At 50.0% G+C, this 63,153-nt stretch overlaps 2 protein-coding genes across 2 annotated transcripts; one reads left to right on the top strand and one right to left on the bottom strand.

Moving 5' to 3' along the window:
- The first annotated feature begins 3,336 nt into the window (after positions 1-3,336).
- On the top strand, positions 3,337-35,917 carry EPHB6 (EPH receptor B6). The gene is made up of 19 exons (XM_081244871.1): positions 3,337-3,423; positions 26,595-26,667; positions 26,946-27,144; positions 27,428-27,492; positions 27,754-28,507; positions 29,160-29,315; positions 29,638-29,976; positions 30,071-30,195; positions 30,380-30,542; positions 30,765-30,879; positions 31,119-31,171; positions 31,349-31,468; positions 31,582-31,829; positions 32,076-32,249; positions 32,729-32,878; positions 33,088-33,293; positions 33,417-33,572; positions 33,678-33,856; positions 35,249-35,917. Exons 3-18 carry the CDS (start codon positions 27,045-27,047, stop codon positions 33,784-33,786), a joined length of 3,033 nt encoding a protein of 1,010 aa, XP_081100997.1. The 5' UTR covers positions 3,337-3,423; positions 26,595-26,667; positions 26,946-27,044; the 3' UTR covers positions 33,787-33,856; positions 35,249-35,917.
- On the bottom strand, positions 34,667-48,429 carry TRPV6 (transient receptor potential cation channel subfamily V member 6). Its single transcript, XM_081244872.1, has 15 exons — positions 48,287-48,429; positions 40,840-40,937; positions 40,576-40,698; positions 40,061-40,198; positions 39,675-39,773; positions 39,352-39,527; positions 38,707-38,853; positions 38,393-38,605; positions 38,002-38,088; positions 37,824-37,900; positions 37,412-37,577; positions 36,987-37,053; positions 36,382-36,650; positions 35,244-35,350; positions 34,667-34,950 (listed from the first exon to the last, which is right to left on the bottom strand). The coding sequence occupies exons 1-15, from the start codon at positions 48,412-48,414 to the stop codon at positions 34,680-34,682; spliced, it is 2,166 nt and encodes a 721-aa protein (XP_081100998.1). The 5' UTR covers positions 48,415-48,429; the 3' UTR covers positions 34,667-34,679.
- Between the last annotated feature and the right edge of the window lie 14,724 nt (positions 48,430-63,153).

The following is a 63,153-nucleotide window of genomic DNA, read 5'->3' on the forward strand; positions in this document are numbered from 1 at the left end:
GTGCCCCAGCTCACGCCACACCGGCGACACCTGGGCTCCACCTAGCGCTGGCCGACTGCAAAGCTCCTGTGTTTCATTGCACTACATCACTCCTCAGCATAGAGTGAGGGCGGCAGATTCACGTCGCTGCTGTGCAGAGGTATGCATTTCTCCTTCCCTAATATCTATCAGGGCTTACTCTTCCTTGGGTGCTGTTCATAGTGTTGAAATGTTTAACAGCTTGATCCTGACAAAGACCCCATGCTGCAGCTTTCAGCCCCCTCTCTGCAGATAAGCCCAGGCACAGATGAGTTCGTTGATTCTGCCCACGGTCACAAGATTAGCAAGTAGGTGAGACAAGAGACCCAGCCAGGCAGTCTGTCTCCTGAAGCCCGTCGTGGTGTGAAGAGCCGTGGCAATGCGTGTGGTTGATTTTGCTTCCCCCATGGAGAGAGAAACAAGAAAACGCTAGGATCGGAGGCAAGAGATGAATTTTTTTTTTAATTTTCCTCTTCACAAGAGTGTTGGGGAGACAGAAGAACCACAAAATTGGGTTTTCTGTTAACATATACATTTCAGATATTTGAAAGACAATGGGGATTTCACAGAAACTGAGAATTTCAGGATTCCCAGGTGATTCTGCGAAACAAGGGCCTCTAAGCAAAGCCAAATATGCTCACAGGAAAAGTTGTGATGGGATCAGGGAATGTGAGAAAGAAAAGATTTCCAAGGTAAGTTTAATCAAAGTACAAAAATAATAATGATAATTGTAACAAACATTATTGAGTGCATACATTAACTTAATCATAACTATGCCTCGTTATAAGCAAATCTGGAAAAAAATTTTTATTCCAAATTTTTATGTACTCAACTCAACTTAATTGTGGTTTATGAGAGTAGGAGAAGTAGAGAACAGATATTGGGGGACAATTAGCAGTTTTTTCCATAATAGAATATTTTACTTGGTAGAGAACATGGAAAAATAAAGGAGATGATAAAGTCAACTACTTTAAGGAAAACAGAATTTTAACTCCAGGGAAATCAATAAAAATTATATGAGAGAGTAATTGTAATTATACCTGTATGCCTTTGCAGTAAACAATTCTTTATGAAGTCATAATAATATAAACACCACTTTAATTTTCAACTTTCAGAGTCAACTTATAGACACTGCACAACATACTTGATTATGCTCCAAAATGAAATATAAGTGATATCAACCTTGACAATGTAGAAGTAAAATTATAGATGATAAATTTAGTGCATGGAAGGAGGTCAAAGAAACAAAGGAAAGACTTAGGACACCAATATCGTCATGTGATAAAGTTAGCAATGCATTTTTAAAGGATAAAAGAATAAAGGTGAAAGGATGTGTGAGTATTGTTTAGAGGTACAAAAGTAATTAATAGAGACTTTATATAAATAGTGATATAATTATGTAGGAGTATTGGGCTTAATTAGGAGAGGGAGTAAGTGACCTAAGTACTCATCTATTAAGACTCTACCTCATAACCAAGGGGGAGGGGGTTGGGGAGGGATGGAGTGGGAGATTGGGATTAGCAGATGTAAACTTTTATGTATAGAATGGATGAACAACAAGATCCTACTGTGTACCACAGAGAACTATATTCAATATCCTATGATAAACCATAATGGAAAAGAATATTAAAAAAAGAATATATATATATGTGTGTATAACGGAATTTGCTGTACAGAAGAAATTAACACAATGTTGTAAATCAACTATACTTCAATAAAAAAAATTGATAAAAAAGACTCTACCACCACACACTGATTAGCTTCCTCTTCCCAGTGGAGGGTATCCCCGTGTTTAATATGACTGCAGGGTTTTAGGGGAGTTTCTGTGGACTTGGGAGATAGCTGTGACATGAGTAGATAATATCAAGGTATACACTGGAGGAATAGATGAATGCACACAGGAATGAATTTGTGGTCCTTAATGCAGGAGGATTCCTATTGCTCAAGTAGATGCATCAGGTTAACCCACTGTGATATAATAAACCGTTTGAGCCACCTGTACTCACCAAGTGACCTTCCAATGATCATTTACCTTTTATTTTATTTTTATTTTTAATATCATTATTGGAGTATACTTGCTTTACAATGGTGTGTTAGTTTCTGCTGTGTAACAAAGTGAATCAGCTATACGTATACATATATCCCCATATCTCCTCCCTCTTGTGTCTCCCTCCCACCCTCCCTATCCCATCCCTCTAGGTGGTCACAAAGCACCGAGCTGATCTCCCTGTGCTATGCAGCTGCTTCCCACTAGCTCTCTGTTTTACATTTGGTAGTGTATATATGTCCATGCCACTCTCTCACTTCGTCCCAGCTTACCCTTCCCCCTCCCCGTGTCCTCAAGTCCATTCTCTACGTCTGCATTCCTGTCCTGCCCCTAGGTTCTTCAGAACCATTTTTTCTTTTCTTTTTTTAGATTCCATATATATGTGTTAGCATACGGTATTTGTTTTTCTCTTTCTGACTTACTTCACTCTGTATGAAGGACTCTAGGTCCATCCACCTCACTACAGATAACTCAATTTCATTCCTTTTCATGGCTGAGTAATATTCCATTGTATATATGTGCTACATCTTCTTTATCCATTCATCTGTCGATGGACACTTAGGTTGCTTCCATGTCCTGGCTATTGTAAATAGAGCTGCAATGAACATTGTGGTACATGACTCTCTTTGAATTATGGTTTTCACAGGGTATATGCCCAGTAGTGGGATTGCTGGGTCATAAGGTAGTTCTATTTTTAGTTTTTTAAGGAACCTCCATACTGTTCTCCATACTGGCTGTATCAATTTACATTCCCACCAACAGTGCAGGAGGGTTGCCGTTTCTCCACACCCTCTCCAGCATTTATTATTTGTAGATTTTTTGATGATGGCCATTCTGACTGGTGTGAGGTGATACGTCATTGTAGTTTTGATTTGCATTTCTCTAATGATTAGTGATGTTGAGCATCCTTTCATGTGTTTGTTGGCAGTCTGTATATCTTTTTTGGAGAAATGTCTATTTAGGTCTTCTGCCCATTTTTGGATTGGGTTGTTTGTTTGTTTTTTTGCTATTGAGCTGCATGAGCTGCTTGTAAATTGTGGAGATTAATCCTCTGTCAGTTGCTTCATTTGCAAATGTTTTCTCCCATTCTGAGGGTTGTCTTTTCGTCATTTGCCTTCTTACATGCCTTCTCCCAAAGAAAAGGATGTGCGGGCTTAAGAGTATCTCCTCAGAACCTGTGACAATTACATTTTTCATTACTGAATTTTAAATATATAAATTGGCATTCCAATTTATAGAGCAACCTTTTCTTTGAACCGAATAGACTGAGAGCATGATCCACCTTTTCTACGATGGTACAAGTGTATGAGCCTGGGAAGCTGAGGACTGCAGCTTGGACCATGATGGGCTTGACTAAGGTGTGTGGCACCACAGAGAAAACTTTCAGTGGTCAGCACAGCAAATTACCTGGAGATGTCCCTACCTCATTACTTGCCTTCCTCTCATCTACATAATGTTTTTTTTAACGGGGTTAGACCTTAGTCTCATAAAACTGGGGAAATCTGGGCTTCGTTGAAGTTGTCTTCTGCCATTGAGCAACTGGTCCCTCTGCCTGTGCTTCTTGGACATTTTGTGATTCCCCTCATGCTTCCTTGTATCCAATGCTTCTTTCAAAAGAGGAGTGTTGTTTTTTCCTCACTCTCACCCACTCCAGTTCCAAGTGTCCCTCATATTAGGTTCTCAAGTCCTATTTTCTCATTCTGTGAGCACGTACGTTCAAATCCTGGCTCTACCACTACCAAGCTATGAGTGTCAAGTGAGGAAAATTATTTAGCAACTTTAGAACTCATTATTTTCATTCGTAAGTGTAATGGGTTGACTTTAAGGAATTATGAGGGCCTCTCATTGTGGGAATTAATGAATTTATGGACTCATGGGTGGACTGAAAATATTCACCTAGACCGACAGTTGCCAATGTAGTCAACAAAAGAGATGATTTCATTTTTACATAAATATAATTCGAGTTCAAAAATGATAGTAATTATTTATTTAGTCTAGAGACAATAGTTAATGCTGTGTAATAATTTCCTGTGTTAAGAGTCAAGTGCCCTCCCTCTTCTAAGCCCTGTTGACCAGGGCCACTCCTTTAATGAGAGTCTCATAATCACTCATCATTCCCAGACCTCTTCACCTATTTGCCTGTGTTTGCTGCCCTGCCTTTAGTTGGAAACTGCTCCCAAGGCCTTGGTCTCCGCCCTCTGCTGATGTGGTCAATACCATTTTGCCAGCTCCCTCATTCTTTCTTCCCTCCCTCTCTCCCTCCCTTCCTCCTCCCCCACCCTTTCCCTTATTCCCCATCCCTTTCTATCTTTGTTTGGCACACTCAGGCTGTATTTTATCTAGTCATATGCGTCTCAGAGGTTACTGACTTATTTATCTATATTTAGCATATCTTACAAATGCTGCCAATGTCTCACAAGATACTTGCCTCTACACTTAGTTTCTTTACCCTCTTTATTTGTTTTCTTGTCTCTATAACAGATTCTAACATTCTCATAATGTTCGATATGTAACATACATAAATGTTAGATATATGCCCTATGCAAGTAATATGCCATATGCACATTATAAATATTTTTAATTCCTTCTTCTTTGGTTTTTCATTACATTGAAAAATTTGCAGTCTAGACCAGTTGTACAGTACCAGCTTATTTCTTTAATCTTTATCTTTTTATCCTTTACTTTCCTTGGAATCAGGACATTGTTAGGAAGAAATACAGGAGTTCACCTGACCTCGACAAATCTCTGCTATGAAAATACCACAGTTGGGGCTTCTTCTTCTTAATGTTGTTTTTTTTTCTTTCATAATTATAGCTTCATTAAACCTAGAGATAGCGGCCACACCTAGGGCTTTTACGAAACATGCAGAAGCCAACTCTCTTTCTCTCTTGGGTGTGCGTGTGTGTGTGTGTATATACACACACAAAAATCGAGATAGAAGATATCCACTATGTGCTTATGTGGAATTTAGGAAAAAACATACAGTGAAGGTTACACCAAGGAGAAAAAACAAAATTTCTAGGAACATTGTCTGAGGACTACCAGCTGATTTAATGAAGCATAAGATGCAGCCAGAAGTCAGTAGTAGATCTACTCAGGGCTCAGAAAGGGCCTAGGGATATGCACTTTGATAAAGAACCTTCCTCCACTTTTTTTTTTTCCTTAAGCTAGAAGTCTCCTAAAAATGTCATTACTTCATTTGATCACAGTGGTAAAAAACAATGGGCATAGTATCTGAGCATGTCTGTGAAGACTTACTCATTAAAATATCTGTCTGTATTGGAAGTATATTTAATTGTAATACCTCTCTACCCATAAAGACATAAATATGACATTTAATATCACCCAATGCTTGATGGAAGCAAAGTGAACATTTAGAGTAACCTAGGCATTCCTGCATTGCTAGGGTGTGGTCTTTGGAGAAGTAAAGCTCCATCCTTCCCTAAGGATTTTGAAAAGTAAGAAGTTAAGGTGAGGTTGTAAAAATCACCATATAGCTTTGTCTGGCGGGCCACTTGAAGATTTTCATGTGCACTCTGAGATAGAAGGAGGAGGATCTGGGGAAATAAAAAAGACACGGTAACGCTGAAGGGAGAGAATTCAGCGGGGAGGGGTCGGGTGATGAGTTCCGCCTCAACATTTGCAACTAGATGTAACCTGTGTCACCTCCCGGTCAAGAAGCTTAATAGGCAGAGGTACTTCATCTATGATCTCTTTTCTTTTTACTGACTTGATATAAATGAGTAGAAGGATCTTGGAAATCACATTTTTTAAAAGGCAAATGAGAAAAATAACAACTCCATGGTCTCGGAAATATTCCTCCGAGAGGTAATTGCCATCAACCAGGAATACCCATTTAGGACTTTAATGGGTATTTTAGAGTTTGCTTGTTACAGCCATGAATGTTACCCTGGTATCCTCTGGTGGTTTATGAAATCAGAGATTGTTCATGTGGATGCAACAGTCCAAGGATCAGAGGAGGCAGCTATCTGATGTTTAGCAGATAGAACAGTGGTTTGGGTGGGACATACTTGAAAACTAACATGTGAGCCACTGTTCCAGAGTTCTTCCCATTATGTGTATGTCGCAGGGAAGGCAGGAAAAGAAAGCAATGAATAACCCAAAACATGGCTGCCTCGGTCCTTGCTTCCATCGCTGGTCATGAAGTCTAAGTGAACAGTCATTGCACCCTTCTTATATGCACTCCACCCTGCACCAAATTCCATTTTCCCTTTACCCTCCACCAGCATCTTAACAAGACAGAGTTCTTTTTTGGTTGGATGAATCACACCTTCATTCCCAGAGGATATGAGCTTGTGGGGTCCTGGCTTCACTGGGGTGCTGCAGTTTTCATTATCTAGGAATACTGGACAGAGGAACACTACAAGGCATCCCAGGGGATGCTCTGGGTTCTAGGCACGGTCCTGCTCGACACCATTATGCAACAGCTCCCAGAATTCCCTTTGGTCATAGGGATCATTCGCTCAAGTTAACATAGGGACGACTTTATGAATATATGTCAAAAACACGTACCCATTATTGCTAAACTTTCCCCACATGCTTTTCATCTTTTTTATGTGTTTGGTTTTTTTTTGGGGGGGGGGCTACTTTTTTGCAGCTTTTCTCCTGAAATTTTCATCTAAGTAATAGTTTTTTACTTCCAGTGACTCTCTCGTTGATTTTTTCATTTTATCCTTTTGTTAATCAGTGAATACAATATATCCTCAAACTTTTCTGAAAAGAAAAAGGAGACTTAGAATTCAGTTAAGGTCCCTGTCTTTGCCCTTGATGGAAGAAAATTTCACATATTAAGGTATGGGGAAGTCATTCTGGCTTATACATAATTTGGCTTGAACATCATGCTAACTAAAACAGCCTGTCTTATGGCCTGTCAAACATACATTGTACATCTGCTTTAACCATTATAGGAAAGAGTGTCGCTCATCCAGTTATACAAAGCATTAAGTTGCAGTTCACTGCAGTCACCCACAACAGTGTGCCTTGAGGGGCATTCAGGCTGGGAAAAACAGAATGAAGCATTCTATTCTTTGGATTTACAGGCTCTGGCTCCTACAAAGTTAAGATGCATATCTAAGGAAGAATCTCAGTGACCTCAGATCCTTGCATCTTCCCATACAAAGAAAAACACTAAAATCATTAACTTGAAGAAGAAAGCATGATTTCCCTTTACAGCTCTTTTTTTTTTCCTTTGTATCCTGAAATTTCCATCTAATTGCTATTTAAAAAATAATTAAATACAAACCTTTAAACACTCACCCCTTTATTATGTAAAGCAATTCAGCCCTGCCCATGTCTCTATACTCAAATTTACATGTGCAGATAATAGCCAAAAAAAAAAAAAGTGACAGCCCACCTGATTTAAGCCCTGGATATAGGGGGCAGCTTGGGAGCAACCTGCTATATTTGAGCATGCGTGTTGCAATTGCTCTTACCCCAGATAGCTTACCAATACGTTTCCTCCAAACACAGCACAACAAAACAGCTTTCCCTAAGGAGAATTTTCAAACCAGCTGCTAAGAGGAAAAAAACCCCAAACATTCTCTGTCATGTTATACTAACTTCTACTGCTTGAATGTTGTTCTCTGCCAACCAATTTCTTAGCAGCCTTTTTTGGAAACTATTCAATGGCATTTAACAGATGGAAAAACCCTAGATCACAGAGAAAGACACACATCAGAAGCATACACAAACTTATCAGAATCCCAACAAAAACAGTCTCAATCATTTATTTACAAAGACATGAACTTGTTTCTATTTGGAAAAATAGACTAAGCTACACAACTGGAGAATACACTTATTAATAACAAAGCAGATTAGGAAGGAATAGGCACATATAAAATAACTTCAATATAGTTAACGTGAACTAGAGAAATTTCCCATTGTAAGTAACACTGAATCTACCAGCCTCACCACCACTATCATTACTACTAAAAGAAGAAAACGCATTTGACTAGAAGGAGAATTGGTTTTTAAATATGCTTACAGAACAAATTTTGTCAATATTCTGCCAGGTATTCAGAATCTAAATCATTCACCAAAGAAGCTATTCTAAAATCTTAAACTTTCTAGTCAAATGAGAAAAGAAAAGTAAAAACAGGAGCAAACCTCAATTTTTTGTTGTTCACCCCTTGAACTATTAATAATTGCAAAAAAATTTATTGCGAATTATTAAGCATATAAGTCCATCATATTTCTCACTCTGTTAATTTATTTGAAGCCTGTTACAAGACATGTAGATTCTCAGAGGAAACTTTGTTTACTTACCACGATTATCAGTCTTCAGGTGAATCCCCTAAAATCAGAATGTGTTGCCGTGTCCCTTCCGAATCCCTTAATCCCTACCAAATTCCGATGAAAGAAAATGATGGCTCTTGGAGACCATTAGGAATAAGAATCCCTTCTACAATAATTTGATCATGGATAATTATGTGATGTAACAACAGAATAATTAGACTTTTTTCTCTCTCTGCATTTGCGTGTGGCATAGTCATGCCACATTTGCTAAATTATATTTTTTAATGACCTATTAAAATTAGTCAGCTCTACAAATGTCATGGCTAGGAAAGGTTTAGATAATTACGATGCATGTGGTACTCAAGATTGTATTTTAGTTTCCTTCCTTAATACTGGAAAAATTAATTCAATAAAAACTTTTATACCAAATTAGTTCAATGGGCTAGACACTGCTGGGAGATAAGTTAGCAAACGTGACATGGAAATCATTATGGATCACACAGTCCTGGAGAAGAGAAAGACATTCCTCAAAAACTACACAAATAAATACATATTTACAAAGTAGGATAAAAGTGATGAAAGAAAAAGCATGGTCTTCTGTGAGTGAGTATAATAGGATTTCAGAAGTTTTCCCTGAAACAGCCATCTGTGAGCTGAGATTCTTTTATTGTTATAAAATATACATAACTTCACATTTATCATTTTAACCACAATTCAGTGGCATTAAATACATTCACCATGCTGTGTAAACATCAGCACTATCTATATCCAAAACTTTTCATCTTCCCCAACAAAAATCTGTACATATTAAGCAATAATTCTTCCTCCCTCCCTCCCAGCCCCTGCCAGCCTTTATTCTATTTTCTGTCTCTGTGGATTTGCCGCTTCTAGATACCTCATAAAACTGGAATTGTACAATATTTGTCCTTCTATATCTGGCTTATTTCCCTAACCATAATATTTTCAAGGTCCATCCTGGTAGCATATGTCATAGTGTCATTCCCTTTTCTGGTTGAATAACATTTCATCATATGTATATACTACCTTTTGTTTATCTGTTCATCTGTTCACTTGGATTGTTCCTACCTTTTGGCTATTGTGAATAATGCTGCTATGAACATCTGTTCTAGTTCCTGCTTTCAATTCTTTTGTGTATATACATAGGAGTGAAATTGCTGTGTTGTGTGGTAGTTCTACGTGTAACTTTTTAGAAAACTGCCAAACTGTTTTCCATAGCTGCTGCATCATTTTTACATTCCCACCAGCAGTACACAAGAGGTCCAATTTCTCCACATCCTCACCAGCACTTATTTTCCATTTTTAAAATTATAGCCATTTTAGTAAATATTAAGTGGTATCTTGTGATTTTGATTAGCATTTCCCTAATGATGAATGATGTTGAGTATCTTTTCATGTGCTTATTGGACATTTGTATATATTCTTTGGATAAATGTCTATTCAAATCCTTTGCCCATTTTTGAATTGGGCTGTTGGGTTTTTTTTTGTTTTTGAGTTTTAGGAGTCCTTTACATATTCTGGATGTTAAATGGATACCAGATATTTAATTTGCAAATATTTTCTTCCATTCTTTACATTATCATTTTGGTTTCTTGATATTATCCCTTTATATACAAAAGTTCTTAATTTTGATGAAGTCCGATTTATCTTTGTGTGTGTGTACCTGGCTTTTGGTGTCATGTCCATGAAATCGTTGCCAAATCCAAAGTCACAAAGATTTTCCCCAATGTTTTCTTCTAAGAGTTTTATAGTTTTAGCTCTTAAGTTTGGTTCTTTGATTCACTTTAATTTTCATATATAATGTAAGGTAAGGGTCCAACTTCAGGCTTTGGCCAGCTTTCTCAGTGCCATTTGTTGAACAGATTGTCCTTTCCTCTTTCAAGGATCTTAGCACACTCCTCAAAAATCAATTGACCATATATGTGAGGGTTTATTTCTGGGCTTTCAGCTGAGATTTTTAAGAATAAATAGGAGTTACCTAGATGACAAAAGAGAGAAAAGTCCCTCTAAGTAGAACAATTAGTTTGAGCAACAGTAAGTATTGCCTTTCTTTTCAAGGAATGTAACATTGATATCTCATTTTTCTATTCCTCTTACACATACTGCATTAAAGTAATCTGGTTTTCTAACATCTCTTCGGGGGGATACTTTGAGTTATTTACTTTACTCTGAGAGAGTCTCCAGCAGGATAATACAGGGTAGCACTAAATCTACTCTCCTTCTTCACCTTGTAACCAAAGTGATACATAAATATGCCATTTGTTTTTCTTCTAGTATCCAACAGGTAGTGGTGATTCAGAAAAGCACAACTCAGAAGACAAAACATTAATTCTCATAAAAAGTACAGAACAAAATTATAAGGAGAAAGAACCTAATTATCTAACAATTAGTAAAGCCCACCTTGCCCATAATAAAATTAGTAATTACATTAATATGAACAGCAGTGTTAGAAAAGCTCCTTCTAGGCAATTAAAAAATTTGTTGGAGGGAAGAAAGGGGAAGTTGGTGTTGTTGTAGGGATTTAATGAGCATTAACATGGGAAATTTCTGTAATTTCCACTAGTTTTATTTAACATTCTACATTATCTGTCAAATGTCTCTACTTCATTCATCTATTTTGAATGAAATGAATAAATATAATCCAGTTAAGAAATGTACTCTTTTCCAACATGGAAATAAACAATTTCATGTTTTCATTTAAAGTGATTAAAGTCTTTAAGCCTATATTTTTGTTGAATTTGAGTGTGACTATCCCATGATTTTTTTTAATCATCTCCCTCTTTCACACTGCATCCTGTTGGGTTTATAATAAATAAAAAGTGAGCTCAGTTCTAAACTTTATCCTTTTTCATGATTGCTGCTTTAGCTACACAAAGACTCCGATGAAGCTTTTGAAATTATTGCTTGTAAGCGCCTAATCAATTTTGCAAACAAATTAGCATCTTTTTGCATCTCTCCTTGGGCTGTGAAGGTGCAGGGAAAGAGACGGGTAGAAGAAGAGAGGTGGGCAATGGGAAGGATAGCAATGTTCTCCTTCCCTGTGTGTGTGTGTGTGTGTGTGTGAGTGTGTGTGTGTGTGAGAGAGAGAGAGTGTGTGTATTTAAGCTCCATGGTTTAAATATTTCAAAATTATATGTTTAATTTTAACAGTATTATTTTGTACTGTTACTGATGGTTCCATTTTTATTTGAGAAATTAAAGGGTCAAGTGCCCCCCTAATACCATCTCATTTATATAAATATTTCCAGAAATGCAAAAGACAACAATTCATTATTTAAGTATATTACAAAATGTGAAAGAGACTTTTTGTTACTTGCTACCTGAAGAAATCTCACAACATACTTATTCCACTGACTTACCATGGAATTTGTTCTAGAATATTATGCTTATTAGGACAGTGTACTTGGTTTGATATCTGTCACTTTAATTATGTTTTCCACATTTTAATCCTTCCTTGTTATCTTTTGTATATTTTGCCTTTGCATGAATGAACTATATCCATTTACTTTTATCTCTTATCTATGGTTTGTAAGGTTAACACCTTATTTTAAAGATAATCTTACATGATTATCTTAAAACATTAGAAGTCTTTTTACCTAATTATGCCAACAGTAAAGATTGACTTCCTTTGGTGATGTCAAGGAAGTTAACACTGATGACATCCCCATCTTTGCTATTTCCCTTTCATACTTTGGATTATACTAATCTGGAGTTTAAAATCTCCTTTCCAAAAAACTTTCTTTTATATTTACATTGAATATTTTACTTTTGTTCCCATAATTACTCTCAATTACTTAATGTTCCTCTTTTTATTGCTTAGTGATTTGCAGGTTTGTATTTTGTTTTGTATTTTATTTAGCCTACAACTTTAGTTTCAGTGATTATAACCACTTTTTCTCAATCACAGCTTTCATAATGAAGAATGAAGTTGCTTATTCATCTCTTAATTGTTCAGAGTACATTTGCAGTGTGTCTTGCTGGAAAACAGACTTGAGTAGTATATGTTCCAAGAATTTGCAGATCTGAGAATGACCTTATCTTGCCTCTTGAAAAGAATAGGTCCTGAGCTGGGAATATAGTATTTAAGTCTATATTCAATAGAGAAGTATGAAGCTGCAGGTAACAAAAATCACAATTACAGGTTTTTGGGGTTTTTTTTCATGTAACAAGCAGTATATGTGGTTGCTGGCTTTGGCTCAGCTGCCAATATGGCTGCTGCAGCTCCAGCCACCATGTCTGTGGTACCAGAATAATGGTCCCCAAAGATATCCACATCCTAATCCTTGAAATCTATTATGTGAGTGCACATGGCAGTGGGGAATTAAGATTGAATATAGAATTAAGGTTGCTAATTACCTGACCTGGAGATGGAGAGAATTATCCTGGATTATCTGGGTGGATCCAATATAATCACACAAGTGATTATAAGTAGAAAAGGGAGAGAGAAGAGAGTCAGTGCGAAGAACTCAGCCCAACATTGCTGGCTTTAAAGATAGAGAAATTCATGAGTGAAGGAATGCAATGGCCTCTGGACGTTGCACTAGAGACGTCAAGGAAACAGTGCCTCCAGAGGGAACACAGACCTGCTTACATCTTGATTTTTTTTTCTTTTTTTTTTAGCCCAGCTAGACCTATTTCAGACTTCTGACCTCCAGAACTGTAAAATAATACCTTTGTGTTGTTTTTAGCTGCTAAGTTTTTTGTGGCATTTGGTAGGAAACCAGTACAATGTCCAAGGGATGATTTCAAAGCAAGACAGATGAGAAAGGGCCATATCAGCCAAATCTGTGCCCTTTTATCAGAAATCCAAAAGCTTTCTCAGAAGTGCCCCAAGCAGAATTCTATTTCCTTTCATGAAGCAGAATGAGGTTTGGGTACCCACTCCTAACTGTAAGAAAGACTAGGAGGGCAATTATTTAAGCTTCTCAGCCTCAACATTTCAGGTAGCTAACGAGAAGATCCGGGAATGGCTTTTTAGAAGCTGATCAATAGTGTTTTATCCTTTTCTTCTGAGCACTCTGAAGGTATTATTCTACAGCTATGGACCTTCTCATTAATCAATGCCCCAGAAAAGAAATATGAACACATCTTGACTTTGAGTCTTGTTAAAAATGAACTGTGTGTGTGTGTGTATAAATTTATAAGGTACTCACTGGAAAACTTTTACCAGAATATATCTTGGTATTGATTTCTGCCTATCAGTTTTGCTAAATTGTCAGTTTCATGAGTTTTTTTTAAGTTAATTCAACTATGTAATAAATATTCATTAAGTACTTATTAGCATGTGGACTTCCCTGGCACTGCAGTGGTTAAGAATCTGCCTGCCAGTGCAGGGGACACGGGTTTGAGCCCTGGTCCGGGAAGATCCCACATGCTGCGGAGCAGCTAAACCCATGTGCCACATCTACTGAGCCTGAGCTCTAGAGCCTGAGAGCCACAATGAATGAGCCCACGTGCTATAACTACTGAAGCCCGCACACCTAGAGCCCATGCTCCACAACAAGCGAAGACACCGCAATGAGAAGACCGCACACCGCAATGAAGAGTAGCCCCCGCTCGCCACAACCAGAGAAAAGCCCGCGCACAGCAACGAAGACCCAACGCAGCCAAAAATAAAATAAATGAATTAATTTTTTTTAAAAAAGTACTTAGCCTGTGCCAGATACTGAAATAAATTTCGTTAATTATTTTCCTTCTCTTGTGTTTTTAAATCTGTCTTCTCATTCTGGTATTACTGTCACTTTAAGGTTAGAGTTCCCCTTTTGTATTTTTCAGATGTTTTATCTTCTCTGTTATTTAAAAAATAATCTATTTACATCTCACATGGAATGTCTTCCCAGGTTCATGTTATATTTCACTGGTTTGTTTTTCCTGGAGTCTTAAGTCAATTTTTTTCTTTCTGCATGACTGAGATTTTATTTTGGCTATTGTGCTTTTCTCTTTTTTTTTCACACTCCCTTTCCATCCCAACCTTTAAAAATAGTCTCCGTATCTGCTTTTAACTCACTAAGAATATAAAGTGAAAACCTTTTCTTTAAACTCTTACATCATTACTCCTTTTTCACTTTGCCTCAGGTTTTTAAAAGGTCTCAAGTTTTGTTGTTGTTTACTAATTATTAATACCGACTTGCTCCTTTTGTGACTGGTGCTTAAAGGTCTAATGGGATAGACTCCAGAATCCCATATGAACGGAGAGAGACAACTATTGTCTAAGACAAGGGAACATCCAGCAGCCTGAGAACTAGGAAATGCTCCAGCCACATCTAGAGCTAGTGGCAGGTCTTGCAGCAATGCAGGTCACCCTTCCTATTTTTTTTTTTGGGGGGGGATGTGGATGTTTTCAGAGAACACGGTCTGGGACCAGAGCTAGAGGACAAGACTGCATGTGACTGGAAGAGCGGACCATGGGATCATCTGCTCTGTGTTGTAGATCATCGCACCCTGTCTGGATCCAAAGGGAGAAGACACAGCATAGACAAGGCAAGGGGCAGAGTGGCGTGGCACACTTGTCCCGCACGTGGGGATTGCCCAGAATCTTTTTTTTTTTTCGCGGTACGCGGGCCTCTCACTGTTGTGGCCTCTCCCATTGCGGAGTACAGGCTCCAGACGTGCAGGCTCAGCGGCCATGGCTCACGGGCCCAGCCGCTCCGCGGCATGTGGGATCTTCCCGGACCGGGGCACGAACCCGTGTCCCCTGCATCGGTAGGCGGACTCTCAACCACTGTGCCACCAGGGAAGCCCCCAAACTCTTATTAAAATCTGGAATGTTTTCAACTCTTCTGGTTTATATGAGTAACTGCAGAGAATTTTTCTTTTGAGATGGTGTCATAGTTATTCTAGTACAAGGAGGCACCTAGCATTCCATTCACTCCATTAACTTCCTAGGAATCATCTTTGAACTTTAAAAATATGTGTTAAAGATGATGGCCTGGAGGGGTGGGCTGCAAGGATGTCTTATGAAAAGCCTCCGTCTTCATAGATTGCGGGAAAAGTAGGTAATTGTGATCATCTCAGCTCATTTGCAGTGGAGGCTGCTGGTTGCTTGTGTAACATTCTTTCCCTTCTGCTCTCTCACTAACAGATCTTTAATTTTATTGGGTGCACCTGTACTCTCTGGCCAATAATATACAAGGAGAAATCACTGGGTAAAGCCCCCAGGAAGGATCTTTAAAGAGTCTTAACTCAGCTGAAACTATGCCCTTTATTCTGTGCCCATCTTCTATTTCTTGACTGAAACTAATAGACCTTATAATTGGAGCTCTGGCTGATGGGCCGACAACCTGAGAACAAGGCTTCACCCCAAAGGTGGAGGGTCAGAAACCTAAGTCTTGTTGACCTGGGGCTGCCATAGCATCCCTGAATTCCTCGATTTGTCCCTTACATGCAGCTGACATCAATCTCTAACTGAGTAAACATCCTATCAGGAGAGAAGAGCCTTTCTCTTTCTCTGTGAACTAATACCTCTGAATGTCTTTTTATTATCGTTCGGTTAAAGTAATGCAAAAGTGTAAGACTCTGATGGGTAAACTTTGAAGATCACTCACATCCAATGAGCATTCAGGTTATCAGTCAGCACTGGTGTACAAATCAGCTGCAAACTAGGTTTGTCTTTCAAACAAACCAGTCCTGTAGGTTTACTCTAGAAGTTTCTAAACAGGAAAAAAAAAAAAAAAATTGGGCGTTTGACACTTTTATAGGCCAAAATGTTTGGAGACCGGACTCCAGCTTTTGGGAAGACTGCCCCTAGAGGCCACGGAGCCTGGAGACAGTTCAGGGACATGCCAGGGACCCTGTGAGCTTGTGCATCTGGAGCTATAACTCATGTCTTGGAATAAGAGATCTGGGGACTCAGCAAGTTGCTTTATTGCTTTTTACTAGAATTCTTATCACTGAAATTACTTATAAAACTCTTTGTTTATAATAACATTAGCTTGCATTAGCCATTCTAAAGGGAAATAAAAAAAGAAGAAAATTGCACATCCTTGGGGAGTGACAGATGCTGAAGAGAGAAAAACCCAAGAAGGAGGCAAAAACAGAAAAACAAAACAAAACCAGAACAAGTCAAAAAACCATCTCAAATCACCTGGAGTTTTCTACTCAGGATCTTCTTTTGGCTCCAAATTTACATTGTAGATGGTTGTCCCAACATAATGACTTCTGTGAGCTACAGACTTTATTAGGTCCTGCTCTTCAGCACAGAGCAAATTTAAATACTATGATTTTTTAATTCATTTATTCTAAAACACTTCTAAGCACCTAATGTGTGCCAGGCACTGAACAAATTTTAGAAAGGATTTATGTCCAACTTTAAGAAGGAACTTATTACTTTGTTTTCTAATAGCTGCAGATGGCAGCATTGCTTAACAATGCATTCTGTACTATCCACCTGCTTTTAAAATTTAGTTTGATAACACATAGGAGATTATGATACAGGGTAAATTGTCATCACAAATTTAAACCTCTTTGCCTCCAGGGTACAAGGGAGCTTTCTTTGAAGACCGGATCCCTCTCAAATATTAACAAAAGAAAAAAAAACTAATTACATAAGCCTCAGACAACAAAAACTTAATTTCATATTATAGGCACCTAATGGGTGGTATAAAAAATGAGCTATGTCAGACAATAGAAAGGAAGAGATATTTTTTGCTATAATGTCAATATATGATGAATTGCAAATTTCTATTAGAACTTCTGGGTTTTATAAAGTTACTTCTATGTTTTGGTTTGATTGATACTTTTATTTTTAACATAATTTAATCATATGCTTTTTTAAAAAGTTTCCAATATACCCCCAGCTCTCTGACAATCAAATTATTACTATATCTAGGATCATGAGTTATATAATATTGCATATAAAGCCAGGTTTCTCCGCAAAAGTCTTTCAAGGTCTTGGGGAGAACTGATTTGGAAATGAAGGCAATTCTCTACCACTGAGTTTCAGGGCAAAGAGAAGAAACAGATCAACTCACCAATGTGAGTGGATTTATTATTTGGATGTCCAAATGCAGAATCCCTCAACAGCATTAGGCTTATTAATTGACTCAGATATTGAGTAAACAAGCCCCTCGCCCAGTGGGGACTAGTTCAGTTGCCTTTGTCTTTCTTTATATCACTCACTCAGCCAATTCATTAAAGCCTGTTTCTCCCAGGTGCCTCCTAATGAGTTTCATGGTTCTGTTTATTGTACTTGTTGGCTCATAGACCTCTTTCGCAATTTTCCTGGATTTCTGAATGCTCCTTAAGTACCAGTTTTGACCAGCCCATTTGCAGCTAGTGCTTTAATAAAGGTGTCGTGAATAAATGAAGAACGTAGGAGAAGGATGTGGGACAGGGTAATATGGGGAGCTGCGGGTGGGGGAATAAGCCCGAGTCCCCCTGCTACTTGTGTTCTTTGAAAGAGCCAGCAGGTGGTAGCAACACTTCGCAGCAAGGCCTCAGCTCAGTGCTGTTAGGACCGGAACAATAGAAAACCCAATCCTGTCCCTGGTTTGAGAGGAGGCTACGGGTGGGCAGAAACCTTTTTTCCTCGCGGCGCCCCCTCCGTTCCTCAACCCTTCCAGGCACCCGCTGCGAGTACCTTCCACCGCCTCTCATCCGTGTGGGGAATTTCTCTCTGGGGAGCGGGCGAGGCAAGAGGCACCCAGAGGTGCAGCTACTTGCCCGGCAGTGTAAGTTCCTGGCACCGACCTCAGGACTTCCCCTTTGAGACCCAGGCTTCCCTGCCCTTCCGAGAGGATGGAGGGAGGGCGGGTGGAGTCAGAAGCCCCAGCTGAGCAAGATCCTGGGTCACCAACGCGGAGAAGAGCTGAAGGCTAGATCAGAGCCCCTTTCGTACCCTGACTGCCTATCCACCCCCAGCCCACCTCCGCACCCTCTAAATTCTCAGTTTGTCTTTCCCTCCACCCCCTTCTCCTTCCTTCTCTTTTTTCTCAGCTCACGCCCACCTTAGTTCAAATCTGAGTGGGAACTAAAACAGCGGGTTTAGTTCCTGGAGTTGAAGCAGAAAAGCAGGGGAGGCGAGGGGGCGCGGGTGCCCCTGCCCTGCCCTGGGTACCAGTGGCGCAGCTCTCCGAGCGCCGGAGCCCGCACCCGCCCCGGGGGCTTTAAACGGAGCTCCCGGCCGCCCGGCGGGCCGCCTCCCCCAGCCCGGCCCGCGCGCCGTCCTCCGAGCCCACGTCCCCTGGCCCGGCGGACGGGCAGGCCCCGGGCGAGCCCCGCGCGCCGGGGCCGCGGAGCGGGGGCCGCGCACTCGCCGCCGAGGCCGAGAGGGCGGGCTGGGTTCCCCGGAAGAGGGGAGAGGGAGGGCGGCCGAAGGGGCCGGAGAGGGGGCGGGCCGGGCGGGGAGGGACGCGGAGGGGGCGGGCCGGGCTGCGCTCGCTCCAGCCGCCGCTCGGGAGCAGAGCAGCGGGCGGCGGGACCCGCGACCCAGCGTGGCGCCGGCGAGCGCGACGCGGGCCCCTCACGGTCCCCGGCGCCCCCACTCCGGAGCAGCCCCTGCCGCCGCGCGGACCCGCGCCGCGGAGAAGGTTGGTCCCTGCACCCGAGCGGAGAGGCGGGCGGCCCCGGTGAGCGCCCGGAGCCCCGGCTCCAGCGCGGGGCCTCGCGGGCGCAGACCTGCTGAGCCTGCGGCCGGCGCGAAGGTGAGCCCGGGGGTCGCAGGCGGCGTGGGGGGCCGGGGGCCTGCGTGCCTGGGGACAGGAATTCGGGTTTGCAGAAGTAAAGGGGCCCTCCAGACAGGGCCTCTGCAGATCCGGGGGTCCTCGTGGGGGAGTGCTGAGTCTCCGTCCCCAAAGCGAGAGCGGGGTTCGGGAAGGGTGCGGACCCGGCCAGCCTGGCTCCCACCCCACCCCCGCCTGTGACCAGCAGTCAGTGACACCCCGTTAAGCCTGCTGCTGCGATCCCCCACGGTGTTTCCGGAGACACTCGGTTGGCTCTGATATAGGGGTTCCTGATCTAGGGGTCCTGGTAGAGGCCGGGCTCCCAGCCTGCTGAAGAGGATTGCCCACCCCTCCGACTCCAGTGGCATGTCTCCAATCCCGGCGGAGCTGGGAGGGGCAGGGAGGTGGATCGCACACCTGCCCCCAGCTCCCCACAGCCTATCCTGCTCCCGCGGCCTCATCACCACCCAGAAGCCCTGGAGTGGAGGGAAGGCTTGGTTCCTGGTCCGCAGCCCTGACCCCCAAATTACAGCCAAAGTCTACTGCTTGCTGCTGCTCCAGCTCCACCCCCTCGCTTTACATCTGGGTGCGTGGCCCTGCCTGCCCGACACCCCGACCCACCAGTCTTGGCTGTCTGGCACCCTCTCTCCTCCCATCCCTGGGGGAGCTGGCAGGGGCCCAGCATAGCCAATGTTGTAATGTCCCTGGCAGTGCCCAGGGAGAGAAGTGGCTGAGCCTGTTCCCAGTCAGTTAACCCCGGGCCCTGTGCCCGCCCAGGGAACTTGACTCAGGCTCTAGAAGGAGAGATGCCCGTTTAGTGGGAAAGCAGCTGTGGGAAGCTGGCAGTCCAGGGAAACTGCCCAAGTGATGGGCACTGGGGCTCTGAGACTTGCCAGGTGCTGTTCAGAGGGGCCGTTTGGCTCTTTCAGGGCAATGCACATTTTTTATTGCAGGAAGATTAGGGTGCGGGCTCCTATGTACATACCTGCCTAGTGACCTGGGGAAGAGGACTCCTTTAGAGTCTGTCGGTTCCTTCAGGGCGCAAGAAGATGGCAGGCAAGGGCCGCTCTGTCATCAGAATGCCAGGGAGCAACAGGCAATGATGGGCTGAGCGGAGGAAGGGCAGGACCGTCCCTCCTCCGGGCGGGGCCAGATGCTCTCCCAGCGGATCACCATCTCCAGAGCTGGGCCCTTGGCCTTGTGTCCCCACCAGGTGGCATGGGGATGCTGGGGTTTGGGGGGCTTTGAGCCTGAGGTTTCCCTTTCTCTACTTCCCTGCGTACCTTCCTCTTCCAGCCCAGGTGTTTCCACAGGAACAACTCCCGGGGCAGAGAGAGGTTGACAAGGCAACTAGGGGTGGAGTAGGGACAGACCCAGGGTGAGGGGGAAGGGCTCATGGGCATATGCCAGCAGCGTGAGGACCACTCGGGATCTGCAGGGATGTGCCTGCTGCCACACACACACACACCGCATACTCTCCTGCTCCACAGCCATCTCACCTTATATACACTCTCCCTTACACACTCTCACCCTTGCTCTCACGGGCACCGGTCCTGGCACTCATGGGCTTTCTTCCACAATCTTCCACTTACTCATCTCTCCTGTATATGCACCAACGGCCCCAACACCCTCCCTTATGCCCTTTACCAGGGCCATGCATGTCCCCCCATCATGCACAGCCAGAGTGGCTCATTCTAAGTGGCTGTCTGGCTAGACCCAGACGCTGCCTGCATCTTAAAAGCCTCCCCCAGCTCCACAGCCAGCCGGGGAGTGGGAGGCACATTTGTCTGCCTCTGCGTGCTCTGGGGGACATTCTCCGGGGCTGGAGGCCTCCAGGGACACGGCACTGTCCTCTGCTAGGACAGTGTGCTAGCCAGTGTGTCCTAGCCAATCCACGTTGGCTTCTCCAGCCAGGGCTGCAGGGGCTAGAAGCGCCGGAGGAAAGCTACCTCTCACTGTCTGCTCTGGATGCCTCCTTAAAGGCCGCTGGGATCCTTTTCAGGGCGGGTGGTCAGATCTCAAAGAGACCTCCTGAGACCAAGGTAGAGATTAAGAGGTAGAGGCTGCAGCGTTAAGCTGAGCAAGGATTATACTGGAATTTCCTGGGCGTTTAACAGCTGCAGAACAGGACAGATGACAGGGCCTGTGGTGCTGACCCCTCCCACGCTGACCCTGCGGCTAACAGGTGTGAGACACACCAGCCACTTAAAACCATTGGCCTCTTTGCCCTTGGGACCTTCCCTCGCCCTGCTGGCCCCTGCAGGCTGTTCTGCTTCCCTGTCGGGGCTCACTTTGCGGTGATGCCCCGTGTGCGTTCCGAGTGTATAGCCCTCTCTGTCCCCCTCTTTCTCTTTGGAGTTGCAGGCCTTTGCTTACAGGATGCTTGACATCCTGTAAGAAAAGCATGGCATAATCAGTGGGACAATGTGAACTTCCTGGGAGAGAAGCTTACAGACTATCCAGGGATAGAAGTTCTTTTGCTTTTATTGTTGACGTTATTTCACTCCTTCATTCCCAGGCCCTGGTGCCTCTCCCTCTCTGCTTTCTTCTTACGGATGAACATGTCTAGATGGTTTGAAACTTAGAGGGCACAGGGCAGGGAGGATAAATTGTAAACATGCTATACTAGTCTAAAGTGTATAAATAGTTTCCTTTTTCGTTTAGATTCTAATTATGAGATTTTGTTTTAATTATAAAAATAAGATATGCTCATTGTAACAAGAAAAACAATTCAAGTATGTATAAGAGACAGTTTATAATTGCTCCCCCATGCTCCTACAGTAACCAATTTTACTGGCCCAATATATCTTTTGCCATACCTTCCTCCAAGCTCACTGGGCTTAGATTATTTAATTTTTTAATTAATTAATTCATTTTTTTTTTTTTTTTTGCGGTACGCGGGCCTCTCACTGTTGGGGCCTCTCCCGTTGCGGAGCACAGGCTCCGGACGTGCAGGCTCAGCGGCCATGGCTCACAGGCCCAGCCACTCCGTGGCATGTGGGATCTTCCCGGACCGGGGCACGAACCCGCGTCCCCTGCATCGGCAGGCAGACTCTCAACCACTGCGCCACCAGGGAAGCCCAGATTATTTAATTTTTAAAAATTTGCTTTGTGGATCGAGGTGCATAAATTATATTTAAGTCAGCTTGGTTTGTTCATAAATTATCATATTTAGCATTTTAATTTGAGCACAGTAAACTTCTTAAATTCTTACAGATTTACTCATTTATTTTTAAATCTTTCATTTTTATAGATAACAGAACTCATAAGCTATGATTTAGAAGCTAAGATTCTACACGTTTTTTAAAAAATTATTTATTTGGCTGCGTTGTGTCTTCATTGCCGCACGCAGGCTTTCTCTAGTTGCGGCGAGCAGGCTTCATTGCAGTGTGCGGGCTTCTCATTGCGGTGGCTTCTCTTGTTGAGGGCACGGGCTCTAGGTGCACGGGCTTCAGTAGTTGTGGCTTGCGGGCTCTAGAGCGCACGCTCAGTAGTTGTGGCGCACGGGCTTTGTTGCTCCGCGGCATGTGGAATCTTCCCAGACCAGGGCTCGAACCTGTGTCCCCTGCATTGGCAGGCGGATTGTTAACCACTGCACCACCAGGGAAGTCCTCTACACATCTTTAATCTTTGCCATATTGTGAAAACAAAATACAATCCTGATGCCTATGAAACTGTCATGTTTTTGTAAACTAAAGAAATGTAGCAAGCTTGTGGCTCTCGTGTCCCTAGTGTATCAAAAAGATATAAAATGGTATAACCAGAAGAGGAGCTGAGAAAAAAGACAATCTGGTCATAGAATGCAACTTTTATCACAAGAAACTTTGTCTAATCAGTCTCATTTTCTGAGCTATCATTTTACATCCACATTTCTGCTGCTCCTGGTGTTTTATATTTTTAAAACCAATACACATCTGAAATGTGAATGTTTTCCTGATGGAGATCAGTTTTCTGCTTTTTCAGGGGTTAGAGGATTTCTAAACCGTGACCGATTCCTTTCATGATCTGGAGGAGATAGAGAAATCTCAAGCAGGCCACAAGGAAAAGGGTGAGGGGCCTGGCCTTACGGAGGCCTGTCTCCCTCTGTGTAGCAGCAGGGATGTGATTGGCTGCTCCCAGGGCGCACTCCTGGACCAAATGCGGAAAGATGTCCTCATCCTCAGCCACTGAAGGCACCTTTGAAAATTGAGTTCTGAGTCCTGCTTGTTTTGTATTCTAGGCATGTGACGGAGCTGCGTGTTCCTGTCACTTATATTTCCGCCTTTGAATCTTGTTTCAAAAGAATCTGCAGTGGCAGGAATTAGTTGACAGCAATTTCTTCCGTGTCTTAATAAAGTTCCCTCTATCCTTATTTTTATCCTTACCATAGAGGTACACTCAGTTTCTTTTTATACATGAAAAACTAAAAGACTTGGATTTATCTGCTTTGTTTGATACGTAAGAACTGACCTAACTTCCTAGTCTCACTCAGCAACAGTTTTTTTCTGAGGAAACGTATTTATAACCTTCAGTCTTCTGGATCCGAATCTAAAAGAGGCCCTCATCAAACAGCAAAAGTACACTTCTGGGTACTTGAAGGTCCTCCACCATTTCTTTTTAATGAATGTCTTTGTTCTTTGTAAAATTTCAAAAAATTACTTGTGGCCATCTACATGTGATGTCTCCACTTTATTCTTTTCTTCCTGATTCCTCTTGACAACAGAAACTGAATGGATTTAGCGTGTTTTATAATTGCTTCTGCTCTTTTCTGGATCTTCTGGAGAGAGGCCAGCTTCATGTCGTCATCAAGATGCATACATACTAAGGCTATGCGCACACGCCCTATTGTAGCCACAAGCCACCACCTTACTTGTATTGTGGGTCATCAAAGCAAATGCTTGGCCATTCATCTTCTAGACTGTTCCATACTGCACAGCTGATATGATCTGCAGGGCATCCTTTTCTCTCATGTTTTGCTGTCTCTCAAAAAAAATTCACTGGGATATTCCAAAGTGTTCATTATTCCTTCTCCATGATTATTTGTCTAGTTATAAGTTTAAGAAGACATGCAATTTTTATAGTTTGTTCTTTGTACAGATTCCAGAATCCATCCATGTTCTAACTGAAAGAGACTATTTTAAAGACTATCTGCTGGGCAAGTGGTGTAATAGCCTTCGTTGTTTAAAGACGTTTTGCTGGCATTTTCAGTTCTTGATAACAGCCTTCCTAAAGACTCTGTGACCATTTCTCAAAGAAATGGTTGAGGACCTTCAAGTACCCAGAAGTGTACTTCTGCTGTTTGATGAGGACCTCTTTTCGATTCGGATCCAGAAGACCGAAGGTTATAAGTAAGTTTCTTCAGACAGAATCTGGTCTGCTCTGGTGTGTCAAGCATGCCTCCAAATTAAGTCATTGAGAGTCGGGGTGGGGTGTATATCTACAACATGAATGACTTTAGGATAGTTTTATTTATTTATTTATTTTTTTAGGTACGCGGGCCTCTCACCGTTGTGGCCTCTCCCGTTGCGGAGCACAGGCTCCGGACGCACAGGCTCAGCGGCCATGGCTCACGGGCCCAGCTGCTCCGCAGCATGTGGCATCTTCCTGGACCGGGGCACGAACCCGTGTCCCCTGCAGCGGCAGGCGGACTCTCAACCACTATGCCACCAGGGAAGCCCTTTAGGATAGTTTTTAAACGGCCGTTGATGATGGGACAGTGCTTTTTACTTTACCATCTCCCGGTTCTTCTTGAAACATTTATTTTATATGTAAATGATTCTAGTAGCATGTGGGACAGTATTTGCAAAGAACCTCTGTTTCTTAGGAATAATTTGCCCTATGGAAATGCTTCTTTTTCCCCCCAGCTTTACTGAGATACAATTGACATATAATATTGTGTAAGTTTAAGATATACAACGTGAAGATTTGGAAATGCTCCTTCCTTGCCTCCATAGGCTATAAATTGAACTCTCTGTTTCTCATATAGGGTTCTAGAGGCATGAAAGGTAAATTTCAGTGGCTACTTGGCAGACATCCACTACGTGTCAGCCCATGCAGATGCAGAAATGGTGTCTTTTCATGAAAACCATCGGGAGATAACACTGAAGGCTTCAGCTTACAGCATAGCCAGCATTAACTGAAAAAATTAGATGACAAATCAAATCATGATTCTCATATTAAAATTAAATATAGTTTAATTGCTTAGTTTCACCTTCAGTGTGAAATGTGTAATTTTTAGGTTCCAACTTCCGATTGACTTTTTTTTTTTACTCTCAAACTCGTGTCTTTTAAGAAACATGCCTCTTGTTTCCTTCTCAACAGAAATAAATGACCTCTACTGTCCATGCAACTCACAGACTTTGAGACTCAGTCACAAGGAGAGACATAGCTCACCACTAACCTTAGACCAACCAGCAAAGAAAGGTCTGAGCCTGCTTGTCTTCACCGTGACCCTGGAGGCAGCCAGCGCTCCTGGGCATGTGCTTGTGAGCCGCAGCGCTGTGCTTCTTAAGGCTCGGGAATGTTTTACATAAAAGCGTGAAATCATTTTGAGAGCGTGAACACTATTTTGATGCGTTTTATTAAACAGTTATTATTTATGGATTTGAATGAAATTTTAACGATTTCATTGAAAAATAATATGTATGCAAGATTTTTAAAATATAAAAGTTTTAAGGGGATATAGTGAGAGTAAGTGTCTCTTGCACTAGCCCCCATCCTCTCCCTCTCCCCTTAAAGATCCTTACATACATAGGTATATATAGGTCTTTCTTAAGTTACCCATCAATCCGGAGCATATTGTATATGGCTCTGCAATGGACTATGTACTTTCACTGGGAAATTATTTTCATATCAGTATATAAACACTAGCCCTTATTCCTTCTGAAGGTTGTGCCATAATTTTTTAACCAGCTTCCTATTGCTGAACAGTTACTTTACAGTCTTTTCCCTTACAAGCAATGCTGCAATAAATATTCTTGTTTGAATATCTGTGCAAAAGGATCCAAGTATACAATACCTGAAGGACAGATTCTTAGAAGTGAAGCTGCTAGATAGACATCATCAACTGTCCTAAGAGGATCCACCAACTGGAGCCCGTATGCGCAACGAATGCAAAAGAGCCTATTTCTCATACCTTCCCCACCCAGGCATTGTTAATCTCGTAGAACAAAATGGCATTTCACTGTTGTTTCAACATGCCTCCCTTTCACTGTGAGCAAACTAGGGAGCATCTTTTCATATACATGAGGCATACATTTAGTTTTCCGTAAGCCAGAGGAAAAATGTGCCCCTTGTGGAGAGAGGACCTTGGTTCATAAAATGTAGGTGTGCCAGACCTACATAGCTCTATCCCCTCTCTGTCCCGGCTCCTTTATCAGATGGAATCTTTCCGCCTATGTTCTTCTCTGCGTCTGCTCTCACACCCTCCCTCCCATCATACCCCCCCAGCTCTCCTTCTTCGGTCCCTCTCGCTTCACTGCCTCTCTGAAATGTCTAGGGTATCCGAGTCTGATGGGGGTTGGGAGGTGTTGGGCAGGGGGACCTGTGTGTCCCCAGGGAAGGAGTAGCTTCTAACTCGCCTGCTTTTAATGAGAAGAATCTTCTGATTTTCTATGCAGGGTGGCCATAGGAGGAAGGGAGGAGAGCAAATGAAGAGAAAGAACTTGAATAGCTCCTTCCAGAAGCAAAGGGGTAAGACTGACCCAGAACTACCCGGTTCTCTAAAGGGGAGGGCCACGAGAAACAGATGCTCAGAGATGGGTCACCTGTGGAGTGTAGTGGGTGACCGGGCACATGGTCCTCCAAGATGGTGGACTTGACACAGGTCAGGAGAGAGTCAGCCTCCTGCTGGCCCTCACCCATGCTTGGTGCTGGGGCACTTTGCGAGCTACAGGGGGAGGCCCAGGGCCAACTCTGAAGCAATGCGGTTCCCTCCCACCGGCCTCCTCTGGTCCTTTGTGTCTCCCTAGGAAGCCAGCTTGGCTGCAGACCCCAGTCTTACGAAGCAGCAGCCCCACCTGGGAGCAGGGTGGTGGCCAGAGCAATGGTGGGAGCCCTGAAGACGCCTCATGGCTGCTGAGCGGGCTGCCCCGTCAGGGAGCAGGGTGGCGGGCATGGTGTGTGGCCTGTGGGTCCTGGTGCTGGTGTCCTCAGTTCTGGCTCTGGAAGGTAAGGGGGAGGGGAGACGGGGGAAACCACCCACCTGCCAGGGGAGAGCCAGCACTGATGGGAAGTGGGAAAGATTCAGAAAAGGCAGGAAAGGGTGAAGACGTCTGAAGGGGGAAAGGAAGTAGGAGGGTTTCAGAGAAAGGCTCCCGACAGACAGCTGTGCTCCTTAGTGAATTCAAGGAACCAGGCAGGGCAGTTCTCTTTTTCCTAATGGGCATGGGGTGGGGTGAGACCTGCTGGCTGAAGGCCTGCTAACTGCGTGCCCCTTCTTATCACTGGGCAGAGGTATTGCTGGACACCACTGGAGAGACATCTGAGATTGGCTGGCTCACCTACCCACCAGGTGGGGTGAGTGTCACGCTTTCATTCTGAACCCAGCGCCCCCCCCGCCCCCCCCCGCCCCGCAGCTAGCGTGTTGAATTTGGGGAGGAAACCCTGAGCAGAGATGGATGGGATAAGATGCCTGCCCTCCAGAGGAGCAGGACTTCCGGGTATCCTCAGCTGCTTTGCATGTCATTACTGCTAAGTTTCACCTGGAGGGCTATGCCCCCGCCTCCCTGCACCTTTCCAGCCCGGAGCAGCTAATGCCCTCTGTGGTCCTCCCTGCAGTGGGACGAAGTGAGTGTTTTGGATGACCAGCAACGCCTGACTCGGACCTTCGAGGCATGCCACGTGGCCGTGGCCCCTCCCGGCCCCGGGCAGGACAACTGGCTGCAGACACACTTTGTGGAGCGGCGAGGGGCCCAGAGGGCGCACATCCGGCTGCACTTCTCCGTGCGGGCCTGCTCCAGCCTGGGCGTGGCGGGGGGCACCTGCCGCGAGACCTTCACGCTTTACTACCGCCAGGCCGAGGAGCCCGACCGCTCCGACAGCATCTCCTCCTGGCACCTCAAACGCTGGACCAAGGTGGACACGATCGCGGCGGATGAGAGTTTCCCCGCCTCCTCAGCGTGGGCGGTGGGCCCGCGCGGGGCGGGGCAGCGGGCGGGGCTCCAGCTGAACGTCAAGGAGCGGAGCTTCGGGCCCTTGACCCAGCGCGGCTTCTACGTGGCCTTCCAGGACACCGGGGCCTGCCTGGCCCTCGTGGCGGTCAGGCTCTTCTCCTACGCCTGCCCCTCCGTGCTCCGCGCCTTCGCCACCTTTCCTGAGACGCAGGCCAGTGGGGCCGGGGGGGCCTCCCTGGTGGCGGCCGTGGGCACCTGTGTGGCGCACGCAGAGCCCGAGGAGGATGGAGGAGGGGGCCAGGCAGGAGGCAGCCCTCCCAGGCTGCACTGTAACGGGGAGGGCAAGTGGATGGTAGCCGTTGGGGGCTGCCGCTGCCAGCCCGGGTACGAGTCTGCTCGCGGAGACAAGGCCTGCCAAGGTGAGACCCCGCTCCCTTGCACTTGCCCCCCACCTTTGGGATCCTCTCCTGAACGAGCCCACACTTCATTTTGTCCCCAGAAGGTTAGGAATAAGTTATTTTAGGAAAGGACCCCTGTTTTCTCCAGGTTTATTTCCTAAAGCGCACTCATGTGAAACTTGTAGAACCTTGGAGACTTCCACAGCGATTGCTGGGGGTCCTAGGGCTGCAGGCCTGAGAAGGGATGGAGATGAAAGGACTTGAACTCCTAGGCTGTCTTGGGATGGGGTCCTTTGTCCGCATTTGCCATCTAGCTGGGGGTGGCTCACCCCAGGGCCAGGTGACCAGGAGGCAGGTAGAGGAAGGCCGTGGATACAGCTGTAAAGAATGATCCTGCGGCAGAGGGAGGATGTGCAGTCGAGCCAGGCAGCTACATCCGGTGCTTGCTCTGCTGTAGCCCCTACCACACCTCACTTTTTCCGTCAATGGAAATGTAATTCTGTGCCAGCAAAATGGCAGAAGTAATGTCTGGCTGAGGGAGGGAAAGCGGGGAGAGAGGGGTGACGAGGAGATAGATCTCGGAAGCCTGGGAGGATGGCTGTGTGCAGGTGTGGGGGGCTCAGGAGGGGATGGACGGGGGGGCCTGAGGCCTCTACCCTCCTCTGCCCCTCAGCCTGCCCCAGGGGGTCCTACAAGGCCTTGGCTGGGAATGCCCCCTGCTCACCGTGCCCTGCCCGCAGCCTCGCCCCTGACCCTGCGGCCCCTGCGTGCCCCTGCCTGGAGGGCTTCTACCGGGCCAGCTCCGATCCCCCAGAGGCCCCCTGCACTGGTGAGTCCCCCCTCCACCCCGGCCCCAGGGATGGGCGTGGGATGGGAGTGGAACCAGGAGAGGGGGAGCCTGGAGGGCAACACGGGGCAGCTGGTTTGCATTTGCAGTGACTTCCTTCTCCTGTGTCCTTGCTTTCCTTCCCCGCCTCCTTCCCCCACCTGGCCCGCCTCCTTCCTCTCTCGCCCCACCGCTTTCCCCTGCTTTCTGTCTCCTCCCTCCCGGCCGTTCTCCCTCCCCTACCTCCTTCCTTCCCCAATCACCCCCGCCCCACGACTCCGGCCTTCTTCTCGGCCTTTCCCTGCCGGGCACACGCCCTCCCCAGCGCCCCCGTCGGCCCCTCAGGAGCTGTGGTTTGAGGTGCAGGGCTCTGCGCTCATGCTGCACTGGCGCCTGCCTCAGGAGCTGGGGGGACGCGGGGACCTGCTCTTCAACGTCGTGTGCAAGGAGTGTGGAGCGGGCGGCAAGGGCCCTTGTCGCCGCTGCAGGGATGAGGTGCACTTCGACCCCCGCCAGAGGGGCCTGACTGAGAGCCGCGTGCTCGTTGGCGGGCTCCGGGCACACGTGCCCTACATCTTGGAGGTGCAGGCCGTCAATGGAGTGTCGGAGCTCAGCCCCGACCCCCCCCAGGTTGCAGCCATCAATGTCAGCACCAGCCACGCAGGTGAGCCTTGCCCTCCCCTAAGCTGCCGGTCACCTCCTTAGAACCCTCTCCCGCTCTCCCGCCCCTGGAAACCGCCACTGACCCCCCACGCCAGTTCCCTCTGCAGTCCCGGCTGTGCACCAGGTGAGCCGGGCCTCCAGCAGCATCACCGTGTCCTGGCCGCAGCCCGACCAGACCAACGGGAACATCCTGGACTATCAGCTCCGCTACTACGACCAGGTGGGGATCAGAGGGGCGCCTGGCGGGGATGGTGGGAGCCGGAAGCGCTCCGCAGCGGGGCTGGAGGTGGGGAGACAGGGGAGGCGCCTCGGAGCCCTGCCGCAGGGGCTGTGAGGGGCGTGGGCAGGAGCAGGGGGCGAGGGGCCCTCACAGCTGGCAGGGAGCGAGCGGCTGTCACCCCCAGGCAGAAGACGAATCCCACTCCTTCACCCTGACCAGCGAGACCAACACGGCCACCGTGACCCAGCTGAGCCCCGGCCACATCTATGGCTTCCAGGTGCGGGCACGGACGGCCGCAGGCCACGGCCCGTACGGGGGCAAGGTCTACTTCCAGACGCTGCCTCAAGGTGAGAGGAGGCCTGGACGGGGCGGGGGCGGCCCAAGGCATCATGAGGAGGGGTCCAGGAACCATCCAGGCCTTGAACCTTCACCCCAAAGCCCCCAGGCTGGGAGAGTGGCTGCCCACCAACCTTCGGGTCTGTGGGGGGACGGGGTGTGGGGAGGTGGGTGCTTGCGGGGCGGTGTGTGAGATCTTCCACACCTGTGACTCTGGATGGCTGGTTCTCCAGGTGAGCTGTCCGCCCAGCTTCCCGAGAGACTCTCCTTGGTGGTTGGGTCCATCCTGGGGGCGCTGGCCTTCCTTCTGCTGGCGGCCATCACCGTGCTGGCTCTCGTCTTCCAGAGGTGAGTCTCTCCCCGCCATGGCCTAGCACCACACTCTCCAAAGCACGGTCCCAAGCCCTGATGGCCCCCAGGTTCCCTGCAGAAGCGCCCACGAGTGTCCTCCACCACCACCCAGCCCCCGCCGTTGGGCCCAGCTCCTTCGAGCCACTGATCCCTGGCAGGACCTTGGTCCTCGTGGGCAGACTGGGGAGGAAAATGGGCGAGGGAGTGTGATCGCAGGACTCTGGTTTGTCCCCCAGGAAGCGGCATGAAACTGGCTACATGGAGCAGCTGCAGCAGTACAGCAGCCCAGGTGTGGGTGTGGCTGGGATGGGATGGGATGGGGGCCGGGAGGGCACCAGGCAAGACTGGGCCCCCCCAGGGTTGAGGGCAACTCCTGGGCACCGTCTTCAGCAGTGAGAGAGCATGCCTGGGGTGCGTGGGCCGCCCGCCTGCACACCTCCTCATAACGGACCCCGTGTGCCTGCAGGGCTCGGGGTGAAGTACTACATCGACCCCTCCACCTACGAGGACCCCTGCCAGGCCATCCGAGAATTCGCCCGGGAGGTCGACCCCACATACATGAAGATCGAGGAGGTCATTGGAGCAGGTATGGCAGAGGCAGAGGGAGGGCACGGAAGGGGTCCCAGCAGGGTCCCTCCTAAACAGGGCAGGACACTGAGTCCTTCCTGGAGACCCCCCAGCCTTCGCCTGCTCTCCCAGGCTCCTTCGGGGAGGTGCGCCGGGGCCGCCTGCAGCCCCGGGGACGGCGGGAGCAGGCCGTGGCCATCCAGGCCCTGTGGAGCGGAGGCGCCGAGAGCCTGCAGACGGCCTTTCTAGGCCAGGCCGCAGTGCTGGGCCAGTTTCAGCACCCCAACATCCTGCGGCTGGAGGGCGTGGTCACCAAGAGCCGGCCCCTCATGGTGGTGACGGAGCTCATGGAGCTGGGCCCCCTGGACAGCTTCCTGAGGGTCAGTCAGGCTGGTGGCAAGGTGTGGGGGGCGGCTCGGGCCGGGAAGGTGGGCAGTTCTCAACTGTCCTGGAGCCAGAGCCCCGTCCGTGCCTTCGCTCCCCGCTGCCCCACCTCCAGGGTCTCCGTCCTTCCTTCCCAGGCCGTTCGCTGGTCCCCAGGTCCCTTTGCCTTTTGGTACCAGTGTCTCTGCGTAATGTGCCGAGGTCCCCCACCCCTTGGCTGACCTCTGCTCCCCATCCCTCAGCAGCGGGAGGGCCAGTTCAGCAGCCTGCAGCTGGTGGCCATGCAGCGGGGCGTGGCCGCCGCCATGCACTACCTGTCCAGCTTCGCCTTCGTCCACCGTGCACTCTCTGCCCACAGTGTGCTGGTGAACAGCCACCTAGTGTGCAAAGTGGCTCGTCTTGGCCACAGTCCTCAGGTGAGAGCACAGCCTTGGGGCCCCGCATCCCTCAGGGGGTGCCGGAGGCTGAGCTGGAACTGGGGCGGTGGATGCCTCAGGTGGTGTATCTTAGTGTCTGAAAGGGCAGAGCTCACCTGTGGGATGGAGGGATTTCAGGGACTGAGGACACTGGGCAAGAAAGGGGACGGGGAGGGTGGGAGTCCTAGAACCACCTGCTTCCCTTCCCTAATGCTGACTAGTGTCAGAGCCGCTGGGTTCAACTCGTGAACACGCCGCCCTCAAGCTCTGTGACTTTGCACAAGTTTGTACGTCTTGATGCCTCAGCCTTTGCATCTGCAAAATGGAGATAACGGCATCTATGCTACAGGGTCGTTATGGGATTAAACGAGAGGCTTGATGTGAAACCCTTGACGCACATCTGAGCACGTAGTAGTGGATCAATAACTAGGACCACTGCTCTGATGATTGCTGTTGTTACTTTCAACCCCACCCCTCAGGGCCCAAGTTGTATGCTTCGCTGGGCAGCCCCAGAGGTCATTGCACACGGGAAACATACAACATCCAGTGACGTCTGGAGCTTTGGGATAGTGATGTGGGAAGTGATGAGTTATGGAGAACGGCCCTACTGGGACATGCGTGACCAGGAGGTGAGCTCTTGACCTAGACACTGCCGATTCCCCACCGCTACCCCTCCAGCCCACCAGCCTTCACAGACTCACATATTTCGAAGCCCTCCGTTCGTGGCTCTCATTTTCCATATCTTTTAAGTTCCTTTCCAACCTTATGGTTACCTGACAATACATTCCTTTCCACTAGCAATAGCCTCCAAGCACCATGTGCTTCCTTTAACCCCCAGGTACTAAATGCAATAGAGCAGGAGTTCCGGCTGCCCCCGCCTCCAGGCTGTCCGCCTGGACTACACCTGCTTATGCTGGACACTTGGCAGAAGGATCGTACCCAGCGACCGCACTTTGACCAGCTGGTGGCTGCGTTTGACAAGATGATCCGCAAGCCAGACACTCTGCAGGGATCAGAGCAGTCCGGCGGGAGCCCCAGGGACAGGTCTGGAGCTTGGGGCTAAAGCCCGGGAAAGCCAGGGAGGGATGAGGCAAACCAAAACGAAAACTGAGGCGAAGGGGACTAGGATGAAGAGGGGACCTTGACCTGCCTGCCCCTCCCACTCAGACCTTCTCAGGCCTTTCTGAACCCCGTGGCCCTGGACTTTCCCTCTCTGGACTCCCCCCAGGCCTGGCTCTCGGCCATCGGCCTGCAGTGCTACCAGGACAGCTTCTCCCAGTCTGGTCTCCACACCTTCAGTGACGTGGCTCAGCTCAGCCTGGGGTAAGCAGGGAGAGGTGGGGGATGGGAGCCCAGGCCCCAGGGCAGGGGTCGCACCTGGGATCTTGGAGACACTGGCCCCGATTTAATCCACTCCTTCCCCACCAGAGACCTGCCAACCCTGGGCATCACCCTGGCCGGCCACCAGAAGAAGCTGCTGCACCACATCCAGCTCCTGAAGCAGCACCTGAGGCCGCTGGGCTCCGTGGAGGTCTGAGCCCCGGGCAGAGAGCCGTGAACTGACGATGCCTGTGACCCAGTCCTGGAAGCAGGTCCAAGGAGGACATGTGAGCCCGTCTCCACCTTGGCCTCCGTGAGAGGCGCCCGCCCGCCACACTAAACCCGAGCCTGGGGACGCCTCACTCCCTGGTCCTCTCTGCCCCTCCACCGCCCTCCCCCACATTAAAGGGAAAGAAGGGATTTTGCAAGTTGGAGGCATGGTGAGGCCTCGGTCTGCAGGGAAGGGGCGGGAAGGCCTTGGAGCGGAGAGGCGGGGTCGGGAAGACCACACTGCAGAGAAGGATGCACAAGGAGAGCAGGAAGGACTTTATTGGAAGGTAGGAGGTGGCTCCCCGCCGCCAGGCGGTACCCATCCCCTCATTACACCTTTCCCCAGCCTCCTCCGATGTCTGCAGCTGTGACACCAGGGTGGAGACTGGTGCCCGAGGCAGCAAGCCTTTCTTAAAGTGCTTGGCTCAGACAGTGCAGCCGCCAGGGTGGGTGAAGCTGGGTCCTTATTTGCGCTGGGCCCTGTGTTTACCGTGAGGCGTGGGCCTGCTTCTTGGTTTCCCTTTATTGTGTTCTACCCTCTGGACCTGGCAGATGAGAGGTCTAGGCTTTGGTTTTTTTTTTTTTTTTTTTTTTTTTTTTGCGGTACGCGGGCCTCTCACTGCTCTGGCCTCTCCCGTTGCGGAGCACAGGCTCCGGACGCGCAGGCTCAGCGGCCATGGCTCACGGGCCCAGCCGCTCCGCGGCATGTGGGATCTTCCCGGACCGGGGCATGAACCCGTGTCCCCTGCATCAGCAGGCGGACTCTCAACCACTGCGCCACCAGGGAAGCCCTAGGCTTTGTTTCTTGATGCTGCTGGGCACCAGTGTGGGCGGAGGCACTCAGATCTGGTACTCCCAACCCTCCCCATCCTCCAGAGCCCTGTCCACCATCCTCCTCCGCTCTCTCCTCCGGGTCGCTTCCCGCAGCCTCTCCCAGTTCACGCTGCCGCGGGAAGTACTTCGAGACACCGAGGGGACAGGAAGGGACAGGTGGGTGGCGAAGGGGCCGCCCAGCCACCGTCCTTCCGTGTCATCTTCGGAGCCTGGGTTGCAGAAGGCTTGCGCGTAGCCCCGGACGCGCTGCCGGTTGAGATTCTGTCTGTCTTCCACCCTGGGGGGAAGGAAGAGTTGATGGAGAGGCTGACCTTGTCTCCTGGCCCCGCCCAACCCTACTGCTGGTGCCCTTTTCCCTCATCTGCAGCCCAAGTGGGCACAGGGGTTGCCAGGCCTCGGGAAGCAGCACAGAGCCGAGTCCAGCAGCTCTGGGGATGCTTTCAGGGCCCAGGAACCTAGCAGACCCCCTTCTCCCAGCGAGGCCTGAAGCCTAGGGAGCACACAGGCCTGCACGGGGCCCCTGGGGGCAGGAGGTTGAGCGGAGGGACGCCAGCCCCCGCTGTCACTCACCGCAGGAACCAACGGTCCCCCAGCCCGAACTTGCGCCCGCAGATCCCGGAGCGAGGCCACAGGCAGCGAGGCAGCTTCTTTTCCAGCATCACTGTGGTAGCCACGACCTGAGTGTGGGGCCAGAAGAAGATGAAATCAGAGGCTGGGTGCGGACCAGGAGAGGAGAGGACGCCAGGCAGAGGGACGACAGCTGAGCAACATCTGGGAAACTCATGGTTTCCCAGAGGTGACCACACCCCTGAGGTGGGGATGGCAGCGTCAGCTTTGTCAGCCCTCTTCTGCGGGAGAGAGTGGATGGGCCTTGAGCCCTACAGCACTTCACCCGTGACCTGCCATCCAGGCCAGGCTGGTCCTGTAGCAGGTGGGGAGACCTTGCTCCAAGGAGAACAGGAAGGAGGGGAGAGCAAAGAGAAAGGGTCCGCAGGGCTACAGAATATTTTGACCCTCCAGATGTAAAGGCCACTTAGAAACACAGACATCCTGCAGAGAAATCTCATATCAATACATTCGCATGGAAAAAAATATTTTCATCAGCAAACCCTGTTTAGCCAGCTAAGGGTTTTTTTTAACTCCATTTTCTACACAACACAGTTAGATGCCATCCAATTTGAGGGATTTCCATTTATTTTGCTGGAATTATTTTTGTTGATAAATTATTTTGTATTTTGAAATGATTTGATCCAATTCGTTCTTTTCTCCCCATCACAATTATCTGACGGAAGATAGTTTCTGCTATATAGGGAGTTGGTGTGGCATTACTTTTAACAGGTCCAATTTTTCTGGGTCACATTTGGAAGACTTAAATATTGCCAGAAAGATGTGATACTCCAGCTTTTTTATTCAGTAACAAAATTTACTGAATGCTGTTGTAGCCACTACTAAGCGTCATTTCTTGTTGATTCTAGAAAAGACAGATTTGGCTTTTTGAGAAAACCGTGAGGAATTCTTTTCAGCTATTCCAGTATTGCTCAGTCGTATTGCTAATCCAGTTCTGTACACTTTGCATAATCTTTTGTACTGTGCGCTAACCGTCCAAACCTATGTTGGGGTCAGAATATCCGGCCTCTGAGTTTGGCCCCGTCCTTGGCAGGAAGGGAATGACTTGCACTAACCCTCCCAGCCACCAGGGGGCGCTCACCTGGGCCCTCCAGAGCTCGTCCCGCTCGTGGGCCACGCGCCAGTGAGTGTCCCCCATCATAGCGATGAGGAGGTTGAGCATGAGCAGAGCGGCGATGATGGCGAAGGCAGCGTAGGCGATGCTGTACATGAAGGGCAGGTCCACGTCGTAGTTGGCAGGGCCGTCGATGATGGTGAGGAACAGCTCGAAGGTGCTGAACAGCGCCATGGGGTAATTGTTGAAATGGCCCAGCTCGTTAGGGTCCTCTGTCTGGAAGATGATAAAGAAGGCTGCTCCGCCCCAGGGGGTGAGAGTTATATGTGAATAAACCGCAGCCAGCTCTTTGCTGCCCACTTCAGTGCTGTTTTCCTTCCTCTCCCAACACCACCATCCCAGCCTTGCCTCACTCCGCGCTTTGGGTTCTTTCAGTCCCATCAGGGGCTCACCCTCCTGACCCCAAGAGCCACCGCCCCCTAACGCTCCCGAGGGACAGCCCATCCTTAGATCCTACGGCGGCCTCTTAACCTCTGCCTGCCTTCCCACCTTCCCCCGCGCCAAGTTTATCCAGAGGTATCCTGTGCTATCTAGTTTCCTCCAGCCCAGGGCCCCCATCTCAGACGATGTACCTGAGGCAAAGCCCAGGATGACCACGGCCATCAGCCAGCAGAATCGCATCAGATCGCCAAAAATCATCTAGACGGAGGGGAGGGAAGAGGACAGCGCCACATCAATCCCTGGAGCAAATGCCCCTTCCAGCCTCTAAGAGGTCTAACCCTGAGAAGTCTAACAGCTCCACCCCTCTCGCATAGGGTTGGCAAACTGGCCTGCTGGCCAAATCTACTTGGTCAGTTTCGGTTGGCCCTTGAACAAGAATTTTACATGTTTAAAGGACTGAAAAAAATCTAAAAGGAAGAGAAAAATGGAGAAGAAAATCAAACAGACTATATGTGGCTCTCCAAGCCTGAGACCTCTGTTATCTGACCCTTTACAGAAATGTTTGCAGCCCCTACTCTAGGACCTTTCTCTAGAAAGCTTGGGAGGCGGCACGGACCTTCTGGATCATGACGGTGAAGGGGCCCAGCATCTGGAATCCTCGGGCGAAGTACATGACGTTGCACCAGCCCAGCACCAGGGCGAAGGACATAGGCACCACCTCCCCGTTGGTGTTGGTGAGCCTCATCGCCATGGTCACCAGCACTGTGCAGGCATAGGTGATGCTGGGGGGAGAGCAGGGAGGGGGTGATGAGAGGGAGACTGGGATGATCCTGGGGGTCCAAGAGCAAGGGGGTGATGGAAATGGTGCCCACACACTCAGGTTCAACCTCTGTAAGCTCGATACACAGGGTCACACACACATCAGAGAGGGGCCTCTGGAACTGGCGTTCTCCAGAGGTCAGGGATCCGGGGAGTAAAACTAGAACCTTGGTGAGGAAAGGGATGGGGGTGAGAGGAAGGAGGCTCACAAGAGGACGTGGAAGGGTCCTCCAAGGATGGTCTGTCCAAAGAAGCGAGTGACCCCCACGCGGAAGATGTCTGGAATCTGGAGAGAGGCCAGGAAGACACAAAGGCCCTTGTAGACTGAGGCTCGGGCTGGATCCCCGCGGCAGACAGCCTCACCCCCAGATCCCGACCACACCACACCTCTATGAGCAGAATGATCACAGCTCCAAAGACGGACACCAGCTCCCCCACCAGTCGGAGGTGATCCTCGGGGGTCACATAGGCCTCCTGAGGGGAGAGACATGGTCAGAGGACTCGGGGCTTCCCTGCCTGCCCCTGGGTACAAGTCAGCGTCCCTTGTCTAGGGTCACAAACCAGTCAGGTTCTTTTTAACCTGTTAAGTTTGGCGCCCTCAAACTCTGCTCTTAGAGCATCGGTATGTTTCTGTGTGCATGTATTTTGAATTTGTGCCTGTGTGTTTGAGGCTTGAGCGAGGGAGAAACGTGGGTGGTAAGACGGGAACGTGATTCACGTCTAAGAAAGGGCAGAGAGCTGGATCCTGCCCGAAGTTCTGCTGCTCCTAGGGTGTCACCTGAAGTAGCTTCTGCTGTAGGAGGGTGCTGTCCCGGGGGCTAGTTTGGTTGTTGGTCCTGGGATCGAGGGGGCGGTAGACACAGCACGTGGTAAAGCAGACCATGTACAGCAGGTAGATGGCGGCCAGCATACAGAAGTATGGCCGCCCATATCTCTTCCACTTGAGGTTCACCAGCTCCTTCACTGGCGTCTGGTCCAGGATCTGGCGAGCCTGCAGCAGGACAAGAGGAGAGCAAGCAGCTCGGAGACCCTGACTCCCCTCCCCCGCTGCTCCCTACCCTGAAGACCACACACCGCCCCCATACCCCGTACCTCCCGCTTCTTGGAGGTGACGATAAGCTCCAGCAGGGATTGCTCCTCCCCCGAGGAGTCGATGTCCGTTAGGTCGTAGAGAGTGGAGGTCAGTGGCCCGTACGTCCACTGGATGTGCTTCCGTTTTTGCATCAGGTTTTGGAACATCTGAGGTTGGGGGTGGAGGGCAGGTGCGTGCAGAGAAGCAAGCAAAGGGGACTGTCACAGGGTGCGGCTGGGAAGCCTGCCCAGATCACAGCACCCCTGAAAGGGTGCTCGCTGTTCACTCAAAGACCACAGCCTTGCGGGCAAAAGAACCCATCTTCACGCCAGCCTCCAAGTTCACCCTCTTCCCCCGTAACTCCCTCTAGAGCTTGGAAACGAGGTGAGAGGATGCAGGGCTGCTGCTTGTGGGCTGAAAGGACAAGAGGACGTGGGCATTTCACACCACTCCAGGGTGGGATCTAGACCCTGTAAGTCCCCAACAATTCAGGGGCGAGAAAGTGGGCAAGAAAGAGAGACGGGCTGTGAAAGAAATTCCAATTGAAGCTGAAAACGGGACCTCAGCATCGGGGATAACTGGTGACATCTGTTTCCTCAAAGGGCCAGAAACGTGAGATGAAGGTCAGGAGAAGGACACGGTGGGATTGGGGGAGGGTCCCTCACCGTGGTGTTACCCTCCACTCCAGCCAGCTTGAAGGGGGTGAGGCCCTGGTGATTGGGCACGAGGTCCAGGGACTGCAGGTGGTCCCCGCGCCCATCGTAGGACAGCAGCAGGTTGTACATCTGGCAGGCAAAGGTTTTGTTGGGCTGGAGGACGAGGATGTGCAACACTGTGTTTCCTGGCGGAGGACACGGGCTGTCACGTGGCCACTGGGACTAGAGTCCCTGATGCTCCCCATGACCTCCCCCCGCCACCCCCGGGTGGACCTGAGGGCTGTCCCGGCCCCTCCTCTGCAACCCAGCTCCCCCTCCAGCCCGGCTCTCACCCAGGGAGTCCTGGGCCCGGATGTCAGCGCCGTGCTCGATGAGCAGCCTCACGATCTCCTCGCTGCCCATGCAGGCCGCAAAGGACAGAGGGTGCTCCCCTGGGGATGCAGAGGGACCCGTGGCTTGAGGGTGCAGGCTGGCATGGGCAGTCTCTCCAGGGGACTGCCTCTCCCTCCCCACATCTCAGCTCTGGGCCTGGGGACACTTGTCAGCAGAACCAGAGGCTGGGACGGTGCAGAGCGCCCTGCGCCGGGGGTGGGCTCTGGCCTTCAGCCTTAGGGGGGCGGGGCCCTCCCAGCTTCCCCCGGCATGGAGCCCCCTCAGCCTGCCCTCCCTTTGCTCTTGGCCCCCTCCCCACCCTCCCAGCCCTGGCCCTGGCTCTCACCAAAGTAGAGGAGGTTGTGGGGACCGGGGCGGAAATTGGAGCCTGTAACTCTTGCAGACACGTTGGCCTCGTGGGCAAGCAGGGCTTTCACCAAGTTCACGTTCTGGTTCATGACGGCCACGTGCAGTGCCGTCTGACCTGGACAAGAGAGCTCTCGTCATGGGGTCGGTCACCAGGATCCTGCAGGGGGTCCCTCCCATATCTCCACAGGGTCCTCTGAAGACCAGGGCAGCCTTTCGCGGGGAGGATGGGGTGGGGGTTTGCTGAGCCTGGCGGGGTTCCCAGGGGATCCAGCTGCTGCCTGCCTCTTCCCACTCTAGGCCTTTCCATTTCAGGGGTTGGTGCTCGAATGAGCTGCAGTGAGGACGCTCAGGTAGAAGGGACATGGAGAGGGGGATAAAGAGGAGGGGTGCTCACGTTCCCTCTTGGTTTCCCCAAATGATCCACCGCCAGGACTGCCCTGAAACACTGAGCTGGTCGCTCCTCCCTCCATCCTGAGCCCCTTGGCCTCTCACCCTCATACAGCTCAGAGGTAATGGGCTCGTCGACCAGCTCCGGGGCGGCCTCCATCAGCGCGATGGCGGCCTCCAGGTGGTCATAGAGGGCCGCCACGTGCAGCGCCGTCTCCCCCAGGGCTCCTGACGTTGACAGAGAGAGTCACATGGCTTTGCTGGAGCAGGGGAATGGGGACTGGAGAGATTTGGGGGCCCACAGCGGAAGGTCCTGGGGCTGTACTGGCAGGAGGCTGGTGGAGGGCGAGCTGCGTGCGCAGGGCTTACCTTTCTGGTGGACGTCGCAGGCTTCATATTTGAGCAGCTTGCCGAGAGCCTGGACATCGTTCTCTTTGGCAGCCGTGAGGAGAGGAGACTCCCAGATCCTACAAGGGAGGGGAGCGTGTCCGCTTGGGGAGCAAGGTCCGTCATACCCCCCAGTGGCAACGAATTCCACGGGTCCTCATCCAGAGAGGTGGGGCCGTTGTGGGGGGAAAGCGCTGCCTGGTCTCTCTTTCTCTGACCCGTTAGTTAACCCAAAGCAACTTTTCCCCCTTTTAGCTTGCGTGGGAGAAGGTCAGGAACTGCTTTCCTTGCCCCTGGGTGCCATGACCAGGGTGTGTGTGTGTGATCTGTGCACCTGGGGTATAGAGGGAGGAGTTCCAGTTAAAATACTCATTCACCTCCTGACCTATTGACCTCTGGAGGAACCCTGTTTCAGCTTCACTCAAAGTCTTGAGATTACTCTCCAAGATAAGCTTTGCTTTCATGGACTAAGGGTACAAGGAATTCCTTCCTCATATTTGCGGAGGAGGCTGACATGTAGACGCTGGCAGATTTTCCTCCTGTTGTGTCATGCTCGCCTCTTTAGACCTCGGTAAAGCCCTTTGACTCCGGCACTTTCCTTCCTACAACAGCATAGCTGGGGGTCAATCGAAAAGCAACCGTGGGTCCTTTTTTTCCTTCTGGCCCCTACATCCGATTACAGTCTCTCCCTGCTTCCTATCTGCTTCTCACTTGTTTTAGGCAAAGAATCATCTCCTTTGACTTTCCAGTCTTACATCTACAACGAACCAAAAAACCTTTTGTAGTATCAAAACTTAGCCCAACTAAGACACATGGGGTCCCTTTTATTTAATTTTCTCTCCTGGCCCAGAACCACTTGGTCTTTATACGGGAGTGAATGAAATAACACCATTTATCCATAGATGGCCAGTTATGTGAACAGGAGCTCATACACCAAAGAACCCATAGTAGCAGGAAATCGACTCCACGAGCTGGGGGGTGAGTGGGTGCTCAGGAGAGGAGAGAGCACGACACGTCCGTCCCCCTGAATGCTGTGGCCCCAGCTCCCCGCATCAGGCACGGAGGCAGCCACCTGTCAGTTCAACATCTCTCTCCGTTCAGTCCCTGCCTTCTCATTCCTGTGATGCTCATTCATCCACGTCCTCATTCTCTAGGCCAGGATTAGCAAAATATTCTCTTTCCCTACACCCCTATTTACCCCAATCCATTCTTCTGGATGCTGCCAAGATACTCTCTCTAAAGGGCAAATGCAACCACGGTTCACAAAAGTCTGATGGGTCCTTAAACACCCAGGAGAAGAAACTCAGAAATCCTCTATAGCCTTTGTGCAACTCCTTTTCCATGCTCTCTTCCTCTCTTTGGCCCTCCACCCAGCATTTCAGCCTCACCACCCCAGGGCACACCATCCTCCCCACTCCTGTGCTGTAACTCAACTCTCCTTCCACCAGGACTCTAATCCGCGCCCCCCCCCCACACACACACTGCCGTAATCACTCTCTATTCTGTGCTCGCGATGCCTGGGAATATGCCCAGCGTATGGCAGACACTCATTGCCAGTAGTAGAAGGAGTGAATTGTAGCAATGCCAGAAGGTGGTTTGGCTTTACTGCCCTTCCTTAGTATCTCCATCAGGCCACCCCCTAAGCCAACCTTAGGCAAACGTATAATCTAAGTAAAAAATAGTATGCTTGGTATGCGCACACAGCTGCAAAACAAGTTTGTTACGCCTTCCACCACCCCCACCCCCATCATCCCTACTATCACCACTACCTTTCCCAACAATTTGCCCAAAGCCCCCCTTTATAGATGTTGTAAAGCAAGCAGTATTCCCCAACACACACACACACACACACACACACACACACACACAGGACGTTTTCCACCCTCTCCTCTGGCCTTACTTTCCTTTTTAGCATTTTCACTGTGTTCTGTGATAAGCATCTGTCTCTTCCTCTACACTAGGGGCCCTTGAGGTCAGAGAGCAGCCACTTTCTCATCTTTGTAAACTTTCTCTGCCCCCCTCCAATTAGCTTCTAGTTTTGTGGCCCATTTTGACTGAAGGTTAATGGCAAAGCTAGAAATAAGTCCAAGGGGGCTTCGGACCCAAGTGCAGAGTCTCCTCCCTGCTTCCTAAGACATGAGGGGGGAGGCTAGGCAGTGGAAGCCCCAAAGATGTCCCTCTTGGTCCTGACACATCTCTGATGCCCATAAATGTCTCTCGCAAACCTCCAGTCCATACATGTTCTGTTTCTGGCCTCTGCTGACTGCCCTACTGGCCTGGGAAGAGCAGGGAGGTATTGTTCGAATGGGGCTTGCCAGATTTACCAAGTGAAAACACGAGGATGCTCGGTTAGAGTTGAATTTTAGATACACAGAAAATAAGTTTTTAATATAAGTGTGTCTCATGCAATATGTGGGACACACGTATACTAACAACTTATTTGTTGTTTATCTGAAATTCAAATTCAACTCTGTCTTGTATTTTATCTGGAAACCCCAATCAGGTTTATGGAGACCTAGCCTCCTTTGGGTGGCAAACTCCAGAATCCAGCAAAAACGGAGGGCAGTGTCTGAATGGTTCCCAGGGAAGCAGGCAGAGGCATGACTTCCAATAGCATCACAGGGCCACAAGGGGGCAGCCGAGAAAGCCCTTGCTCGCATTCTTGGCAATAAGGCAGATCCCGCCCCCCTCCAACCACCTGCCTACCCTTGTGCCCCATAAAAAAGGCACAAGGGCAGACACATCCAAAGATTCTTGTGCCTGGGAAATTAGCTTCTTCCAAAGCAACCCAGCACAGACGTTTAGATCTGGAGCAAAATCTACACATCTTCACCAGACACCTCCCTATGGCAGGAAAAAGAGACGATATTGCCAAAATGTCTTCTGATTTTTATGGTTAAATTATACTCCCTCCCTCCCAGGGGAAAGTTCACTTTATTTAGTAGAATCAAGAATGCTTAACATTACTGCCAGCATCTCTTACTTACAGTTGATTTAGAGCAGTGGTCCTTAACCAGCGGTGATCCCCTCCCGCCTCCCAAGGAACTGGGCAATGTCTGGAGACATTTTTGGTTGTCATGACTGCAGGAAGGGGTGCTACTGGCATCTAGCGGGCAGAGGGCAGGGGTGCTGCTAAGATTCTTACACAAGGCAGCCTCCTGTAACAGAGAATTATCTGCCCAACATGTCAAAAGTGCCAAGGTAGAGAAACCCTGACCTTGAGGTATAATTATTCATAATCTTCTTAGGAAAGTATTTTTCACATTAAATAGAGTAAGGAATTCCCTCTGTGTTTTCTTACAAATCCTTAAATACTCAACTAAGAAAAAAAAGGTGAAGCCTTTCAAGCACCCACGGATTAAGTATTTAATAAAAGACTTAATAAAAGAAATTAGAGAGCAGATCTGAAATTATAACGATATGAAAGGTGTTTCTGGAATTTAGAATGTCTTAGTTTGCTTGACAATTATAAAATTGAACGGTATGGTTCAATAATGGACTGGTAGAAATGCCACTACAGGATTTCTGGCATAAAACCTAGCACACTTTCTCTAGAGTAAATACGTCATTGATCTTCCCTCAGGGCTCCCTCTGGGCCCCAAGGATCTGTCACTCACCTTCTCTCCCTGTCCCCTCAGCCCGTCCCCTCTGCCTCCATTCTTGTGGATACGTACACGTCTGTGTGTGCACTCACATGTGGACCTGCACACGTGGGTGCCGTAGGCACGAATGAAGTTTTATATTTGGTTGCTGGGAAACAAGGCAGGATCAAAGAGTGTCTAGAGAAGAATTATCTGAATTTTAGAGCTAGAAAGTCCCTAGAAACCTAGTCTAATCTGTTCATGTAATCGATGGAGAAAGAAGCCTGAAGTCCAGAGGTGATCTGTCCAAACAAGTCAGAGGCAGCGCTGGGACTCCCAACGGCCATTTCTCTGTCCCTATTCTCTGTGTTAATCAGGATCCAAAGACGGGTCAGAGCAGGTATGGGGGGCACGGGAGCCACACGTGTGGGTCCCACTGGTTTCTCCACCAGCCCCTCCCGGAGGAGCGTGCCAGCTGGGCAGGGGAGGGCCACACCATCTAGAAGCCCTGAGTCTGGTTCCCTGGGTAGATCCGGCTCTGATAGGAGGAAGCTCACAACCCCTCTAAGTCCTGCCATCACTGGGACTTGCCTTTCTTTATGTGTGTGTGTTTTTTTTTTTTTTTTTTGGCGGTATGCGGGCCTCTCCCGCTGCGGAGCACAGGCTCCGGCCGCACAGGCTCAGCGGCCATGGCTCACGGGCCCGGCCACTCCGCGGCATGTGGGATCTTCCCGGACTGGGGCACGAACCCATGTCCCCTGCATCGGCAGGACTCTCAACCACTGCGCCACCAGGGAAGCCCCCTTATGTCCTTTTTAATCACAACAGTCCCATGGGTTAAATGTGCTTTTTAGCTTCCAAAGCAGCATCTCACTTACTATCACGTTTGCTCTTTACAGCCCCGTGACACAGGCTGAATCATTCTCTCATTTTTCCGCAAAGGAAACCGAGGCAGCCAAGCCAAATCCTTGCCAGAAGATCAGACAGAGTTTAAGGCAGAATGCTTGGCCGAGAACCTAGCCTCAGGCTCTCACCACTCAATTATGCGGTTCTTCTAGTTTTATGGCTCTTCCCAATTTTTCTGGCGGTGGGGGTGAGGTTGGGGGAGCAGCCGGTGCAGTGACCACAGGTGAAGCAAAGAGCAGCCCTGAGTGGGGAGGAGCCGTGCCCTGGCCCCTTGGGGCGACCTCCCTCCAGCTCAGGTTCTGGGCGATGGGATGAAGAAGCCAAAGCTCGGAAAAGTGGCTAATTCCAGATTTGGCCGCCTTTCTAGTTGCCAGAACCGCATCCTGCATGTGGTAGATGCACGCTCCTTCAGGGAGCGTTCCTGAGGTCGAGTCCTAATGTGCTGCAGGGTCCCAGCACTTACTTTTGACAGACACGCCAGTTCACAGATATTAATACAGGGATCTATCTAAACAGAAAAGAACCCCCAGTGTTCCCTGCCTTTTGCCAACTAGTGGGAGGGTGACCATGCCAGCGAGGGGGTCGGGGGAGGGTCAGGTTAGGCAGACAGACCCTGGCAGCTGCTCAGCACACCCAACACCAACCAAAATCAGAGCCTGCACTGTCCTCCTCAAGGGGCCCATGAGGCTTGTTCACAGCCTTCTGAGAACACTCGCTAAGCTCACTTTTAACCCAAGTCGATACCTACTGGTGTGTTTTGCCCACGAGAACGTGAGCTTCTTGAGAGCATAGAATGTGTCATGTTCATTTCTGCAAACCTAGCGGAGAGTTTTACGCTCGGTGTCTAGTACATTGCGTCTCAGGAAATAAGACGATGCAAAGCTGAGAGAGATGATGCAGAGGAAATGAGAGAAAGTGACGGTTCAACTTGGATCCCAACAATATCCATTTAGGCAGAGGGAGCGGCGACGAAGACCCAAGAAGAGTGTACCAGAGAAAGAGGGATGCTGGGTCCCCCATATTTCTGGAGAGACCTGGATGGCTCCCTTCTTGCTGGACCATGCTCCACCCCCCAAGCCCACCCAGAGCCCCCTCTGCTCACTCTGGGTCTGCCTCATTCCCAGGGGGTGGGGGGATGGTAACAGGCCCTTCTCACCTGGCCATGCTGTCCTCACTCACATGGTCCGCTCACGTGTGTCTAGCTGCCCACAAATCTTCCCTTAAGCTGGTTGATGGCACAGCCTTGGACTCTCCCCTTCCCGGCACTTTCAGGTCCTTCTGGGGAGTATCCACCCAGAGGGGAATCAATATCCCAGGATCCTGGTGTCCGGGAAGAGGGGGGTCAAAAAACTGTGGAATCAAGACGGGGGAGATCAAGAAGCGGGGAGAATCAGGCCTTCCTAGCCCAGGTGACATCAGGCCTTCCTAGCCCAGGCCTGCCAGAGGAAAGCCCACCAGAAGTCCCTAAGGAACAGGGGCAGAAAAGACAAGGAAAGCAGCCGCGGGCTCCGGCCCGCGTCTTTCACTCGGTCTTCGCCACACATAGGCACACAGGGAGCCTCTGCCACCACTTCCAAGCCCCCAGGCCTTTCTGGGCTCCCGCCGGGCTCCCCCAGGCCCCGAGGTCCCGAGAGTGGGAAAGGGATGAATGGAACAAGTGATGGCCCCATCTCTGACAACAATACATCCTGTTGCCTCAAGACGTCATCCGCCAAACATGTGCTCTGCCCCCACTCTCCCAGGCCTGGGGGGAGAGAGGTGGGCAGCTGGTGTGAGAGCTGGGAAGCCAAAACTCAAAAAAGGAGCACATCTCCAACCCTGAATCCTTGAGCAAAAGAAAGGAAACCGCAGGGCCTCCAGATAGCCGCCAGCCTCCCCGACAGGCTCAGGCAGACCCCTGCACTCGGAGGTGGAGAAAGACTCTCAGACACAAACACTTTGGACCTTCCCCTTTGAATAGACATAATATCTGCCTTCTCAGGGGCCCAGGAAAGTCCCAAGAGGAGGACTTCCTTCTAGCCTGCCAGCCCCTGGGTGGGGAGATCACAGAGACTCTGCAGAAGAAACCACACACTGGCATGGCCTCGAGCTTTCTCCCTGCCCTTCCTCTCCAGTTCCCAACTCTAAGCTGCCATGGAGGGCGGGGGGAGCATCAGATGAGTTCAGGGCAGTTTCCAGGGGCTGAAAGCAACAAGTGAGATTTGCTTCAGGCTCAAACTCTAGAGCCTCTCAAATTCCTCAACCTGCATTTGACAGTGAGTTCCAAGCACATCTGGAATTTGGGCCCATTACCCATGCCTCTCTCCCTTAGCAGAGGGTAATAAATTTCAGGGCTGGGTTCCAGCTTTGTTGTCTCCATACCAACCCCCCTCTACCTGCCCCAAGAGTCTGACCCAGAGAAGGGCCTGGGTCAACGGCTGATGCAATAAGTGCACAGGAATGATGATTAGCAAATTTTGTCTTCTTTTGTGGTTACCAGTGCCTGCAGTTCCCTCTCTGCTCCATTCGTTCATTCATTCATTCCCACATGTGTACATATACGTGCTATGTGTTTCTGTCCGAGAGACTGTTCTAGGGGCAGGGGGTAGAGATATAAAGCACCTCCAGGCTGCAGGTCTATGATGCCATAATCCTTCCCGGGCCCAGCAAGGTGCCTGGCCTTCCGGGAAGTACTCACAAGAGGCTTCCCTAATTGATTGGATCTTAAAGATAGCAAACACCTGTGTCACCCATGCCAGCCCCCTCCCCTTCCACCTGGCGTCCTGGGGAGCTGGCCCCACAGACCCGAGACCAAATGCTCCCAAGGAGTCAGGCCTGGAGGAAGTCTGCCCAGACAGAGGTGCCCAAAAGGGCTTGGGGCCGGGGGAAAGGGGAGAAGAGGGACGGGGGTGGGGGGGTGAGGGGCCAGCCTGGGGGTGTAGGAGGATCCCCTTGAGGCTCACCTCTTCTGCTGCAGCAGGTTCTGCTCGTCTCGCCTCTGAGCCCATGACTCCTGTCTCTGGAACCACCTACGGAACTTTCTCCACAGGCAGAGAATGTGCCCCTTCTCCCTGGGCAGCGGCAACCCCATGGAGTGTAGGGCCGGCTCCGTGGGGGGCCTGGGGCCAAGGCCAGACCCCGCCTGGACTCAGCCCTGAGGCCACATCAGCAGCCCCTAGGGCCGGCCCGCCTTCCCCCCTAGAGGTCCCGTCTAGGGCCTCCCAGGTGAACCAGCCGGACACAGAGGCCTCCGAGTTTGTTACACTTGGCCGAGCTGGGACTCCCGCCACTGGGGCTTCTCCTCTGGCAGGAGCTCTCCTGGGAGCAGCAGAAGCCCTGCAGACACTCCCTCACTCCTCCCAAATTACCTGAGATTTAAAGAGACAGGCCAGCAGGTCTGCCTGCTGTGAGGGGTCTGGGTAAACTCCCTCTCCACCTGGGTCACTCCCCCTGCCCCCAGCCAGTACAGAGAGGGGAGGCCTTCTGAGAGAATGGAGAGGTCTCCTTGGACTTTGGGACACCCGGTGACCTTTTATAGATAGGCCTGGACAGGTCAGTCTAGCCTGAGAGACTCGAGTCAGTGAGGGAAGACAGGGGGGAATCAGGCATGGCACTGGGTTTGAGGGGCCCGCGGTCCCCAGTGAACACACCTTCCTCACAGGGTCTTTTGGGCCTCCCGTCCTGGAGACGTAGCTTTGCTTAATCTCTCGCCTGGCCCAGAATAGGGACGTAAATACTGAAAACTCTGACTCCCCTCACCAACTTGTCCTGTAAAGGGCCAGAGAGTAAATAGTCTAGGCCTTGCAGGCTGCATACAGGCATACAGAATCTGACACACATTCCTCTTTGTTTGTTTTTATAGCCCTTAAAAGATGTAAAATCCATTCTGAGCTCACAACTAGGGCAAAAAATGACGCTGTGGGCAGGATGTGGCCTCCTGGACACAGTTCGCGGACCCCTACTCCGGAATTCTAGAGACCGTCCCCAACACGACATATAAGTACCATACAGGACACTCAATTCAATTTGAATTTCAGATAAACAACAAAGAACTTTTTAGTATAAATATGCCCCAAATATTGCAAATGTTTTCTCTGGCAACCTCCAGTGGAGACAGCATTTATTCACCCAGTACTTCCTGCCGGACCCTTAACTAAGTCTTCCCACGTCAACTCACATTGAACCTGTGAGGCAGGTATTATTATCAGCATTTTACCAATGGAAGAAAAAAATTGAAGCTCGTAGTGGTAAAGGAAATCACCCAAGGTCATAGAGCCAATTGTAGCAAAGGCCAGATTCAGCCCACTCCCCTGACGCCCAAACCCCCATCTTTCTGCCCTACCACATTCCCTCATCCCAACTGGCAAAGAGCGTTCCAGAAAGAAGGGACCTGCACAGTCACACTGAAGAGTGATGACGGGAAGCACAGCCCATCCTGGTCCCACAGCACAGGACTCTGATGAGAGCAAGCTGGGAGCCCTAAGATCCCTCTTCCCCCTGGAAAGGAACGGAGGCCCTGGCTTCTGCCCAGCCCACGTGTGAGCCAGGGACCCGATGGCCTGGGCCTGTAGAGTGACAGGTATGTGTGGGTCACTCGCAGGCTTCAGAGCCTGTTTTTTCCTACCCGTCTCTGATTCAGAGAGCTGGAGGGTACAGCAAGGAGTGTGCGCGCGTGTGTGTGTGGTCTGTGCCTGTGTGTGCACCCCGTGCACTGTGTGGAGGGGGGAGGGGAAGCTTAGGTGCAGGGGTGGGGTGTCTCTGTGGGCGGGGGGAGGAGGGCCACCCTCAAATCTAAAGAGATAGCAGCACTTCTGTTCCTGCTGTTGGGCCCAAGCCCAGGCCACAGACCCTGAGCAAACAGTGCCTTCGATTAGCTGCTTTCCCCACCCACCCGGGGGTCAGTGGGTTCGGGCTGGGTGGGGGGAAGACGCTGGAACCCAAACCTTGAACCCAGGACCTTTGTGCCCATTAAGCCAGTGTGTGTCTGCCTGCCGACCCACCCACCTTCTCTGTCCTGCTGGGCTCCAGGCAAAGACCCCCATTCAGGATAAGGTGCTGAGGTATTCGTCATGGCGGGGAGGGGACCTCCAGGAGGACCCGGCAGCCACTGCCAACTTTCCTTTCCTTTCTCACCTCTCTCCACCTGGTGCTACCTTTGCAGGGTCACCAGGGCAGATGGGAAATCGAAAACAGACTCAAAATAGGTGTGGAGGGCTGCAGCCCTGCCCCGCTTGGGAGCATCGGAGCTGCCGGATGCTGAGTTCTCTCCTGGGGGCATGGTTCCTCCACCGGGGCACAGCTGATAGAGCTTGTTTGTTTTTAATATCTATTTGTTTGTTCGCTTGTTTATTTGGCTGTGCCAGGTCTTACTTGTGGCACGTGGGGTCTTCGTTGCGGCACACAGGATCTAGTTCCCCGACCAGGGATTGAACCCGGGCCCCCTGCATTGGGAGCGAGGAGTCTTAACCACTGGACCACCAGGGAAGTCCCCAGACTGATATTTTGGAACAAGTAATTCTGTAGCGTGGGGCGGTCCTGCACGTTGGAGGATGTTTAGCCGCCACTCACCAGCACCCCTGCCCCTCCGCTCAGCCGTGACCATCAAAAGTGGCTTTAGGCATTGCCTGAGGTCCCCCAGGGAGCAAAGTACTCTCCCTTGAGAACAACTGATTTAGGGCCCAAAAGCGTTTACATATGATTTTTTCCTGGGTTTGTCCCTCTGGGTTTGTTCCATGTCTTTCTGTGCTTCCCTCTGATGTTCCTCTCTCACTGCTTCTGTCTCTCTGCAACTGTATCTGTTCCCTTGGTCTCTGTGATGGCGAGTGTGGGGTGTGTGTGCATGTGTGTGTATGCTATGGGGTGTGTGTGTGTCTGTGGCCATGACTCTGAGTGGTCTCTCTGTGGAACCCTGGGTTTCTTTCTCTTGACCTCCACCCCTGTGTTTGTTTCCCTGTCTGGCTTACTGTGTCACCCCATCCCTGCTCCCTGCATCCTCTTGCGGGGTCTCTCCTTAGCTGGGTTGTCAAGTGCACCACTGGCTGGGTAGGCCAAGAGGCTGCAAGGATGGAGCCAGGCCGGGGCAGTGAGGTTAAAGCCACCTCTCAGTCAGCCTGGAGTTTGTTCCAGTCACGGGGTTCACGAGCCCTTGTGTGCCACCCACCCACCTTGTGTGCCAGCTCATAAAGCCTGCACGGTAGCAGATGATAGGTCAGCGGGTGAACACACACACACACACATCACAAGCTCCGCCCAGGGGCTCAGCCAGGATGGTGTTCTGCTTGGGTGTCTAAATTCCCGGGAGCCAGGTAAGCCGGGCTCTAGAGCTGGATTTCTGGCCGCCTGGATGGTAGTTTGTGCTAAAAACCCTCCAAGGTCCTTTTCAACTCAAACATCCTGTGATTCTGAAGAAACATGAGTCACATGGGGTTCCACGTGCACACACGGTCACCTCGGCCTGCACAGGTCCGGAAGTCTGAATTGGGGCAGGGGCCTCGTGCACTTTTCCCCGCTACGTGACCTTAGCCCCTGATCCCCTCTTTTCATTCCAATGGCTAACTGTAGCTCCATCCCTTTGCCCCCCTTTCTTACAACCTCTCCATCCTCATCCCTGAGCCGCTCACACCGTGGGGGACGTTGTGTAGCAGCTGCTGACTCTCCGCTTTCTTGAAGAGAGCTGGGGAAGGCCTTGCAGCTAGTCCTGCCTCCCCAGATATGTATGTGCACATTATTTGACACATGTTTCCGTGGGGCATGTTTTATGTCAACTGAATCAATACATCATAGCAATGTTTGAGAAGGGTCGTTTGTGTTTGCATATGTGTCTGTTTCCTAGCATCCTCATAATTGTCTGTAGATTTTAAAATTCATAGGCATTGGCCCTCCTAGACCTTTACCCCGTTGCACAAGGTGCCAAAAGGGCACAGATGGCCGTATGGATGTGAGCATCCTCCCCTCCCCCAGTCTATGTCTCTTCACCGCCGGTCAGTTCCCCCGCTCCCACCCCACCTCTGCAGGAAGACTGATCAGCCTTGAGAGCTCTCACTTGGTTTCCAACCTCCTCCCACCCCTCAATGATTCTTGTTTCCTAAATCACCCACCCAGGAGGTGACAGGGAAGGGGGTGGGAGCTGGTTTGGGGAGAAGCAGGTACTGGCTCCCCTGGTTTGTGAGAGGCTTGACACTTTAGAGGGAGCCCCGCGGAGCTCTGACCCGACCCCAACTCTCTCTCCAGGTCTCTGCAGGCTGGGGTCAGGACTCGTAGTCCCAGCGTAGCCCCTCTGGAGACACGGCAGGGTGCAGAAGGGTGTCCAGAGCCTTCCCAGGGCAGAGCCTCTGGTCCTGCTGGCCAGGCTTCCTAGAGCCTCTTCTTCCTCCCTCTCTTCCTGCTCAGACCCCAGGGCCTCCCCCTTCCACAGCCAGACCCCTCTGCTCTGCTGTCTCCCTCCATCTGTTTTTCCCCACCTTACCTGATCAGAGGCGCTCTGCTTGCAGACCCGGAAGTCAACCAGGAACGCAGCTGCTGAAGCGTGCACAGCTCCCAAAGGACTTTCCAAATATGCCCAAGGGAGCCTGGCTTTTGGAAGAGGCACAGAGGGAGCAACTGATACGTAATCAGAACAGCGGCGTCCCAGCTCCATTTTCGCCAGAAATCACCGTGGGACCTCGGCCCCATCACCTTTTAGTGTCCTGATCTGCAAAAATAAGGACTATTTAAGTTCTTAAGCTTTCCTGTTCCTTTCAACACTCCCTGCTCCCCCAGGCGGCCCCCCTCAGCTTCCACATGCAGAGAGGATGGAGGCCCGAAGGGACCCCTTATCAGGAAGGGCTCTTATCTCTCAGGTGAGATCTGTCTGACTTTGAATCACAGGGGCAGATGCTCCACCGAGCAGAGAGGAGAGAGGGAAGGGAGGGAGAACACGGGCACACATGGCTTCTGATCATCCTCTAGCCTTACACGTGGCAGGACTCTGTGGTCCCGAGCGGGGAGAGGGCGAAGCTCCCCTGCCATGGGGACCCCCAGGGCTCCGGACAGCCAGCCAGAGCTGGGGCTGGGGACCAGGTGTGCGGTCCTCCTGACCAGGCAAGTGTGGCTGGCTCTCCCCTCGACTCCACTCCGCTCTGGGCAATGTCCCTGGACACTGGGCTCGGGGCGTGTGGGAAGGGAGTCTTGAGGCCACTAAGCCTCAGGGAAACAGCAACGGTTTGGCGTTCAAGAGACAGGATCTGGCCATTATCTCGAATCGGATCACTGCTATTAAAAATCCAAGCCCATGGGAGATTGGCATTGACATATACACAGTACTATACATGAAATAGATAACTAATAAGGACCTACTGTACAGTACAGGGAACTCCACTCAATACTCTGTAATGACCTATATGGGAAAAGAATCTAAAAAAGAGTGGATATATGTATATGTATAACTGATTCACTTTACTGTACAGCAGAAACGAACACAACAGTGTAAATCAGCTTTACTCCAACAAAAATTCAAAAACAAGACAAAACAACAACAACTAAAAAACCCCGAGCCCAAAGGAAAACCCTCTTCCAAAACCAGGTGTGCAAACCGTAGCCTTTCTAGCAGCCCTGCAGGGGCAGCGTTTTATTGGCCATCTCCCCCCAGTTTGTCCCCACCTGCACTTTTTAGTCTCTTTCTCTCCCCCAGCAAACAAACTCAGTGAAACAGCAAACGGGGTGATGATAGGAATGCCCAGATTCTATTTATTTAGCCCAAGCACTCACCCAAACACTCCACCACGTCTGTCATAAAAACCAAGCGAAATGCCAGACCTGTTATACAAGCAGCGGCAGTAGCTGAAGGTGGGGAGGACAGTGGGAGCAGGCAGGCGCGCTGGGTCTGAGAGTCGGGGAGCCGGGTCAGAGCGGCACAGGGGTGGGGGGTGCGCTGGGGGCCACTGCCTAAAGACCCCGCCCAAGAGGCAGACCTGACCTGAGGGGAGCTCTCCGCCTCCTCCTCAGCCCTCGATGGAGAGGCAGCCGGCAGAGGGGGTGGGTCTCCCCTTGGACTGCGGGGCAGCGCCAGGCTGGGGCTCGAGGGGCCGGGCAGATCCTAAGGCAGATACCTGAGGGGGGCGGCGTCGGTGGGAGGCTGAGAAGAGGGGAGAGAGGCCAGACCAGGGGGCCATGAGGTGGCGTCCGGGCTGGGAACAACGGAGGGACAGAAGCCGAGTGCTACGTTCTCCAGATGGGTGGCTCCTGCGCAATTCTGGCCCTATGTAGGCAGGTCCCTGGTCAGCCACGGCAGTGACGAGCACAAGGAAATAGAGGAAGCGACCTTAGCCATTCTGCACCTTCCCTCACTCCCCTGCCCCACTGCCTAGGCTTCCGGGACCTGGTGCCCTCCCGGGTGTAAGACCCCCGTGCACGTGGGGTGTGGCCGCGGGCTCTGCTTCAGCACAGGTGCACTGGGACCTGCATGGGGGCCCTGGCAGGGTATGCAGTGAGCTCCTGATAAGATCGGCTCACAGGCCAGGAGGGATCAGTCCAGCATCCACAGGCCCTGCCCTAGGGGCAGTTCTCAGGCCACTGGCTCCCTTCCCTGACCCCTCCCCCTTCTCCAGGACATGCTGACTCCCAACTCCAAGAGCTGACTTTGACGTGTCCCCAAGCTACAGGGAAGTCCAGAAACCGGTACGCAGTGGGGGCTAGGCCTAAAATCTTTGTGCACGGGCCAGAGCGCAGGAAACCTCAGAACCCTGGGCTGTCCACTGGAGTCTACGTTGGAGGTGCCGGTGTGTGATTCTGCGGCCAAGGTCGTGCCCGTCATCGAAGGTGGCAGATGGCTGTACTAAAATGTTTACTGTCAGAGGTACATGAGCGCCTGTAACATCAAGCTAAGACGTCCCTGCAGTTCTTCTTGCTGCAGACTTGGTGCAGAGGGTAGCCCTCTACCCACTGGGTCTAGATTTGTCCATCTGTCCATACAGATGGGCAAGGGAACCATCATGGGGCTAGGTCTCTCCAGGAGCCCAGAAGCCATGGGTTGTTGTCCTGCTCTGCCCTGGTGAGCTCTGTGACCTCAATCATAGAATCTCTCTGAGAATCAGCCTGCTTGCCTGTAAAATGCAGATAACAATCCTGCTGCAGGATTTATTCTGCAGGGTTGGTGTTAGGATTAAAGAAGAGAATGAACATTAAAAATTCTATAAACCGAACAGGGTCTTATGAATGAAGTCATTTGCTTTATCATCTTTGCTTGGGCGGGAGTGTTTGAAATTGAACACATCCAGGAAACAACTTTCAGATGTCAGAGCTGTCTTGTCTCTGGGCCCTGAATCTCGTGGTGGAAGGAGCACAGGCCTTGGAGCCAGATACCTCTGGATTCAAACTCTGCTAATTACTAGTTGAGTGATCTTGTACAGTTAAGGTCCCCCCCTCTGAGCCTCAGTTTCCCATCTACGAAATGAGCAGTCATATACACTTGACCTTCGGCAAGGAACTCACCCTCTCTGGGCTTTAGTCACTGTCTGTAAAAGAATAACAACGGCTAACGTGCAGGCTTATTATGGGACCCAGGTGAGGCAGGTGTGGCAGGTGCCTGGCCCGTGGCAAATGCACAGTAATAGCCTCTGTTCCTATCCCCTCGTTCTTCTCTTCTGCTGCTGTTTTTGTCCCTTGGAGCCCTTTAGGTGACCAGCTTACCCTCCTGTGGCCAAATCCCAGAACCCAGCCAAACTCTGCCTGTTACCCCGCACAGGGGGGTCACTGTATCATTCATCCCATGGACCTCACCCCCTCTCCCTCCCAAGAGGCTGTTTACATTGGGACTTCCCTGGTGGTCCAGTGGTTAAGACTCCGCACTTCCACTGCAGGGGGCACGGGTTTAGTCCTTGGTCAGGGAACTAAGATCCCACGTGCCACGGGGTGTGGCCAAATACATAAATAAATAAATATACTAAAAAAAAAAGACAGAGAGAGAGAGACTGTTTGAGTCAAACTCCCTTGTTCCCCGATGAACTAAATAGGGAGCAATCAGGGTCTATGGCGTTTCCCTGATGCCAGCTCTGTAACTATGTCAATCCTGCCCCAGTTCAGGAGAATGCCACACGTTAATAATCTGGTTCGTAAACTCTAGCTCATCCCTTGAAGCTCAACTCCAGTGTCACGTTCTCCCTTTTCTTCCCTCGGCACCCATCCTCATGCTACCAGGTGAGTCCCAGCCCATCTTCCACTCTTCATGGCCTTCCTACAAAAAAAAACTGCACCGAATTAAAACTGTCCCTTGACCGGGCTGTCTTCCGCTTCCTACTTGCACAGCCTCAGAGGAAGAGGCTAAATCACACCGTGTTCTTCTCTCTCCCCGTCCCAGAACCTGGCACAGAGAACACGTTGCACTGTGTTGTATGGAGAGTGATCTGTGCTAAGGAAACTGCAAGCTATTGGTTTGGCCCAAAAGTTCGTTCGGGTTCTTCCATAACACCTTACACCTTACAGGAAACCCAAACGAACTTTTTGGCCAACCCGATATTTGGTGGGTGCCTGTCCTTTCCTAGGCCCCAAAGGCTAAGGAAGGGCTCAGTGTGCAAGGGAGGGACCCAGGGGTGACAGAGGAACAGGGGAAGGTGGCAGGGGACCACGTGTACGGGGGTGGTGTACATCAATCCCCAGCCACACACACAGAGAGCATGGCTTCTGCCCCTGAAAGGGTAATGGGCCTGCGGGAGGCGGGCAGGGACCAGCAGTTGGGATGAAGGGAGGCCCCGTGCCTGCACTCTCTCTATCCCAGCTGCTGGTCCTCAGCCCCCACTCCTGGCTGGCCTGGGACTCCGGGGTGGGGTGGGGCGTGATCACTGACGGACGCCCAAAGCCATGGGGCCTGGGAGCCGTCCCCTTCTTGCCTACCAGGTTACCCGCAGAGGGAGAGAGGAGATGAAAAGTGGAGGCTTCCAGACAAAGGAGGAACAATTGGCAGCTGTTTCCTCTAGACCTGTGAGGCTGGGGCGGGCTGGGGCCTGAGAATCCCTGGGAGAAGAGACTAGCCAGCCATGTGGGGTAACATGCTCTGACCCAGGGGCAGGAGACAGTCTCCAAGGCCTGGGTCAGAGGTCAGTGACCTTCATGGAGCCAGAGTCTGATATATCTGTCTGTCTCCCTTACCTTCTTATCTCTGAATCTGAAGGCCTGGCCCGGAGAGAGATGAGTGGCGAAGGCCTGAAAGAGGAGAAGTAGGAGAAGGTGAAGGTATCGAATCACGACCCTTTCCGTCACTGAAATGGTAGCAGCTCGCGTGCCTTCCTGTGTGTGCTGCTGTTTGATGATCACAATCACAGCAGGTAGACAAGTCAGGAGTCATCAGCTAATCCCATCACAGAGCAGACACCAGACACTGGGTTTTGACCTGTACCCATCACCCCCGAAGGGCCCTGGCTGTCCAGTGGGGCTGCTCCTGGAGATGAAGAAGTTGGCAGAGGGCAGCGGAGTGGCCCTCACATTAGCCCAGCACCCAAGGCAGCCCCTGGCCCATGAATTCGGAGGTGGTGGCAGTGGGGAGGGTGGCAGTGACGGTGTCTGCTGGAAACTTGTGCCAGCCCCGCTCAGTCGACTCCACAGCTTGAGCGGGAAGGAGTCCGGCAAGCAACCAGCCAAAGGAAGCAAAGCAACCCACTAGCACCTGTGCTCACACAGCGGACCCCTCCCACAGACGCTTGCTACGGCACAGGTGAGTGGGGACCCCCTGCTTGCAGCCTGGCCTGGCACAGTCCCCGCTCCGGCCCCGTGGCCATAACTGTCACCTCCTCAATGCCACGAACGACAAAGCAGCAATGCAGGCAATGGGAACCAGCTGTGTCCAGTCCCACCCAGGTGGCTCCCGCCTGGCTGCCCTCCCAGGGCGGAGAGAGGGGCCCTTGGATCCAACCTCCCTGTCGGTGTGACACCACTCTGTGTGTCAAAGTAGTTTCTTTCCTGGCATATTTCTCATTTTTTTCTCATTAGCCTTAAGAAACAGGTGGGCCCAACCCAGAGAAGTCAAAGATCCTGGCTCCTACATCAAAGTCAAGGCGCTTTCTCCATTTTCATCGAGTGATCTCGGCTGCTGGAGGGGCCTTGCCAGCCCCCATGTGCCGCCCCGTCTGTGCTCACGGGGCCCACAGAGGCTCCCGGCCTCCACTCAGCCTCTCTCCCTCCCTCAGCTGCAGCACCCCAGACCTCAGCTGGCCTTTCTCCAGCCAGCACCCTTCCTTCCCTTGGCTGCAGGCAGAGCTTTTCTCCAGAGGCTGCACCACCACTGTCACCAGAACTCAGAACCTTGTCAATCAAGCACTTTGCAAATAGCTGGGAGGCGACACATTTTTAAAGTCCAGAGGTACCTGTAAGAACACAACCTCTCATCAGCTTCTTGCCTCTGGCTGGTGAGGTGCATGGGAACCAGAATGTTCTGCTTCTCTATTCTGAAGAAACCAGGGAAGGGGGAGACAGGGGAGAATGGTAAGCGTGGGGGGTACCTGAAGACTTCCAGACGCAGGAACCGCAGTATTTCTGTTTCTCCGTTTGCGTGTCCCAGTCTCTGCAGCCCCATCAGTGAGCGTGGCAGCCACCCTGTAGTCACTGGGACAAAAACATCTATCAGCTTCTTTAACACTTCAGCGCCCAGTTCACTTACTGCATCTGTCGTGCTGCACAGCAATGCCTGGGTGTCTTTTTTCCATTTCTCACTTGGGCTCCTGCGGGCAGATGTAGAATCTTGTAGGCTGCCTTGAGTGCTTCTTTCAGCGGGTACCACGTGCCGGTTTCGTGAGCTTTGCCTCAGAGCTTTGCTGCTGGGATCGTTCCCTCTTTTTTTCCTTCTTCATAATATTCCACAAGCTCTCCTCTCCCCCTACTCGCTTTCTCTTTTTCTCTGTCTCTCTTTCTGTCTGTTGCACACACAGAAGTATATACAAGCTGAGAAAATTTCCCAACAATACTGATGTTTGCATTGCTTTTTATCCTTTGCAATGTGTTTCCACCCCTATTATGTCTGTAATTATTACAACCCTACACAAAGGCTGGTAATTTTTTTAACCACCTTTGACAAATGGAAAAAAGTCTGAAATATGTCCAGTAGGAGAATTAGAATAAAAACAGGTCAATCATTCATAGATTCAGTTAATGAATATTTATTACCCACTACATTGTACCAGGAATCACGCCAAGCACTGGGAACACAAAGATGAATGAGATGGACATCACATTCTCCTTTGTAGAGCTTACAGTCTGTTAAGGAAAACAGACATTTAAACAAGTAAGTACAATAAAGTGCAGGGTGTATAATAAGAAGAAATTATAGGTGGCCTGGAAACAGAAGAGGGAGACTCCAACCTCGCCTATGGGTCAGGGCCCCCCACCCCCCAAAACACACACAAACACAATATACAATTGTTAAGCTAAGACTAATAGGATGAATAGAAGTTACAAAGATGGAAGGGAGGATGGTGCAGAGAGGTAGAAAGGTCCAGAAACTGTGAAGGCCAAAAGGAAGGAAAAGAGAGGAGGAATGAAAAATTCATCTTGGTGAAACAGAAGGCCAGGAGAGGTTGCCAGATGCCAGCTCATGGATGGGCTTCCAGTAGATCACAGGTTGAGGCAGGAGTTGCATCTTACAAAGATCAATGTGGCTCTAGTGTGACTGATAGATTGGAGAAAACCAAGACTGCATGCAGACAGCACAGGGAGGACCCCACTCCTGGACTTAAGGTGGGACACGATGGGGGCCCGTTTTGGAAGAATAGCAATAGGGTCTGGAGAGGTAGAGACAAAGGAAACAGTCTTCAAAGCATAGTAAATGAAAAAAGCAAGAAGTGTTTTTCTAATACATTGTACTATATTATATGTGTTTTCAGAGGAATATATACATAGGTATGCTCAGATATGCATAGAGTATTTTTGGAAGGATAGATAACAAACTTTTGTTTGTGAGAGTGCCTGGCGAGAATACATGAGGGGCTGGAACAGAGGTAGGAATGCTTTTTTTCTCTGTATATCTTGTGTGCTCTTTGAATTTTGCACCATGTGGTGTATCATCTACTCAAAAGTTATTCTTTTTCAAGGGAGATGTTTTATAGAATCTATGAGACTTGAGATTAACTGCGTATGAGAGTTGAGACAGGTGTGTTGAGGATGACACCTAGGATTTGAGCTTAGGCAATTTTGCCTACTTATTTGGCTGGAAACACTGGTGGAGCAGTGGGTTTGGTGAGGAAGAAAAGCTGTGCAGTTTGGGACATGCTGAGTTCCAGGTGTCTGTAAAATATCCAGGTAGAGTTGTCTAATAGATAGGCATCCAAGCTGTTCATGCCTGGAGCTCAGGAGACAGATCTAAAGTGAAGGTAAGGAGTCGGGATTCATGAATGTGTGTGTGTCAATACCATCTACGGAGGCAGCTGGAACGTCCCAGGTGGTGAGGAAAACAGAGAGCCTTGTGGACCAAAAATGTTTAAGGGATGGACAGAAGAGAAGCAGGCAAAGTAGGAGGCGTACGTGGCACTAGGCATGTGCTGAGGAAGGGTGAGTGGTCCACTAGCATCGGAACGCCACAGAGTTTGCACAAGACTCGGATTGCTCAGTGTGGTTCGCTATGGGTAGATGACCCTGATAAGAGTGCTATCAGTAGCCGGAGAGGCAAGGTCAGATCACAATGGGGTGAGGACTCAGTGTGAGGTCAGCAGACAATAAACTCTTCTCTTAAGGAGTTTGGCCCCGAAGAGGGAGTGAAAAGATAGGGCAGGAGCTGAAACGAGAAATGGGAGTTGAGGGAGGGCGATGACAATGTCTTTGAGGGAGGGCGATGACAATGTCTTTGCAGGTGGGAACGAGCAGGGCATGGTTATTTGCTGACTAGCATCGCTAGGAGAGAGAGAGAGAGGCTGAAGACACAAGAGTGAGAGGAGTTACAGGACACAGATAGAGCTGCCTGAAGAGACAGAAGAAAACTGCATCTGGAACACTGATGGGGGTTTAGCTTTATACAGGAGGAGGAGAGTTTCCACTGTGAAAGAAGATCAGAGGAGTCATGCTGCACACGCTTAGAAACCGTACAACCTGTGTGTGTGTGTGTGCGTGTGTGTGCGTGTGTGTGTGCATGTACGTGTTGTGTATGTGCGCGCGCATGTATGTGCATGTGTGTGCATGTACGTGTGCATGTGTGCATGTGTGTGTGTGCACGTGTGTATGTGATCCCTCACCGTTTCTGCACTCATTTGTGCCTTGCATAAGTGTCTGGATGAACGTGTCTGTGGCGTTGCAAATCCCACTTACCTTTTTGCTGTTCCAGACCACAGACCTCTTGAGAGTTGTTATGGCATTGTGGTCAGGGTGATGATAGGGCTGGGATGAGAAGGGCTGGAGGCCAAAGCGAGGCTGTAAAGGGTACCCTGGATACCTAGTTTCCAATTTCCTTCCTGGAAAGGGATGGCCCGGGCTCTATTATTGCTGTCTACCCCACAGCTCAGCACAGGGACAAAGGGAGATGGGGGTGGAGGGTGGCTGTTGCAGAAAACATGGTTGGGAGCCTGTTACCTCCAGAGGCAAGGAGGAACAGCTGCTAACAGACAACCAGAGGCACAGGTCAGGGATGGTCTCCTAAAATAAATGACGGGGCCATCCAAGCACAGAAAGGAATAACTTACCTCACATATTTAAAAACACACCAGGATGCAAATGAGATACAAACACTTCAGACTCCAAGTCTCAAAAAACAAGGATAAGACAACCCAAAAATAACAACCAAAAAAACCCTGAAACAATTCAAAAATGTGCAAAGGACTTGAATAGACATTTCTCCAAGAAAGAAGATATGCACATGGCCAATAGGCACATGAAAAGATGTTCAATGTTGTTAGTCCTCAGGGAAATGCAAATTAAAACCACGATGAGATACCACTTCCTAACCAAAAGGATGGCTATTATCAAAGAAACAGAAAGCAACGTAACATATTGGTGAAGATGTGGAGAAACAGGAACCCTGTGCCTTGCCTGAGGAAACATACAACGGGACAACTGCTGTGGGAAACAGTATGGCAGTTCCTCAAAAAAATTAAACGTAGACTTGCCATAAGATCTAGCCACCTGCTTCTAGTCATATACCCAAAGAAACTGAAAGCAGGAACTTGAACAGATCATTGTATACCAATGTTCATAGCAGCACTACAATAGCCAAAGGTGGAAGCAACCCAATCGTCCATCAGTGGATGAATGGACAAACACAATGTGGGATATACATACAATGAAATGTTATTTGACCTTTAAAAGGAATGAAATTCTGACTCATGCTACCACATGGATGAATCTTGCAAACATTATGCTACATCAAATAAGCCAGGCACAGTAGGCCTAATATTGGATGATTCCACTTATGTAAGGTAACTAGAGTAGTTAAATTCATAGACAGAAAGTAGAATATTGGTTATCAGGGACCATGGGGAGGGGATAATGGGGTGTTAATGTTTAATGGGTACAAGAGTTTCAGTTTAAAGAATTCCCTGGATGAACAGTGGTGATGGTTGCCCAAGAATGTGAACGGACTTAATGCCACTGAATGGTACACCTAAAAATAGTTAAAATAGTAAATTTTATGTTATGTATATCACAGTGCATTTTTCTAAAATAAAGGAAGGATAAAGAACCTTTTTTCTTGCAGTTTTCTAGTTGGGGTGTGGTTGGTAGGTGGGGAGAGAGTCCTACGGGGTCCAAGAAGAGGCGAGAGGCTACAACCTCAATGCCATGCCTGGCTCTTCCCACATGAAGCCCTGTGGAACCAGGGAGGATTCACAGCTTACAATCTAGTGCCTCATGGGGTGGAAAGGGAGATGACCCAGTCACTGGCCTAGCA

The sequence above is a fragment of the Mesoplodon bidens genome (assembly GCF_964165515.1).
Source record: "Mesoplodon bidens genome assembly, chromosome: 9".
Classification (NCBI taxonomy): domain Eukaryota; kingdom Metazoa; phylum Chordata; class Mammalia; order Artiodactyla; family Ziphiidae; genus Mesoplodon; species Mesoplodon bidens.

Bases quoted from the DNA above. Each gene is read 5' to 3' on its own strand.
- EPHB6 (XM_081244871.1), top strand. From the start codon at position 27,045: ATGGCTGCTGAGCGGGCTGCCCCGTCAGGGAGCAGGGTGGCGGGCATG. The intron at 28,508-29,159 runs GTGAGACCCCGC...TCTGCCCCTCAG, and splicing joins CGGAGACAAGGCCTGCCAAG to CCTGCCCCAGGGGGTCCTAC. The intron at 32,250-32,728 runs GTGAGAGCACAG...CCCACCCCTCAG, and splicing joins GTCTTGGCCACAGTCCTCAG to GGCCCAAGTTGTATGCTTCG.
- TRPV6 (XM_081244872.1), bottom strand. From the start codon at position 48,414: ATGGGGTTGCCGCTGCCCAGGGAGAAGGGGCACATTCTCTGCCTGTGG. The intron at 38,606-38,706 runs GTACGGGGTATG...GTCCTGCTGCAG, and splicing joins TCACCTCCAAGAAGCGGGAG to GCTCGCCAGATCCTGGACCA. The intron at 35,351-36,381 runs GTGAGCGCCCCC...CCCCACACTCAG, and splicing joins ACGAGCTCTGGAGGGCCCAG to GTCGTGGCTACCACAGTGAT.